This window comes from Mytilus californianus, unplaced genomic scaffold (assembly GCF_021869535.1).
Source record: "Mytilus californianus isolate M0D057914Y unplaced genomic scaffold, xbMytCali1.0.p SCAF_13, whole genome shotgun sequence".
In the NCBI taxonomy this organism is placed as follows: Eukaryota; Metazoa; Mollusca; class Bivalvia; order Mytilida; family Mytilidae; genus Mytilus; species Mytilus californianus.
Window position 1 is genome coordinate 10,555,635 of NW_026262615.1, and position 72,089 is coordinate 10,627,723.

A 72,089-nucleotide genomic window follows, 5' to 3' on the forward strand; every position below is an offset into this window, starting at 1 on the left:
CGAGTAATTTTACGGCTCAAAGGTATAGAGGCGAAATTTTCAAGCCTAACATTATGCATGCTATTGACCGACAGGGAGCAGGACAATGTTAGGCCTCACACAGCGCGTTTAACAATGGCCTACCTAGAGAAGAATAACATCAATGTGCTACCTTGGCCTTCCAAATCACCGGACTTGAATCCTATTGAGCTTCTATGGGACCAACTGGATAAAGGTGTGAGCCAGCGATAACCCCCGCCTCAGATCCTTGATCAGCTTCGACAAATGATGCAACAGGAATGACGAGCAATTCTACGCAACAGCATTAGAACATCGATAGCATCCATGCCGAGGAGATGCGTAGCATTCTTAGCAGCGAGAGGTGGTCATACACGGTACTAACTTTAATGGTACCGGAAGTAGCTCTAAATGTGATAAATTGACTTTTATTCGTCAATCTCGAAGAAATTGACTGTCCTTTTCTCAAAAAAACACGTTTTGAGTGAATATCTTTATTAGTCATTGTAAAATTTCTATTCATAATACATGTATTAAAATTCTTAAAAATCCATTATGCGTTTCTTTTTTTGCAGAGTATATATATCTAAAAAACGAAAGGACACACATTCACTGATGGAGAATAAAATCAATCATTAAGATCTTTGCACGGTGAGTTTGCTGCAATTCATCGTAGTATTTTTTGTTTAGGGTATATTTGATATGACCAAATTATTGGTATAGTGGAGTCCCCGGTGTCCGCGCGGCCGGTGATATCGCGCATTAGCTTATTTCCTAATATCAACACAGTAACACAAATAAAATCGTTCTAGTTATTGTTTTAACCTTCCGAAGGGATAAAAAAGAATAAAACTGATAAGTTCAAGAGTTAATCAATAACTGCAATCCCGTGATTTACAATATTTGGCCAATTTCCATTAAAAAATTTCATCATCAGATAAAATTTGTTTTATTTCAGAAAATTTATATCAGACGGAAATTATTTTTGCTGTGCATCCTTGGCATTGTGTTTGGTTCAAATTCAGCTATATTTCGTTGTGTCAAATTTTTCCTGTATTCAAAATACATGTAAGCTATTTTTGGAAAGCATATGCGCGAAATCACCGGACATCGGAGGAACCCTCCGAACAGGGGTTTCCCTAATTTTGGACACACGTTACACAAAATCTTGAGGGTGAAACCATACCAACAGAAGATTTTATGAAATAAAAGTATGTTATGAATGTGATCACACACTATTATTCAATTATTGATTTTATCAGTTGAATGAAGTGAAGGCATAAGTCTTATGTGCGCGGATACACCGGACTGCACCGTTCCCTTAAAAACTCATCAAAGATACAAAACATTTGGTAGACAAAATCAAATATCTTGGGGAACAATCAAATTTAATGTTTTCAATACTTCTACCCATTATAAACATTTATTGTCATTTCACAGAAAATTATCATATCAGTGTTTTTTCTTGTCAACAAAAAAAAAAAAAGCTGACTATATAGGTCTGATGATACCCTCGAGGATAAAACGTCCATCAACAGTGGTATCGATCACGTGGTTGTAAAAACTCATCAAAGATACAGACGTATAGTTTGATACGCAAGCAGCGCGTTTTATCTGCACAAGACTCGTCAGTGGCGCTCGAATCAAAAACAGTTGGAGGGTCGAATCAATTTACAATGTCCTCTGCGTTGCACATGATTTATCTGTCCAAGAACAATACGTTCAATATTTTTTTTTCATATCTTACAAGAAATGTATGCATGAGATCGCTAACACCAGTATTTTGACCAAAAACATGTATTTCCAAGGGCATAACTCCTGTAAAAACAGTTGGTTGATACTTTTGCAAGACTTTCCTGATATAAGCTTTTGCTAAAAATTTCAAGAAAAGTAGGCATGAGATTGCTTAGGGGAAGAACTTTTGATATTCTGGGTGTGGAGGCCATCAGAGGAGAGACTAGGTCAGGAGAAAGTTTTGCGAATTGAATATTCATTTTCATCTGTTGCTACGCATGCTTATTTTTGTTCACTTCTGTGTTGCAATATATCATTTTCATTCTGTCTGGGGCAATCTTAAAAATACTGCTGCCCCCTTCGCCACCCCAATGCTCAATATAAATTACTTTTCAAAAAGACATAACTCCTGTAAAAAATAATTGATGAGGGCTTATTTTCGAATTCTTCCGAGACATTGCTGATATAAACCTTTTGATCAATTTTCGTACCAATCCTGCAAGTAATATAAGTATGAGAATGCTTACAATGTAATTTTCTATATATAACTCATATTTCCAAGGGTCATAACTCTTTGAAAATTAGCTGATCAGCACAGATTTTTAAAAACATTGCAGACTTGAAAACACTTGCAATGCAATCTTTTTTTAATATAATTTACATTTCCAAGGGACATAACTTCTGTAAAACTACCTTGTTAACGCTCATTTTCGAACTCATACAAGACATCGTTGAACTAAACCTTAGATATATATTTCATAACAATTCTACAAGAAAATTAGGCTTGATAAGCCAAAATGCTAGACAATGGTCAGGTATAATTATCTCCCTTGTCACACTCTTTACATTTATTAACATTGGTCATGTATGATAAGCTCCCTTGTCACAATCTTTACAATGCTAGACATTGGTCATGTATAATTATCTCCCTTGTCACAATCTTTAAAATGATAGACATTGGTCATGTATAATTATCTCCCTTGTCACAATCTTTAGAATGCTAGACATTGGTCAGGCATAATAATCTTCCTTGTCACAATCTTTACAATGCTGACATTGATCAGGTATAATTATCTCCCTTGTCACAATCTTTACAATGCTGATATTAGTTAGGTATAATTATCTCCCTTGTCACAATCTTTACAATGCTGACATTGGTCAGGTATAATTATCTCCCTTGTCACAATCTTTACAATGCTGATATTGGTCATGTATAATTATCTCCCTTGTCACAATCTGGACAATGCTAAGACATTGGTCATGTATAGTTATCTTCCTTGTCACAATCTTTAAAATGATAGACATTGGTCAGGTATAATTATCTCCCTTGTCACACTCTTTACATTTATTAACATTGGTCATGTATGATAAGCTCCCTTGTCACAATCTTTACAATGCTAGACATTGGTCATGTATAATTATCTCCCTTGTCACAATCTTTAAAATGATAGACATTGGTCATGTATAATTATCTCCCTTGTCACAATCTTTAGAATGCTAGACATTGGTCAGGCATAATTATCTCCCTTGTCACAATCTTTACAATGCTGATATTGGTTAGGTATAATTATCTCCCTTGTCGCAATCTTTACAATGCTGACATTGGTCAGGTATAATTATCTCTCTTGTCACAATCTTTACAATGCTGATATTGGTCATGTATAAGTATCTCCCTTGTCACAATCTGGACAATGCTAAGACATTGGTCATGTATAGTTATCTTCCTTGTCACAATTTCTTTACAATGCTAGACATTGGACATGTATAATCAACTTCTGTCACAATCTTTACAATGCTAGACATTGAACATGTATAATCAACTCCTGTCACAATCTTTACAATGCTAAAAATTGGTCATGTATAATTATCTCCTGTTTCACAATTTCTTTACAATGCTAGACATTGGTCAGGTATAATCAACTCCTATTCACAATCTTTACAATGCTAAACATTGGTCATGTATAATCATCTCCTTTGTCACAATCTTTACCATACTAGACATTGGTCATGTATAATTATCTCCCTTATCACAATCTTTACAATGCCAGAAATTTGTCTTGTATTATTATCTCCCTTGTCACAATTTCTTTACAATGCTAGACATTGGTCAGGTAAAATCAAAACCTTTTTCACAATCCTTACAATGCTAAGCATTGGTCAGGTATAATCATCTCCCTTGTCACAATCTTTACCTAACTAGACATTGGTCATGTATGATTATCTCCCTTGTCACAATCTTTACAATGCCAGACATTTGTCATGTATTATCATCACCCTCGTCACAATCTTAACAATGCAAGACATTGGTCATGTGTAATTGTCTTCCTTGTCACTATCTTTACAACGCCAGTCATTGGTCAGGTATAATTATCTCCCTTGTCACAATCTTTATAATGCTCCATTTTCTTAGGAAAATGTCTGTTTCAAGTCAGGAATATTAACAGCTGTTTTTACTGTTTGGTTTTGTAAGTTTTTATGGACTTCTCCCTGTTTTTTTAATCTACCTTGTAGTTCGATATTTTTGCGATACTTTTTTTCTTGAACTGATCTTTTGAGTTAAGCCAATTGGAATTGATTTTTACAGTTTGTTCTTATGTTGTGCTGTTACACCACTGTCCAAGGTTAGGAAAGGGTTGAGCGCTCAAAAACATGTTTAATTACGCCACATTCTTTGTGAGCATGACCAAGTCAGGAACCTGTAGTTCAGTGGTTGTTGGTTCATATAAATAAGAAGATGTAGTATGAGTGCCAATGAGACAACTATCGATCCAAGTCACAATGTGTAAAAAGTAAACAATTATTGGTCAAAGTACGGCCTTCAACACAGAGCCTAGGCTCACATCGAACAGCTAGCTATAAAGGGCCACAAAAAGACTAGTGTAAAACCATTCAAACGGGAAAACCAACGGTCTAATCTATATATAAAACAAGAAACGAGAAATACTTATGAACCACACCAACAAACAACAGGCTCCCAACTTAGGACAGGTGCATAAAAATGCAGCGGGTTCATATCTTTCATATGTGTTTTTGGTAAATTGTTTTGCTATTAATTAGGCCGTTAGTTTTCTCGTTTGAATTATTTCACATTTTCATGTCAGGCCTTTTATATTTGACTATGCAGTATAGGGTTTTCTCATTGTTGAAGGCTGTCTGGTTGCGTATAATTGCTTAATTTACCTTATTTGAACTCTGGTGGATAATTGTCTCATTGGCAATCATGCCACATCTCTTTAATTTTATATAAACATTGGTCATGTATAATCATCGCCCTTGTCACAATCTTAAAAATGTCAAAACATTGATAATTATCTCCCTTGTCACAATCTTTACAATATCAAACATTGATGCAGTTAACTATTTCCCTTGTCACAATCTAAAATATGTCTAAGACATTAGTCATTGTTTGATAAATACTTTTCTACTAGAGGTTATTGGTGTGTAAACTAGGAAGATACAGTCAGAAACTGAATAAAATTAATTTTGCCTATTCTAAATTCTAAATCCCAATCACGTTTCAATAGTTGTAGATATTCAAATCATATAAAAAGTATTGATAATTATCTCCCTTGTCAAAATCTCTAAAAATCATTATGAAGTCGTTGATAAACAAAATCCTGTTTGAATAAAGCTGTCCCTAATATATGGGAAATAATCATCTATATATAAAAATTAGAAAATGTGGTATGATTGCCAATGAGACAACTCTCCAACAGAGACCAAACGACAAAGAAGTTTACAACTATAGGTCACGGTACAGCCTTCACAATGAGCAAAACCCCTACTGCATAGTCAGATATATAAGGCCCCGAAATGACAAATGTAAAACAATTCAAACGAGAACACTTACAGCCTGATTTATGTACAATACAATTAACTAAAAACAAACATGATATACAGAAACAATGCAAATGAGTGAAACAAAGCTAAATATTCATATCACATTTTAATGAACCAATCATTAACTGATAAAATGTCTACTAACAACACTGTCAAAACTGATCATGTTCATACTTATGTTTTACTGACAAGTATTTTACACAAGCATGATATATAGATAATTACCATGGAAACTGAACAAAAAAAGTATAATTTGTTCAGATTCAATCACTGATTATACAAAAGTTCACATAAATTAAACAGATATTTAGTAACATATAGTATGACTGTGTGATATAATGAAGAGTTACTGCAGTAATATTGGTGACAATTGTCCTTAGTAGAATATCATTCTTATTTATTTAAATTTATTCAATATTCACCATTTTTCAGGCAATAACTCTTTAACTTATCTCTTCTACTTAGTATGCCATCCCTTTAAATGAAACAAAAACTTTCTTAATTTGATTCGTCACAAGCACTTTTCTGTATTAACTTTCACAAGAAACTCTCAAACCGAAGCATTTGAAATCCAATGATGCATAACATCAAAACACATGTAGATCTGTATCACCAAATAAGACCTAAAATTAGTAAAATTTTACTACGGTCAACTTTGCCTAAGGCAGTTGGAACATTAGTTTTGTTTTTTAGTAATTTTTTACTTTATCAATGAAGAATTTACGAAAAGTTTGTTGTAAATCATGTCAGTACCAAAGCACTGACTATTGAGCTGAATGGTGATGTAAATTCATCATAAAAATTACTATTTTAGGGCAAATTAACACAGACTACAAAACCAAATAATACGGAAACGTATGATCTTTTATGTTCTTTAAATAACTTCTTACTTTTCAACAAAATATCATATAATGAATACTGAGTACAGGTGAATCTCAGAATAACTTTGAATATATGCAGAGTAATTATAGTTCACACAGGCAAAGGAACTTCTAAACAACATTACAGATGATAATCAGACAGAAACAATGGGCATAGCTCACAAGAGCTTAATTTCAATGAATCCACAAACAAAAGAAACATTCAAAAATCACATCAACAAAAAATTACAAATTAACTTTTAAGGATGTGCTTAGGTCAGGTTTATGAATTTTTGTCACATGTTTGGACTCCTTGGGTTTTTTCCTTCGATACAGGGTAAAATATTTTGCCCTACAACATGTATATCACCCACTTTTTTCATAGAAGACTTAAACAGCTCATGAAAAGGTCATTACCAAAATTAAAGCAGATTCTAGATTTTTTTTCTTATGATTTGAGACCCAAATATGAAATAATGCCAATGCTAAATATAAGGTAAAAGTCCAAGTCAGCCTTTTCCCGCCATTTTTAAAAAATCACATATCTCAAAAAGGAGTTCCATAACCTATCAATATTTTGAGCTTATTTTGTTCCTTAACTAATGCTCTTCTGAGTTATAGTATCAATTTTAAATTCTAGATTTCTTTAATTTCACCTAACTACATCCTTAAGTGAAAGTCTTCCCATAAATCAGACAGAGTTTAAGAAATAGGAAAAAAAGAAATTATCAACATATATGGGGAGATAATGACCTTTATATAGTATCAATAAGGGGAGATAATTCAGTTTCGATATCACTCTACAGACAAATTGTCGTTAGTCTTGTATCATTTTTAATTTTAGTTTCTTGTGTATAATTTGGAGTTTAGTATGGCGTCCATTATCACTGAACTAGTATACATATTTGTTTGGGGGCCAGCTGAAGGACGCCCTGGGTGCGGGAGTTTCTCGCTGCATTGAAGACCCATTGGTGGCCTTCGGCTGTTGTCTGCTCTATGGTCGGGTTGTTGTCTCTTTGACACATTCCCCATTTCCATTCTCAATTTTATTTAACAAGTAAATCCTTTTATTGGATCATTAAAATATAAAATGATAAATCTTTTTGATTTCTATCTTACCTTATTACGCAAAAATTCAAATAAATATATTTTTTCTATTGTACCTAAAAAAATGCACTAAAAAAAACATGTAATCAACCTAATTTTGTTGTTCATAAAGACATGTTCTAGAAATAAATGAGTAAGTTCAAGCAAACAAAATGAGATTCATTAACCTTACATTAAACAGTATCTTACTTTAATCGACTTTTAAAGTCAAGAACTTTTAACTTTTTATATTTTGATTCAGAATTTATATTTGAAACTCGCTGATGAAATGCATATTATTATTTGCATTCCTACCATATATACCTAACATTTTTTCTGACAGCATGATAGTGGAAACACAGGATTTATTTGTTTTGCATAATAGTCCAACTAATATCTGGCAGATCTGTTTATATCAAATTCTTCAGATTAGAATTCTTTCTTTCATTAAAATGTTACACATTATGTTTAGTAGAAATCTAAACAAAATCTACTTTTTGAACATTGATAGAATAGCACTTTATTTATAGCTTTCTTAGATTATAATTCTGTGTTACAACTGTCAGTGTAGATCTTCCTTTAATAGAAGAGATGAATCATAATTGTAAAATAACTACAAAAATATATAATATAGTTCAGATATTCAAGTACTTACTTATGTCATAATAGTGAAAATTATTACTTCATACAAAATAATACTGTATCCGCTAAAAATATGTCCATCTGTCAAGAATAAATATTTTTGATTTTTTAATTACAAATGTACTTTAATATAAAGATTCCTGGCTTACCAATCCACTATATTGTCAGCTGATCAGAATTTTTAATACATTAAATACTTGTAAACGGTCACTATTAACTGATTAAATGATGAAAATCAATTCTTGTCTAATGTCCATTCCGTTCCATTTTACACAAACAGCACTTTTATATCATGATATTCTTAATAGCACTGTCAACAATAAAGTTTAAAATCCCTAAGTATAACACAGCTATAACAACATGGTCTCGGGACGTTCCATGAATTTTCTAAACTCTGCTAACCATTGTGCTCCGACTGCACCGTCCACAACTCGATGGTCACAACTTAATGTTACTGACATCATATTGGCTGAACTGTACCTGTAATACATAACATATAATTTTTGTTTTTAAGATTGATTGGTTTTTAATGCCACATTTAGCACTCTTAGCTTTTATTGTTAAGACAGTTTTTATCGGCAAAGAGGCCAGAGTACCCATTGAGAACCAATGATTTTTGGCAGTAAAATGGTCAATCTAATGAATTAAGATCTGAGTCAGATGCACATGCCATGATGTTTTAAGACTTTGATAGTATAAACCATGATGTATTTTATATGGTACTGCCTTCAGACAATTCAACAAATTAAAGAATTTTACTGGACATTTGCTTCAGTAATTTTAAATAAGTATTTGACCAAACATTGCATATTTGAGTTTAACTACCATTCAATTCTGAGGATCTTCTGACATTTGACTGTACAAAAGACCCAGAAGCAAACTATTTTATGATAAATATACTTTGCCCCCTTCCCCAAATTCTAAAAAAAAGTTCAGTGAAAATTCAGGAATTTTTTTAAATGGCCTAATTTTGCAAATTTCTCCCAGGCCTCCATAATGGGCTGACTGTGCGGTATGGGCTTTGCTCATTGTTGAAGGCAGTACGGTGACCTATAGTTGTTAATTTCTGTGTCATTTGGTCTCTTGTGGAGAGTTGTCTCATTGGCAATCATACCACATCTTCTTTTTTTAATCTTTAAAATTGTTTCTACAGAGTTACCTACCCTTTATCACTGTCTTCATCTACCACTAATCTTTTCTCTGCACCACCTATTGCTAAAATACAGGCCTGAAAATACATCATAACTTATAATCTTAGAAGTGCATTTTAATTCAACGACTGATATATTGTCAACCAGTATAATTAATTAAATGCAAACGCATTGATACACAAAATTGGCTGTTCAGCATTACACCCATCTTATTCATATGACCAGGTAAACTCAATTTTTGACAGTAAAAGCCACATTATATGTATGTCAAGATTCAAATACAATACGGTTATCTCTATTTTAATGTAAAATAAATAAATCAGTCCGTTTCAGTTATTATTTCGATGTAAAATGTCACAAAATTAAAATTCTGCGAAATGATGTTGTTGTCTTTGGCAACTAAACAAGGTGACGTCATATGTATGATTCCAAAATAATATGTAAACATGGGGCTTTTTCAGGATTCTTGTACGAATCAGAATGTAATAAAATTACATAAAAAAAACAGTTTTAGTTGAAAAATGTGAGTTTATTTATCTGTTATTGAATGATATAAAGTTATTTATATTATTATATGGGGGTAAAACTAAACAGCCAAAACAGAATAGTGTATATAGGTCATTCACGGTTGACAAAATTACCGTATTGGTCCTATTAGAATCAAAATAATTCATTGCAGCCATGAATAATTTCTTAAGTAATTACTCGTTTCTAAAACTGTGTGATAAGCTCACGATACCAATATGAGCTTTAAGATATCTTGTTTTTGGTGCTGATGTATTTATAATTGAATATCAATTTACTAAACTTCATTCATTATGCAATATGTCTTTTTCACAGAATATTTCACTTTACTTAGAGATGTAGAAATATTTTATAAAAAAAAAATTATTTTAATGAATCACAGGTTAATTTTAAAAAGATGATTGTTGTGATTTTTGTCTATATTTTCTGTAATGTAAAAAATGTGAAGCCATGTGACCTGTTTTTCCCCCATTATACCCCAAACAAATTTTAATTGTTTAAAATAACCCTTCAATCTGTTTGTCCATCCACACTTTAATTTTTTCCTTCTGAACAATATTTTTCACTCTTTTTTTTTTCGTCATGAAATGCATCTTTATTGCAATTATCTTTTTCAATGCGATTTTTTTCACATCACAAAAAACAAAACAATTTTTGTCTCAAACTTACACTAAAAATAAATACTAGCTAGAAATTGTAAAAAAAAAAATTAATTATCACTATTATACCTGAGGGGGGTTGATGACTGCTGAAAATGATTTAATACCAAACATTCCTAAGTTAGAGATTGTGAATGTTCCGCCCTGGAAAAAATAGAAGAGATTTACATATAACATAAACATATATCATCCTGAACATGCATGGAATATTTGCCACTAGACATTAAGCAACCAACAATCATAGACCTGTTTACCCCATTTAAGCAAGTAGTGTAGTTTATACATTTAGAAAGTGTAGTCTTCAAAATTTAGGTGTAGTTTTTAGATTTTACAAATCCCCACAAATTACTATCACCGATGAGTGGCGCATTCTGAGAGCTTTGCGAGTCATGTTTTGAAGATACCAAATATATAAATTCAATAGGATTAGTAATATTGAACACAATATATGCTTTCTTCATAAATTTTATTAATTCATTCTCTTATAGATTCAAAGATACAACCACGGTCTGTCCTTGGTCCAAACATCGAGAAATTTACGTTCTCTGACCTCTTGATTGTATTTGCGATTTGAAATATGTCTGGCATCACAATATATGTAACTAATTGAAAACTTTTGAACAGTTCAAGTTATTTATTCAAACTTTTGATAATATTTCAGTAAAACAACAATGACTAGATTTTGCGCACACGAAAAGTCCGTTTGCTATAACCCGCAGTGTACGTATTGGTCTCCCTTCTTGGATGAATCGAGACACTTCCAAATCTCAGCATATTCCTGCCGCTGACAAAGCTTCTTCTGCTTGTTTTTTTCATTTCCCCCTTCATCATTACATCCATGATACTTTTGTTTTGGCATTGCGCCATGTGTCAAACTTAAAAGTCACGATCACTTGGCCTTGCGGTCATAAAACTTTCGAGCACGATTTTCATACTCCGAGTACTGAGTAAAGTTTTATGACCGAGAGCCCAGAGCGTTTGAAAGACATGCTTTATAATTATTATCAAGCACGTAAAAGACAAAGATTACATTTTACGTTCAGATAACTTTCTTTGGACTCAAAATTACATACTGCTGTTTTTTTTTACTGTAACATCTTTGAAAGCATAGAAATGACCTATTTGGGCGTAAAGCGTATTTTGAGTGCCAAAAATCCTAGTGGTATTCAGGTCAGCAATCAATCAATCAAAAAAATACATCACCATGCTAATGTTAAATTAGATATAAATTACATGTAACTTTAACTTTTCTACTGTTCACATGAGTTGAAGCTTCAATGAATTTTGCAAAAAAAGTTTAAACTGATGTGGACAATAGAAAAGTTTGAATTGAATTAACACATTTTAATGAAATTATGAAATTTTAGGAAAAAATTATATAACATGTATAAAAAGAACCACAGATATACCATGTATACCAACTAAATTTTTTATGTAATATTCATATTTTGATGGTAGCATTTTATTTTAATTGAAAATTACTTTTGCATGCTTAACGTTCTGCTCTGATGAAAGTGTTTAATTGATCATTGTAATTCCACTATCTTTTCTTTAAAGTTCTGCCCTTTTTTGAGCAAAGAGAGCATAATTCCTGTTGTTTCTTTTCTACTCTGAAAAGGTCATCCACTACTGGCATATTTTAAATCTTCTCTACAGAAATAATCATGACTATAATACTATGCTCTTCTATGCGTTATAGACAAAAACATGATCTTATTCCAATAAAACATTGTATACATTTGTTTGAAGTCACAATTGAATTGACAACACCACTTCTATTTCAAAAGGCACTGGAGATCAAATAGACATTTCTGTGGCAGTTGAATGTCAAGAAATTCAATAAAATCTTTAAAAAAGCCAGTCTATTTGTGTTTGTACTTTTAAATTGTAAACATGCCATGCTGTTTTACAAATACCTTCGTGTTTCATCAAACAAATGTAATTGGCTGCTATTTAAACATGTACAATTTATAGGTCAATGAACAAAAAATATTAGAATGAAAATAATTCGTTCATGTTATGCTCTATACTCATTTTATATTTGTCAGTATAATGCCTGCCAAAAATATATTTACAATTTTAATAAACATAAAGCATGACATGTAAGAAATTTTTGTGCTTTATACCATGGAATTCAAGTAAATTGTGGATAAAGCAGATATGAAATAAAAGTTTTCACTTTAAAAAAAAGAAAGGAAGATTTATTTCATATATATAAACCTTTCATATAATCCCATAGAGATTGTAACTATTAAGTCACATTACCTGATATTCGTGAGGCTGTAGTTTTCCTTCTTTTGCCTTTGTTGCTAAGGCTAAAACATCCTGACTAATTTGTGATAGTCCCTGAAAAAATATTCAAAGTTATTTTCAACAGCATCTTAATATTTTCTATAAAAAAAAACTATGTTTAAAAAGAAGCAAAGTTTTCATTTTATTTGGTTAGCAATATATGTGGTCACTATGACTTTATACATTTTACCTCAAGGGACTTCTGGTGTATGATTGGGTTGTTAATTCATCATATATTATACCGTATAGCGGGTTATTTTCGCGGGTGTAAAATTTCGCGAAGTATACGAAAAATTTTGGAGGTTTTTATTTTGGTGGATTCTTAAATCCCAATTAAATATTTTGGCGGATACTGAAATTGTTGCATATAAAATATTGAAAAATTGAGAAGCAAGTTAATTGATTTGATTACCTAAATGACGTCTTATTCATTGATCTTGACCGGAACTTTGATGTACTTACTAATTAGGTTATAAAATTATCAAGACTGATTTACAACTCTTATGTAATTTGACACTTATTAATAAGGGTAATTACCTGATAGAGTACCCTACTCTCATAATTTATTTGACACTAATTGATAAGGATATACACACGTGACAGTCATTTTATAAAATACATGTATGTTCAATGCCTTTTTTATTTTTGTTGTTAAATCTAACCTATACCGTTATTGACCGACCGACGTTATAGCTAGTAGAAAGTAACGAAAGTATGCATTAATTTTCGGGGAATTTATTTTCGCGATTTTCTTTCATCCGCCAAAATAAGCGAAAATAAACACCCCGCGAAAATAACCCGCTATACGGTATATGAAAAAACGGTAAGTAAATTCATGAAGATAATGCGATGAAATACATTTTCATTGATGCTATGAATTATGAATCTGGTGTGAATAATTTCGACAATTGGAAAAAAAAGGGCACCAATTTATTTGTCATCTCAAAATGAACGAAAATTGTAATTGAATCCTTGGTCTACTGGTATCCACCTTGATATCTGCCCAGGATACACAAGGAATTATTTAACCAGTTCACAACTGTTACCACCTTGATATCATCCCTGGATACTACAGGAATTATTAAACCCGTTGTCTACAGTTACCCACCTCGATATCTGCCCTGGATACTACAGGAATTAATAAACCAGTTGTCTACAGTTACCCACCTCGATATCTGCTCTCGATACTACAGGAGTTATTAAACCAGTTGTCTACAGTTACCCACCTCGATATCTGCTCTCGATACTACAGGAGTTATTAAACCAGTTGTCTACAGTTACCCACCTCGATATCTGCTCTCGATACTACGGGAGTTATTAAACCAGTTGTCTAGTTACCCACCTCGATATCTGCCCTAAATATTAACAGGAGTTAATAAACCAGTTGTTTACTGTTACCCACCTCGATATCTGCCCTGGATACTGCAGGAGTTATTAAACCAGTTGTCTACAGTTACCCACCTCAATATCTGCCCTAAATACTACAGGAGTTATTAAACCAGTTGTCTACTGTTACCCACCTCAATATCTGCCCTGGATACTACAGGAGTTATTAAACCAGTTGTCTACAGTTACCCACCTCGATATCTGCCCTGGATACTACAGGAGTTATTAAACCAGTTGTCTACTGTTACCCACCTGGATATCTGCCCTGGATACTATATGAGTTATTAAACCAGTTGTCTACTGGTACCCACCTTGATATCAGCCCTCGATACTATAGGAGTTATTAATCCAGTTGTCTACTGGTACCCACCTTGATATCATCAGCCCTGGATACTATAGGAGTTATTAAACCAGTTGTCTACTTGTACCCACCTTGATATCAGCCCTTGATACTATAGGAGTTATTAAACCTGCTGCTGTTGCTACTGCTACATTTACATCTACTATATTATATCTGTAAAAAATAAAACAATATTATTTTTTCCTGATGAGACGATAATAATATACACCACATAATCATTCTATGCATCAAATAAAGTTGACCTTTAAGTAATTGTAAAATGTTCAGTGAACCATGCAATTGCAGTCAAAATTAACTTTGCATACAATTTATAAATTACACACCATGATGAAGATGAGCACACATTAATAAATTATACATCACTATGAAAATGAGCACACAATTTCGAGTAAATGAGACCACAACTTCATGGTAAACTACGACAAAAACTTTAACCCGATATGGGACAAACAGAAGGGATGAAATGCAGACCAAACTAACATAACCCTCCTTTCTTTCTAAGTAGGTGGGGCATAAATATCAAAAGTTACAATGCTTCTCAATTCTGACATAGGTTCCTATATGAGGTAGTTTCAGTTGCAGTTATTTCCCTTGATCATAATGTTTGAGGAAAGACTGGCTAATTTTTCTTATTTACTAACCATTTAAAACATGTGATACATGGAAGTCTGATAAGATGCTGACAACATCAGCGATGAATTAAACAAGACTTAAACAATTTTAAATTGTTCAGATATTTTTCTGTTTAAAGTCTAGTAGTCAGTAGAAGTATATCAAGTTGCATTAGGTTGAATCATGAACCAATTTTGCATATATATTGACCTCCAAACATGACAGCCAAGGGGAAATAACTCTAACTCAAATTATGCAAAATAAAAATCTATCTATTGATTTGTCCACCTATAGCACAATAATTGTTTCCTGCAAAAATATGACATCATACCTACATTGATTGATTGATTGTTGGTGGCTTAATGTCCAATGGCAAGTATTTCTCATACCTACATTGATTGATTGATTGATTGTTGGTGGCTTAACGTCCAATGGAAAGTATTTCTCATACATACATGAATTACTATGCACTTTAGAATGTTTATTCAAATGAAGACAAATGAGGTTCTCTACAAACTAGTTTTATTTGTAATGCTTACTGTCGTATTGAGTCGTCCATCCACGATGAGTTGGCCTCGGGAATCTTTTTACATGATAAGGCGGATGCTTTTATAATGAAGTCGTTAACTGATAATTTTATGTTGTCTTTTGATAAAATCTCATTCAGTTCTTTATGTAATCTGGATGAAAAGATATGTGCAAGAAAATTAGCATATTCACATGAAAACTGACCTCAACATAATGGATATCTATTCTGAAAATAGCTATAATTCTAAGATGATAAAATATATCAATCTCTGTTCAAGATTACTTTAGTGTAGTTTCATCATTTGTAACTGTGGGTTTAATTCTGAAATACACCCATGTAAGTTATTTAAGATTTTCTTTCTTTATTTCATTATGCCCCATCACATCAAGCAGCACTTCTGAAATTATCTATCAAAAGAGTCTAATCATTTTATAAAATTTTCACCTGTCAAATAAACACTTGGTATTCTTCCCTTTCTCACAGCTGAATAATTTCTATAAGATTTGCATATCTATAAATTCTATTGAATGTGATTGGCTTGGTTTTAAGTTTTATCCTCGGTTTACATTTCCATAGACAATGTTGCTGAAACTATTTTCATAGCATATATATATCATGTAAACACAAACAATATGTTGATTTCGATAAATTCTCACAATATACACATGAAAGGAATCCAATAGAAATTACAGGGAAATTAACAAATGTTTTGCTTATGGATGATTAGAATTAAATAGATTAAACTGGTCCTTCAGACTTTTAATAAGTTTGTGAGTTAATCAGCCCCAGTATAAACATCAATAGCATCTAGGAAAAATATGTTTAATCCTATATCACCATTTGATTTTTTATGACAAAAATTGTTGTTCAATAAAAGAGATGAAGAGTTCAGACATGTTTTCCTTTGGTTTGCTTAAGAAAGATGTCAAAAAGAAAATGATAAAAATCTAGAAATCCTCAGTTCAGGAAAGTTTCTCATTCAATTCATTATGAAAAGGACCAATGAAAATCAGGAATTTAAAGATCTACCAATTCCTTTTTGCTCAGGAAGCAGGAACATATTGAGTCTATGAAATACAAGTACAATTACCTTAACACTTTATCTACATTAACATCAATAGTTAAATAATAATGTGGTATTGTCTGTTTCGACTGTACTAATCTCTTTGCTATCGTCTTTCTCATATTGGTCAGAGGTATGTCTACGAAAGCGCCCTCTGGTGCTGATATTGGAACAGATGTAGACCTGGCTGCTGGTGAGAAGTTGAGTACGTCATCGGCCCTGATTTCTCCACCTGGACCTGTGCCTGTTACTTGCTGTAATATTTAAATCACAATAGCGTTATTTCATAAATTTTTGCAATTATATCTATGAGATAGGTCCCCCCCCCCCCAAAAAAAAAAAGTAACAATTTAAATTTTGACATCATTATTTCATGCAGCATTTTTACAATATTCATGTTATATTTTTGTCACTCAAAATTATATCAATTACCACAAGGTAAAAACAAATTATTCAAATACCCCAAAAGGTGTAAGCCAGGACTGACCATGCAAGACCCTCATTGGTAGTCAAGGTTGTTAAAAAAAATAATCATCGTTGCAGCATTTTCTGTAATCTCAATAATTAATCTAGCATTTTTGTTCCTTGTTCACAATTTGCAATAATAAATGCAAACAAAAATTTCTGAATATACAGTAAATATAATGCCAATCAAACCATTCTGGCAAAACAGTAATAATGAACTTTTTCTTAGGACTTTACAAAACTAGGCTGACATTTTGTTTATAAATGTAAAAAAATTAAGATCCCTTTTAGTTGTTTTATTTTCTCATTAGTCATGCCAGTGTTATGGGACTTTTATCACATATATAACTATGCAACTTGTTAGTATGCCTTAAAATAACTAAGGTATACTTTCAAAAATCAAAACAAAAATTTGACACACGGTTGTATATAAATATAAATGAGACAAATATCTACTGTAAAAGACCAAATGTTAAAATGAAAAAGCTATTTACAACTACAGACCAACATTGTTCATGCAATAACATTTATTAAATATGCATACAATGCATATATATGTCCACTCCCAATGTTTTTGTGAGTTTCTAACCCAGCTGTTCATTTAAGCTTTAACATGTCTAAATTGTCACTGAACTTCTTATTTGTCTGAAGACTTTTGAAACCTGTTTATGGGCAACAACAAAAAATAATAACTTCACTTGATTTTTGTGATTAGAAATGATTATTTTTCCCCAAGAGAACTTTTAGTTGAATACACCAGATTATAAATGAAATATATATATGCCCTGTGCATTTGGTATAACAACAATTAACATTCTTTAATTGAAATTAAATGCAAGAAATGAAAATTTGATGTAACAAAATAAAAAAGTAATTTTGAATAGCCTGTCATTCATGTCATTATGAATTTTTTATTGCAAAATTTAAATCTTCCTATTTGATCTCTGTCCACATCTTATACTTTAAACATTCAATATGTACAACATGTATAAAATAAAATGCTCCGCAGGGCACAGCTTGATACGACCGCAGAGGTCGAACCCTGAACAGTTGGGGCAAGTATGGACACAACATTCAAGCTTGATACAGCTTTGCATTTGGATTGTGATTAAATATTTGACACAGCATAGGTTTCTGACACAGAATGAATGTGGTCTAAGAACTTAAAAATTTTAAATTGGACATTCACCTATTATGGTCCAATATCCAAAATCTAAATACATGGTTAGATTCAGCATATCAAAGAACCCCAAGAATTCAATTTTTGATGAAATCAAACAAAGTTTAATTTTGGACCCTTTTGACCTCAATGTGGACAAAGTTGATAACGGGGCCCAAAAATCAAAAATCTAAATACATGGTTAGATTCAGCATATCAAAGAACCCCATATATTCAATTTTTGTTGAAATCAAACAAAGTTTAATTTTGGACCCTGATTTGGACCAACTTGAAAACTGGGCCCATAATCAAAAATCTAAATACATGTTTAGATTCAGCATATCAAAGAACCCCAATAATTCAATTTTTGATGAAATCAAACAAAGTTTAATTTTGGACCCTTTGGACCTCAATGTGGACCAATTTAAAAACGGGGCCCAAATCCAAAAACTAAATACAAGGTTAGATTCAGCATATTAAAGAACCCCAAGAATTCAAGAATAAAACCCCATTGAAATTGGTCAAGAAATAAGCAATTTATATGAAGTATCTTCTTTTGCACAATACTGTGCAATTAAATATTTCTTGCTATTGCGCAATACTGTACAATTGACAATTTCTTGCTATTGCGCAATATTGTGCTATTGGATATTTCTTGCTATTGCGCAATACTGTGCAATTGAAGATTTCTTGCTATTGCGCAATACTGTGCAATTGAAGATTTCTTGCTATTGTGCAATACTGTGCAAGTGAAAATTTCTTACTATTGCACAATACTTATAATATAATAATTTACACATCCTGTTTGGTGTGTATCTCCTACCATATCATTATTATTTGCTTTTAAATATAAATCAGAAATAACCAACTTAAAATGGAAAATTTTAAAAGAAAAAAAAAAGGAAAAAAAAAAATCCCCCCCCCCAAATTTTTTGAACCCCCTTATGATTCATCACCCCCAAACTCAATCCAAGCCTTCCCTTTGTGGTATGGTACCTTGCAGTACAATTTCAGAGAGATCCATACACTTGAACACAAGTTATTGTCTGGAAACTAGAAAAATGTGTTTTTTGGCCCCTTTTTGGCCCCAAATTCCTAAACATTTAGGGCAATTACCCCAAAACTCAAACCCAGCTTACCCTTTGTGATATGGAACCTTGTAGTACAATTTCAGAAAGATCCATACACTTACACACAAGTTATTGTCCTGAAACTAGAAAAATGCTTGTTTTTTGCCCCTTTTTTGCCCCTAATTCCTAAAATATTGAGGCAATTACCCCCATCATCAATCCCAGCCTTCCCTTTGTGGTATGGTACCTTGCAGTACAATTTCAGAGAGATCCATACACTTACACACAAGTCATTGTCATGAAACTAAAAAAATGCTTATTTTTGGCCCCTTTTTGGCCCCCAATTCCTTAACGTTTCGGCAATTACCCCCAAACTCAATTCCAGCTTTCCCTTTGTGATATGGAACCTTGTAGTACAATTTCAGAAAGATCCATACACTTACACACAAGTTATTGTCATGAAACTAGAAAAATGCTTGTTTTTTGCCCCTTTTTTGGCCCCTAATTCCTTAAATTTTGAGGCAATTACCCCCAAAATCAATCCCAGCATTCCTTTTGTGATATGGAACCTTGTGGTACAATGTCAGAGAGATCCATACACTAACACACAAGTTATGTCTGGAAGTTACAAAAATGCTTATTTTTGGCCCCTTTTTGGCCCCTTATTCCTTTACTGTTGGTACCATAACCCCCAAAATCAATCCCAACCTTCCTTTTGTGGTATTGAACCTTGTGGTAAAATTTCATAGAGATCCGTTCACTTAAACTAAAGTTAGAGTGCGAAAACCAATGTGTCTTCGGACGACGCAGGACGAAGACGACGACAACGTCATACCAATATACGACCACAAAAATTTTTTTGCGGTCGTATAAAAATCAAATTAACTACATTTGTAATAAATTTCAAATATTCAAGTAGCATCAAGGTCAAATAGACCATAATATCGACTTTTGACTCCAGTGTATAATTTTTTGATAGGTCACCTACTCTGTGGTAGGACATTCTGGTACTTGGTCAAGTAAGAGCAATGAAAAGAAGTAAAATCAAGCTTACAATTGGTGCAATTGGGGTAAAAAAAATAACTATTTTATGTTTTCTATACATCACAAAATCATCAGAAAACAGTTATTTTTTTCCCGAAATTGCACTGACTGTAAGCTTGATTTTACTTCTTTAAGTTGCTCTTATTAAATTGATTACCAGACTACCACAGAGAAGTTAATAAAAATGATATACACCGGAGTCAAAAGTTGGTAATATAAAAATAGTCTATTAATATTCAAATACTTAAAAAGTCCAAGTAATACATGTAGTTGAATAACACGTGACATTCCTTATATAATGCCAACAATAACAACTTGTTAGCTTTTAATGTGTTTTCTGTATTTACTCTAATTGTTCATCATCAATTCTTCATCTGTTGTCCGGGTGAAACATTTTAGATTTTACCTTTTATAAAGGGACGTAACACCATTACTAACCCTGTATTAAAATAAACCACAACTACTAAGCCCATATCAAATATACACGGTCTCCACACGGTTGCTTTTTACCAATGATATTCCAAGAAATGTATAGGAGGTAAGATAAATATATATATACACTATTCAAACTAGAAAGAATATTAAAGCATCAAATTTATATTCAATACTTAAACAATCCAAGCAATACTCAAGAGTCAAGTACATGTTGACGTCTTTAATATAAACTGCTTAAACTGGAAAAAAAATTATGAATTGAAATATACATGTATGTTGCTTAACAGTTTCATCCTATCAGCACAGTATGTTAAAACATTAATACTAATTTCATTAATAGTTCTCTGTAAATACTAACACTTAGATCAATGCCCTTCTCAGCTGCTAATGTCTTTGCAAATGGAGAGGCACCCACTTTGCCACCAGATGGAGGCATCGACACAGATGCTGAAGGAGGAGGTGGGGCTGCCTTTGATGGAGCAGGTGTTGGTGGTGGAGCCACTGCTGCCGGGGAGGGTTTAGGAGGGGGTGGAGGCGGTGGTGCAGCAGGTTCAGATGCATCTCCACCAGGAAGTTGGTCGTCTGCTGCCGTCGGCTGGTAATCTTTGAATGCTGCAACATCTTCTTCATTTTCTACTATTATACAGAGTAGCTGTAATAAAAAAAACACAACCATGATATGTGTAGATTTTAATTTTCTTATCTCTCTGACAGAATTGGCTTTAAAAAAAAAACATGCGACCCAGGGAAGGCACTTTGACATCTCTGCAATGAGTAGGTGTCAGTGAATATGTAAGTGAAATTCCAAAGTCTATATTTTAATTTTTTTTACCTCACAGGCAGTAAAAGTCACATGGGACAAATGGAAGGCACATTGACATCTCCGCTATAGGTGGGTGTCAAGTACAGTGAAATTCCAAAGTCGTTATCCCTTTTTGAAAATGACTTTCCTTGGTACAATGGAACAGCCAGCAGTCATACAAAATATTTCACATGCTTAAAGTGTATGCGCTGCACTGTACTTGTTAAATAAGGGTCATTAACATTACCGATGAATTATAACTTCTAGTACAAAAGTGTATGTGTATACAACATGTATAATTAATATTCTTTCCAACCAATTACAATGATTGATTCATTTTTGATTTTCAATGCACCTTTCAGCACGGCTGGCTATTTCGTGGCAATCAGTTTTTATAGGTAAAGGAAGCCAGAGTGTCTGGCTAGGAAACCTTAAACACATACTTTTTTTACTTATTAAAACGCTGTTTAATTATTTTTTAACATATGCCTATATTATTTTTTCATTGAATTTTTTTTTAATTGTGGGCAACTGTGCATAGTTTGTAAAGTTGCTAGTATCAACTTAGGACAACAAGTCCACTTTCTAAAATTAAAACATATTGATATACAAATTTGTGTGTCCCACCAGAAAATATTGAGTTCAGGGGTCAATTAAGAATGCTCCTTACTCACTTCAGTCCTAAAGATACAATCTACTAAAATATCTTATTGTCCCCAGCGTAACGCATTGCGAGGGACATGGAAATATTGGGCGTCAGTCTATCCATCTGTCCATCCTGACTTGTTAGTGCTCTCACAGGTACAACTCTTGCCAGACTTTTATAAAACTTATACTATACATTGTAGCTTACTATCAGCAATATCTGGGACAAGTTCTATAATGGTGGACAATCAACTTTTTTTTTAAAGAGTTATGCCCGTTGGAATCTTAAATTTATGGAAAATGGCCTAGTTAGCGCTCTCATAGGTACAATTCTTGCCAGATTTCTATAAAACTTATACTATTGGTTAATATCAGCAATATCTCAGACAAGTTCTATAATGATGGACGATCCACTTTTTTTAAAGAGTTATGCCCCTTGGAAATATTAAATTCATGGAAAATGGCCTTGTTAGCCCTCTGACGAGTACAATTCCTGCCCGATTTTTATAAAACTTATACTATAGATTAATATCAGCAATATCTCGGACAAGTTCTATAATGGTGGATGATTGACTTTTTTAAAAAGAGTTATGCCACTTGGAAATATTAAATTCATGGAAAATGGCCTCATTAGCGCTCTCACAGGTACAATTCTTGACAGATTTTTATAAAACTTATACTATAGGTTAATATCAGCAATATCTCGGACAAGTTCTAAAATGGAGAACGATTGACTTTTTTTAAAAGAGTTATGCCCTTGGAAATATTAAATTTCTGAAAAATGGCCTCGTTAGCGCTCTCACAGGTACAATTCTTGCCAGATTTTTATAAAACTTATACTATAGGTTAATATCAGCAATATCTCGGGACAAGTTTTATAATGGTGGACGATCAACTTTTTCTAAAAAGAGTTATGCCCCTTTGAAATATAAAATATTTGCAATGCGGGGGACATTGGAACTCTGTTCTTTTATTTCTTTTACTTTAATTCACTATATCAGGTAATTCTCCTACCTTTCCAATGGGTACATCTTTAGAGCCTGCTGGATGAAATATTTTGGCCAGGTATCCCTCCTCAGATGACTCAAACCCCATAGTGGCCTTATCTGTTTCTATTTCTGCTAATAAATCTCCTTCAGTGACCTTGTCTCCTTCCTTTTTCTGCCAGGTATTTATAGTCCCCATCTCCATAGTCGGTGATAAGGCTGGCAATGACACCTTGGTGTGTGCTGGTAAATCGGCTTAAAAATAAACTAGGTAAATGTACGTATGTTTCCTTTCTTGACCATGCCTTACTTCTCAAATAGCTACATGTATATAGACATTATAATACTGTAAATTCTGAATTTACAGTACCCTTACTCTAAAGTTCGCACTTAAATTGCGTTTTGTTGGTAAATCAGATAAAAGAAGCATGTAGTGATGTACACATTATATAATTAGTAAACTTAATATAAATCCCATGTACCTTCCCTTTATCCTTCAGCAAGTATTTAGTTTTAAATGTCTTTCTCAGTGAAGATTAAAATTACAATTTAAAGTTTCCTTCAGGATTACTGTGAATTCAATATTATTTGTGGGATATCAATGTTCGTGTGTTTCTTGGGTAAATGCATGTAAACCACAAATTTAAATGTTCAACAAAGTTTAAATTTTCTATAGGCTTGTATGCAGTCTGGCAAAACCTTGAAATCAAATATCCACGAAAATACAATGTTTCCTCAATCCACCAAAATTGGTACACACAAAAATAAATGAATCCACATTAAATTAAATTACTTCTGGAGTTACTTCCCTTAATTTCTATATTAAATTACATTTTATTTCAATAGGCATCCTTGTCATTTAATCTTTGGCGGAATTGTCTCATTGGTATTCATACCACATCTTACATAAAGATAAAATGAAAAGCCTCTTAGCTACTTTACCAAAATGTTAAAATAGGATAACAAATATCTTCACTAGCCAAGGGTTACAATCCAGTCCCCTCCTCTCCAGTCCCCTCCTCTCCAGTCCCCTCCTCTCCACCCAGGGCAGATTAAGTCAACATTTGCGATTACAATTCTGCGCCGTCACGCCCATTCAGACTACATCATTCTTGACCAATGACAGCACTTGAACTCTTTTCAGTGTGGACGTGTAAAATGGCTGTTTCTAGTGTTTACATTTTTCGTAAAGCAGAAACTGAAAACATATGTTGACATTCCAACATTTGCGTTAGAAGCAAACCCAGGAACTTCAATTAGTTGATTAAGAACTTTAAAATTGTCACTAAATATCATCCTATGTATTGGGGGTAAAGACTTGTTGCACAATCAGCACTTGGCAATTATTTATTAACATTTTCTACGTTTACACATGATCATCTTTAAGGCCATTTTTGATTGGATTCAGCCAGTTACAACTGTGACCAATGAAAATCATTACCTCGTGGATCCAATATTCTATCTGAATCTGGCCGGGTGGAGAGGAGGGGACTGGATCGTAAGCTTTGGCTAGCAAAGATGGATAATGATATACAATATTTGAATTTTATTCAAAATGCTTCTTGAAATTTTCTTTCAAATTGGTTGTATCTCAATTTTTAGCATTACTATGACATTTAATTCTGTTCATAGTACCTTCATTCTTGTTCATGAAATTTAATCAAAGCATTTTCTTGCAGCTTTTCTATGACATCTGGATATGATGGATGGACAGAGGGAAAATGGTACAATGAATACCATAATATGTCCAGTTACAAAGTGCTTTTAAAAATACATGTAGGTGAACATATAATTCAGCTTAAATGTTATATTGAAAACACTAAATTGCACCAAGGGCTATTCCAGAAAAAAATATACGGGGGTTGGATGGCACTTTATTTTTGTATGGGTGGGGACAGGTCAAGAAGCTCAAATTGTGTGATTATGTATGCAAAGTAAAATGCAAATTGTATAGGTGATGGCCTTATAAAAAGTGCCTTTGAATCCCCCCGTATTGTTTTTTTTTCTGGAATAGCCCAGGGTAAAAACAAATGATTGTGTAATTGCTATAATATCTAAAGACTTCATACCTGAACTATAACATCTGTAACTCTGGACCAATCTGTGAACCTGTAAGAGCTGCTGCACATCTTTTACTGTTGCTTTGCTACAAAATACAAAAAAAAAATATGGAAAGAGTAAAAATTAGACATTGTTAGTAAAAGTATGGTTTATATTCATGTTATTCATGTTGTTTTATCATCAGTAATATATCTTCCTTCAATCATTTTTGTTTATGTCATTTCATAAGATCACCTGTAAAAATCTGTAAGACAGTGTGTTGCACAGAAAATTTCTTTCCAGTCTAATCTAAATGTCTTTGCAATAAGGTATTTCCTCTTTCATGTCTTTGTTCCTACAAAAATGTGTGACACTTCCCTGAGCAACGCTCAAAAAAAATGTTATAAGGCCAAAAAAGTACAAAGTATATATGATGTTAAATTACTTTTAAAACATAATTAAGTTTTTGCAGTCTATTAAGGTCAAATGGTATCCCTTCTGGTTTCGATGTAAACAAAAACTGATGCTCATTTTTTTTACTAGTTTTTGGCAATAGGCCTCACCTGTCATGCCTGTGCAAAATTCTTGAAAAGTGTCCCTCTGCATCACTTGAACTATAAACATTTTAAATGTCTGAATATGCATGTTCAGTCCTAGATTATGTAACATGTATATATAATGAGATGATGTGGAATGATTGCCAATATAACAACTATTAAAATGATTGAGATATGAGCAAATCCAATACTGTAAAGTAAGCTATCAAAAGCCCCACAATGACAAATGTAAACAATTAATTGAGGGTAAGCAGATCTGGCTCAAAATGTGGCACCTTTCATGTTGCTTATGCAAGTACAAATTTGGTGAGTGATATGTCTCAATCTGAGATGGCATGTTCAAGGGAAAGAGGACAGAATAGTGATTAAGACAATTGGAACATATCTAATGTCATCTGTAAAACAGATATTCCATCACTATGATCACAATGATCTTTAATTAAAGTTATTTCCGCAGTCTTCACAATAAACTTTTGAATCTACAGGCCCGAAGCTGAATTTTACAACCTGACCTATGGAAATGACGTTTTTGCCAGATAAGCTAATAAAATTCGGAAGTGTGCCATTGAACCCTTTTGAATGAAATATGAATCAAATTAATTGTACACCATAAACACCATAATGTAATATTAGTCACTGGACATTAAACACTAATTCATCAAAATCATCCAAATACTTCTTATTAACAATCCATTCAAAGACATTTTTAAAAATGCTAAAAAGGAGAGAATGTGTATATATTTTGTTTCGTTATTGTACAGTCAGGGGACTTATTGAAATAAGTGATTTTCAAATCACTTATTTAAGTAGCAAATTCAAAGTTTTGTCACAAATTGTGATTTTGTAGTTTTACCAAAATTTTAAACACATAGCTTTAGATAATATCTTTTCATTAGTAAAATTGAAAAAAATGAACTTTTTGCCTCTTTTAAGCATCAAGGTTAATGCCTTTGATGCAATCATTTAGCTGCAAATTCTATTTTTCTTGAAAAAATGCTATAAAATGGTTTTACATAATGAACTGATACTTTCTCAACAGATTTTTCCCAGCAGTGGGAGTATTTTTCCTGTAAAATTCAAGGTTTCATCTTATAGATTATGTAATAAAATTCTACTGTTTGCGATCAAAATTTCACTGTTCGGGGGTGTTGAAATTAGTGGGGGTTATTAAAATAATGATACTTAAAGAAGTGATTTTTTGGAAGGAAATTGAGGTATGATACTTGAACAAGTGACTTTTATGTCATTATCCTAGATTTAGTACAAGGTCATCACCTGACATGACCTGGTCATCCTATTAACACAGATGTTGGTTCTGATAATTTTAGCAACATAATTAGTTCCTGGATCATTAGTATTCTATATTTAAAGCTACAATAAAATTAAATCACTTAGTCTAGTGATTAATTTGTACTACTTAAATTGGTGATTTTTAAAGAAAGACAACTCTTACTTCCAACCTTTATGTACATAATGTTACTTGAATCAGTGATTTAGAAAATCACTCATTTCAGTAAGCCCCCTGACTGTTGTAATTTATATATTCAACAAAGGAGTAGGTCCGGTAAGGGCCGATTTTGGCCTCAAATTTCAGGTTCATCCGATGAAAGATTTTGAACACTTTTTAAACACTTAACTGTCTACTTCAGTCTATTCAATTATGTTATGTGAAAGATTTGAACTGGCTTAGTCATTTCAGACGCTCAAAGTCAAGCTGAAATATGAAAAATCTATCAAATATGCCAAAATATGTCACTTTTCAGATGTTTTTTTGTCAAAAATGAGAATGGCCGCATCTGTGTTCACTCTCAACCTTTATATATGTTATGTATTATCATAAAATACAACGTATATTTAAATATTAAGAATGAACACAAACATGACAAATGCGGCCACTTCCATTTAAGACGAAAAACCATCTAAAATGTACCTCAAATGCATAAATTATGAACATTTCAGTAATTTAGCATGACTTAAGGGTGCTAGTACCCAATATATGTGCATTGTATTGTCAAAAACAGCCCATATTTATGTAGCAGAAGTATTCTACTTTCAAACAAATAACTAAAAGTTTACATTTCAACAATTTTGTAAAACTGCTATATTTTGGGGCCTAAAAGGGGTCTTACTGAATCTACTCCATTTAAGGTCATTTCATTTTATTCACTTTCGTTTAGTTTGTTTTTTTTCGTTTTTTTTTCTATTTTGGTTCATATTTTATAGGCATACAAAAATTCAGCTAAATACCAAAAGTGGAATTACAACATGTCATGCATGTACGTCTATAGGCCAGTTCCAGGATATAGTAGTTAGTTGAATTTGTCATGTGACTTCGTTGGTCATCCTCCTTTAAGTGGTACGGGAATTAAGATTACGTACTTACGGAACATAAATTATTTCTAAACTACCCTGCAGAATGACCATTCTAAAACTTTAATGATGCAGGGATACAGGCGCGTCTTCTATCTGGTATATGACATCATAAAGGCGTGCGAAATTGACGATATTTTCCGTTGAAAGACATGTTTCGAGAAATGGCCTATTATGACATCAAATGTTATGTATTCAGGTGATGCACAATTTTACAGGAATTTTTGTGTGGTTATAGGTTAAAAGGAAGTAAATAAAGATGACTGGCGCCACCTAGATTTTACATCCAAGATAATAGGTAGAAGTAAATTTATTTTCTGCTGTCCTTGTAATTAGAAATTAAAATTGAAATAGTGAGAAATGAGTGTTGGCCATTGGTGTAGAAATAGCGAGAAATTTAGAGAAAACTCTCTGTGATGAGCAACATTTTCTGTGCCAAATTTAGCATGGGGTGTTCTTCATTTATACTATTTCGAAAATTCCGGAACCGTTGAGAACCCTTAAAAATGCATTTTTTCTATCAGAAAAGCTGCGGCACCATATGTGTTTTGCAGTTTCAATTACACCCAACGGTGTTGATAATTCAGAATTCGACATTTTTTTCTATGGATCTTTGATAGTGAAAACGCAGGACCAAAAAAGGCTACCATTGTCGCCTATGTAAATAATTACTTCATTGTAACCTAAAGCGAAATAACGATTTCTGGCGCATCACTGTATTTTTCGAGATATTTTAGAAATTGGATCGGTAAATTAATAAGGTACTAAGTGATAAACTGTATCAGAGGAAAATTGCTGATCGCCAAGAAACTATAGTCTATATCAAATTTTTACTGTTTTTTTTATTCTTCTGCCTAAGGGGTAGGGTTCATTAACCTACTGTAAGAACGAGACTTCTGTCAATGACTCTGTCTTTAATCATTTCTCCTCATCCTCGATAACAATGCATGTATGTATGCATATTCAAAAAAAAGGGGGGCTTATTTTTGCTGACGTAAGCGAAATTTTTGTATTTTTAATGGCCAAAATGTTCCAAAATGCCCCTAAAATATTAAAATTGGGTAAAAAATCAAAGGCAATACATGTTTCTCCTTAGTATCGTCGAATTGAATATTCTGCACACGATTCATATAAAACACATAACAGCAATGATAAATTCTTAGTTTCAGCACTTTTATAGTCTATTTCATAAAATATTTTGACTCTTATGCAACGGTGTTCATATATTCGTGATAAAGACATATAAGTTGGACACAGTTATCAAATCATCAGCCTAAAGTCTTTAATAGGCCTAAATCGAACTTCATTAATCAAACACCTCGTTTTAAACATAGCCAAACAGTCAAAATAAGCTGGTCAATGGCCCCAAGTCTGTAAAAAGCAACGTTTTCTGCAAAGGGGGGTACCTGTAAAGAAAGTCATTTTTAAAGGTGAAAAATTGTACCTTTAATTCAAAAATTTGAACTTTAGCAGCAGGGGTATATAGTAATCGACTAATGAAAAGATTGTCCGATTTTATTTCAATATATGTCAGTATAGGTTAAAAGGAAGTAAATAAAGATGACTGGCGCCACCTAGATTTTACATCCAAGATAATAGGTAGAAGTAAATTTATTTTCTGCTGTCCTTCATTCCTTGTAATTAGAAATTAAAATTGAAATAGTGAGAAATGAGTGTTGGCCATTGGTGTAGAAATAGCGAGAAATTTAGAGAAAACTCTCTGTGATGAGCAACATTTTCTGTGCCAAATTAAGCATGGGGTGTTCTTCATTTATACTATTTCGAAAATTCCGGAACCGTTGAGTACCCTTAAAAAATGCATTTTTTCTATCAGAAAAGCTGCGGCACCATATGTGTTTTGCAGTTTCAATTACACCCAAAGGTGTTGATAATTCAGTATTCGACATTTTTTTCTATGGATCTTTGATAGTGAAAACGCAGGACTAAAAAAGGCTACCATTGTCGCCTATGTAAATAATTACTTCATTGTAACCTTTAAGATACAACAGATAAACTTGCATGCAACTGTTAGCAAAAACATTTCAAGAGATCAGCCTTTGGCAGTTTTGGTAAATAATAAAATAACAGATCTATACTATAAGAGAATCATCTGTCAGAATGCAAAATGTGAGAAATTTTCTTGTCTGTACCTTGATTTGACATAAAATTGATTATTTCTCGTAGCGAGTGTTCTCAAATTGTTGCTGTGTTTTCTTTGAAGTCGAAGTAAGACACGAGCAAGTCGTGTTGGACGAAACATTTTGAAATTTGTTGTCTGCAACTGGTTGTCCAATGTCAGCAGCAATGTCACAGGCACTTTGTGATTTTCGTAATTATTATCAAATTATTTGTTTCTATTTCTTTTTCAAATAGAAAAATTCTAAATAAATAATAAATAGATTGTGTTTTAAATGGGATAATATTCATTTATGAGAATTTTTACACATATCCGAAACTATATTAGTTTAATTTCTCGCGAGATTTCATTTCCATGGTATTTTGTTTACAAATGTCTGCCTCCATGTATTAGTTCACAGATTAATAACCCTTGCAATACAAAAAGAGTACCTTTCACAGACATGCCTGCAGGTATAAACGTTGATCTATCTCTGAAATTATCACTAAGAACTTAATATCGTAACTTCTTTTCTTTCTTCGTATAAGCTGCCTCCATGTAGGAAGGTATCGGGTCCGTTCGCCCTGATTTCATGTTCGCCTGGGTCCATTCGCCCGGAGTCCGCTCGCCCATAGGTAGCAATACATATTTTCCTATCCGTACCGTCCATAGGTCCAGAAATTATTGTAGTGTTTATCAACAAAGATTTGACGCTCGATCTTTTCAATTCAATTTTATGGAAAAACTAGCAGAAAGGCATATGAATTTTTTTGGACCTCTTGATAGATAAATGTCTATGGTTTCAGGAAAGGTATCACTCTAATTGATTGAAATTTTCCTTTGGACCAAATTTTGGAGACTTTTGTGACATTTTCATCCCCCTTTTTGCAATATTTTGTATCAAATAATGCAGATTGTTGCCATGGTTACACCAAAAAGAGATTATATTTCCCCTTTTTAACTATTGAAAATGAAATCTATGGAAGATGCTCTTTCCAGAAAAATACACATGCATAACTCAAATAGTAAGCCTTATTTATTAGATAGGAAGGAAAAGAGGGTGGTTAAAAATTATGAGTCAGTGTCAATTTTAAGATTTTTTCCTAACTGTGTATTGCTACCCAGGGGTTCAAATTAGCGGTGGTCCGAGGTCCGCGACCTTCCATTATTGCAATCAGACTTTCATTTTGGTTACTAGCTGCGCCCGACGGACCTTCGATTTGAAAGAAAAAAAATCAACTTTGCCAACCTTTTGAACCATCAGTATCGTCATTTCAAAGCCATATTACTATTGACATGGTATACCCCTCGATAGCGTACTTTCAACCATTTTAACTGTCGGCAAAATAAGTTTGATAACCCATTAGAAGTGATGAAAGTTACCTTAAGTAAATTTGTAATCCATTCATTGCATTCAAAACGTCATATTCCCTTCCAAATAGCGTTTCAAACAATCTTTTATTTTTGTAAATTTTTTCGTCCGCCATTGAAATATTTGTACAAACTACTGATCGGAGTCGGGAAACGGACCAGCTATGAATGAAATCCGGATTCTAAGGGTAATGACTACGGATCCATAAATGGCACATCTGACAGAAGAATATTGATCCCAAAGGGAAAAATTAAGCATTCCACACTTTCTTTTCTTTTTTGATGTAAAAAAAGTTCTTTCTTTATTAGTGCTAGATATTTAGTTGGTAGTTTCTAACAAGAGAGGAACTAATATAATTGTGCAACATATGATGAACTTAAACAGCTATGAATTTGAACTGTTACAAATTTGAACAATATAAAAAAAGATACATATAGCCCTTTATATTATAGTCAACATCAAACATTGTAGCGCCTTGAGTGAGCACTTCTCTTTCAAATCTCACCACTTCTCCCTATCAGTTTAAAAAAGAGAAGTCACTTCTCCCCATGATTCTGAAGTAGTCTAAGCCCTGAGATAATGGTATAATTACCAATAATTGAGACAACACACCCATCCACAGTGACACCCTCCCCAATACCAAAAAAAAAGGCTATTTGAATTCATAATATACTTGTAAGACAATTACATCATTTATTATTATACATGTTATACCACGTGACACTGATAGTTTAGTGCTACATTTATATGGTTGCCTGGCAATATATTTTAAACTTAACAAAATATTGCATGAAGTTCAAATATAATTAAACAAGCTAACCTAAGACCAAAAAACACATTAATCTTACTGAGTTATGAGATATTTCAAATAAAGTAGGACCTGGAATTTATGTTGTGGACCTTTCAGTTTGGAGTGTAAAAGGTCCTGGACCTTCCAGTACCAAATGTTAATTTGAACCCCTGCTACCATAGAGTTCGTTCGTCCTGGGTTCGTTCACCCTACTTTAAAAAAAAAGATAATATAGTGGTATTTTAAGATTTAATAAACATATTCAGATATTTATATGATTCAATCATATTACAAAAATAGATATTCTCGAAATTATGAAAAAACATGGAAATATTTAAAAAGATATGTTTTTTTTTAACATTAATGGGCTTAATTCTTACACTAATTTTGTTTTATTTAGAATTATTTTTAATGGCTGTTTTGTTTATCCCCATACATTATTCAGTGATCAGATAATCAGATTTGAGAGAAATCTTATGCTCCTCGGATACAAATTTGCTAGAAATTATATATAAAAATAAGGAGATGTGGTATGACTGCCAATGAGACAACTATCCACCAAAGTTCAAATGAAGTGGATATAATTATAGGCAACGGTATGGCCTTCAGCAATGAGAAAAAAACCATAACGTATGGTAGACTTTAAAAGCACAACATGAAAAATATGAAACAATTCAATTGAGAAAACTAACATATGGCCTGATTTTTAACAAAACAATTTACAAAAAACAAATATGACAGACATGAACCAATGACAACCACTGAACTACAGGCTCCTGACTTGGGACAGGCAAATTAAGAATGTGGCAGGGTTAAACATATGCTCCTTTATGATGTTTGACAAAAAAATCATGAAAAAAAAATAATGGTGCTATTCATTTATATTGCAGAGGTACTGACACAATAAAGTCTTTGACAGATTTTAGGTTACATTTTGTACTTAGCATTGACCTCTTTAAATTGATTTTTTCAAATGTATAATGACAAAGAGATTTGGTAATATTGGCATTGCCGATGAGTCAAGTGACCATCATGACCACTAAATACTAACATGACTAAAGGATAAGGATTTCTATATTAATATGAGGTCCTCAGGGAAGATTAGTTATATAGCTACATAAAAATGTAACAGTTAGTAACCGTGTAACCCTCTTAAAATAAAGTATTGTTGTTGTTGTTATATCTTAGCTACATGTAATTGCTGTGAGTGTGAGGTTTTTTGTTATAGGAAAAATCTTGAATAGGAAAGAAAAATCAGAAATGGTTTTATCAACTGCCACGTTCTTGTCAGTAGTATAATGTGTAAAATGACCCATAGATCAGTAGCCTTTTACGTAGCTTTTTTGTTTTTGTTCAGATTTGTAATATAAGATTTAGTTGACTGTTTCTGAATAAAGAGGAATCAAATTTTAGATATTAAACTAATGTCACTTAACAACATTAAAAAAAGTAAAAATATTGTGAACCCTGATAATTGGATATATATATTAAATGAAAAGAGTTGTGATAATATACTGTTAGTTTACAGTCTCGTGTACATTTCGACATCCATGATCTTAATTCACATCTCATTTGTGTGGCATAATTACCATAACTTGTAATATTGTAGTACATCACATTGTACTGTTTTTTATTTTAGCTGCAAATAATTCTTATATACTGCTCACAATACTGTCAACTCTTTTAATTTACAATCTGTAAAGTGTTCAGCACAGTATATTAATATTACTTATCCTCAGCTAATATTAATCTCATTTGTTTATCATTTTGAAATCACATTTTATATTTAATTCAACTCCTTAACTGAAATATATTTAAATTTAGACATCTTATTTCTAAAGACATATTTGTAGAAAATATATTGTCAAATAATTAGTGAAATTGTTTCAACCATTCATTGAATTTATGAAACTTTTGGAAAAATTACCTGCATGAATTGGTTTTCAGTAATATTTTATTATTATTTGTTCACTGTCATTTACATGGCCCTTACTTAGACTCACCATAAATTGCATATATGTTTTTACTATGTTTTAATAAGGTTACTTAAATACTGAACAAAAAAAATATTTGAATAATAGAAAGAAACCAGCATTAAAATGAAAAGAAAAAAATATAGCCAGTATGAAGCAATTAAAAGGAAAAAAATCCATTAATTTCTTTTATCAAAATTACCAAGAAGACGTATAACATCAGGAACAACAAAAATATTTGACAATCTGACAACAATTATTTTGAAGACCCATTGGTGGCCTTGGGCTGTTTTCTGCTCTTTGGTTGGGTTGTTGTCTCTTTGACACATTTCCCGTTTCCATTCTCAATTCTATAATTGAAACTGTTTCACTATAAGTCACTTGGTTACATAAAAAAAACAATGGTAATTTGTTGAAATATTTCAGAAAATCAAATTGTTGAAGGTAATCTGTCATGTTTGTGTGGTAATTTGTCATGTTTGTGTGGACATTTGTCATGTTTGTGTGGTAATGTGTCATGTTTGTGTGGTAATGTGTCATGTTTGTGTGGTAATCTGTCATGTTTGTGTGGTAATCTGTCATGTTTGTGGTAATTTGTCATGTTTGTATATATGAATCCAAATGTGAGTAAAAACATTATTGTAACCTGTGTTTTATTGTTGACAAACTACTACGGTACTCAAATATTATGTAAAACATTTTTTATTCTTATTTTCTGCTTTTAACATTTGAATATTGAAAATCATCTTAAAATTCTCAATTTACCGGCTGTCTGTCACTAAAGGAAGCAGACTTTCTAGATTCCAGAATGTGATATCTTTGTAGTACCCATAGTTTCCAGCAAATCAAATCAACTAACACTATGTGGATTTTTTGTGATTCCAACTTTTTATGCCCCTGCCGTCACCGGAGGGGGCATTAAGTGTTGCCCTTATTTGTACATCTGTCCGTACGTACGTTCCAGTATTAAATTTTCAGTACACTATAAAGATTAACATACATTTGTAGACAAACTACAAATGATGATAACTTCATTTGATTTTTGTGTATTTAAAAGTATATGGTTGATAGTTTTAATCAATGTCATAGATTTACAAATGATCTCCCCTTAATTAATGTCACATATTTTCAAATGATCTCCCCTTAATTAATGTCATAGATTTACAAATGATCTCCCCTTAATTAATGTCACAGATTTACAAATGATCTCCCCTTAATTGATGTCGCACCTCCATAATGTTATCGCTAACAAATCACAACCTAAAATTTAAATGTTGTTTAATTATAATAATTCACATGTGTATGACAGTAGTAAATACCTCCATTCATCCTTTTCATTCGTTTTACAAAGAGATAAGTTTTCACTCATCTTTCTTCAAATCACAATTTACATATTTCTCATTTTTTGATGTCGTCACTGCTTCCTATCTATAACCCTTGTCATTTAAACAAAGCCTGAGGTTGACTTTTTGCAACGATGCTAACTTGGATTTTTTGTGTATTTTTAAGGTAAAGGGCTGATAAGTATTAAATACAACTCTCAATAAAAATTAATTACACAATTTTTAGTTCACTATAATGATGATAACTGAAAATTCATAAATGTTGGCAGTTTATTATTACAAAATTGCAACACAATAGTCTTTGGAAAAAAGTTTTAACTCGCATTTAAAATTTTGGCTGCATTATTTGTAATGCAGTATTACCTGAAATTGAAATATTAAATGAATCCAGTAATTTTTGAAGTTACAGTATAACCAGCGCAGTCTAGATTACAGTATTATTATCATATCACAGATTCACTAGTTATCTCCCCTTATTAAATTTCAATCAATCAACATTTTGGATAATACGCATGTTATAACCTAAAATTAAAAAAACTAATAAATGCACATCTGATAAACATGATAAACATATTATCATTTAAATGATAAAAATTTATGTTTTCTAAAATTTGCAATTAGTGTTTATATATTTTTCAGACAAGAAGGACAAGAAAAAGGAAGAGACAACTCCTACTGTGTTGAAAGGAGTCTATGTTTTCCCAAATGGAGATAAATATGGTAAAAAGAGTTTTTGCAAGCAAAGAAGTTTTGTAAATTTGTACAGAGAAATTGATAAAAAAAAAAATCATAAGTCTACTGCAAAAAATATAGTCCTGTTCCCTACCCTCTACTTACCCTAAGCATACATATGTATTTTATTGACTTTTTTTGTTAAACAAGTGTTCAAGTCCAGTGCTTTCCCTATATAGTTTACTAAACATGTATTACGAAAATAAGATTAAGTAGCCACAACTTAGCTATAGAAAATGGAAGATTTTATGGTATAACAAGAAATAATAGAATATGTACTTTTTGTAAAAATGATATAGAGGATGAGTTTCATTTCATCCTCAAATGTCCCTTTTTTCAAGGTTTTCAAAATTTTTATATTAAGCCATATTATTGGAAAAAATCATCGATGTACAAATTTATTACACAATGTAAAAGAGCTGTGTAATTTAGGTAAATTTATTTTTATATCTTTTAAGCTTAAAACCGATATGTTAAAATAGTGTTTATTTATAATTACAACAGCTTCTGCTATTTTGTCAAATATTTTGTGTTTATATTTTTTATTGATGTGAATGTAATTCAAATGTGCACCTATAGTTTATATAGACTTTGTAAAATTATTCTAGAAAATACATACCCACCTATCCTATTTTATTTTACCAGGATCCATGAAACAAGTTTTTATTTTTATTAGTCTAAGAAGGACAAAAACACCATGGCCAAAAAAAAGAAAGTTAAAAGACAAGCAATAGTGCACAAACAATGCAAAGAAAACATGTGTTTACACGTGCACCAAGCAGCAAGAATCAGTAAAAATTTGAAATAATTCATTGAGAAAAATGAGCTGAATATTGAAAGATGAGGCCCCTCATGGGGGTGTCCAAGTAATCACATTTTTTTGCCAATATAATCACATAATCATTAATTATAATTTAAACAAGATAATCAAATAATCAAAAGTATAGTCCTAGATTATCAAATAATCAAATAATCATGAAATATTTGGTCTGGTAATCAAATAATCACTATAAAAACGGCCAAGTAATCACATAATCAAAAACACCATGAGGAGGTTCAAAGATAAAAAAAAACTGAATACATTGAAACAGATTTCTTTTTTCATTGACATTGTTGTTGCTATCAGTTTGTCTTTATTTGTTATTTCATATCTTTCTCTAACTAGAAGGAGATTTGATTTTTATATCATTTGAATAATTGGTAAAATGAAATAAAAATAACAGTAACGGTTCAAAGTACTATTTCTTTTTAAAACATTTTCAGAAGGAGACTATTTACATGGATCAGATGGGTCAATGGACAGGTCTGGTATGGGAATTCATGTTACTACAGATGGTACAATGTATGAAGGAGAATGGAACCAGGATAAAATGAACGGACAGGGAACACTGAAACATCCTTCTGGTGCAAAGTATGCGGGACAATTTGTAAACAACCAGTTCCATGGTTTGGGGACCTATACCTGGCCTAACAATTCAGCATACACTGGACAGTTTGTTGAAAACAGGTAAACAATAAGATCGATATTCATTAAGCCAAGCTCATAATTTATTAGATTTATCAAAGGATTTATGGGACACAGGTGATGCTCCCACTTGCATATAATGTTATAAAGGGACATAACTTAAGAACACTTAAAGTGACACAACACAAATTCGAACTTGATCTCTGTTTTGTGGTAATTAGCATTGTGTTCAAGTTTCATAACATTTGTTTGAGGCAATCTAAACTTAGAGAAAGGAAACTAATTTTGGGACTTACGGATGGACGTACAGATGGACAAGGGTAACAATGTCCCCTCCATAAAAATCAGGAAAAGTTTGGAAGTAAATTCAACAGACATAATGAATTTTCTTGATCATTTAAAATAAATTTCGAAAATAACAAATGAAAATTGGCCTTATGGCTAATTCATGTGAAATGCTAAAGGATATTATTTTCATTCTCTTTCAAACAGTTGAAATCATTGGTAAGGTTAGCCAATCTTTTATTGTTTAATTGTGAAAGGTCCTTGATTAGATGTTAATAAAAGGTTAGCCTATTTGATGTTGAAAACTTCTCAAATATATTATGATATGTCTTGATGAATGTAATGGATGTGTCAACTCTTCAAATAAATGACACCTAATGAAACCAATCCATAAAGTGTTATAACTGCAAGTCCATGTAACTCTAACAGATAGTTACATAATTAATAACACAATTTATTATTTATTTTTCTCTAATTCTAAGCCGACTTATACTTTCCCCAACAGGTTCATTTTTAATAACCAACATGTATGTGGCTGGTTTGATCCCAGTTCTTCATCGGTCAAAATTCAAATATGACATCAAAGTTTCTTGCTTTCCTCTTATTTTGCTATTGTGACGTTGTGAAAAATAGGCCACCATTCCTGATGACATCACATAATAAAGAACAAATCTTTTTACAATTCATTGAAAAAGAAAGATTTGCTATTGTGAGGTTGTGAAAAAAGGCCACCATTCCTGATGACATCACATAATAAAGAATAAATCTTTTTACAATTGATTGAAAAAGATAGATTTGCTATTGTGATGTTGTGAAAAAAGGCCACCATTCCTGATGACATCACATAATAAAGAATAAATCTTTTTACAATTCATTGAAAAAGAAAGATTTGCTATTGCGACGTTGTGAAAAAAGGCCACCATTCCTGATGACATCACATAATAAAGAATAAATCTTTTTACAATTCATTGAAAAAGAAAGATTTGCTATTGTGACGTTGTGAAAAAAGGCCACCATTCCTGATGACATCACATAATAAAGAATAAATCTTTTTACAATTCATTGAAAAAGAAAGATTTGCTATTGTGACGTTGTGAAAAAAGGCCACCATTCCTGATGACATGACATAATAAGAAGAAATCTTTTTACAATTGATTGAAAAAGAAAGATAAAGTTTGACAGCTCAAGTCTTAAATTTATTTTTAGAGAAACAGATTCAACCACAAAATCTCATGCAATACAATATTTCTCAACTCTTGACAATTAAATATAAATAATGCTAGCAAACCTCTGGTTTTAAGTTGAAAATTTAACTGTCTTAAGTGGTATCACACTTGATGCAGTGGAAGAATATATATTTAAATCCAGCCTACTATAAAGTAGAGGGCATTATTTTTTCTGGTCATCTTGTCCATCTGTCCATCCATTATTCAATCCCGTATCAGGTTAAAATTGTGGTTTAAGATACCTTAAAGTGTTGGTTTGAAGTAGTTTGTGGTCATATCAAATTGAAACTTGATACACATGTTCATTATTAAGTGAAGTGTTAAATATATATGATAAATCAGCTTCATAAGCAAAATTACACAGCTCAATTCATTATTATTCGTAGGATACCAAGTTTTGTAGATTTTGTGGGTGAAGGTGAAACACATATTTAGATTTTTAACATAGAACACATTTTCTATAGGCCGGTATCCAGACTTTTGTAAAATCACGAAATCAAATATCCACGAAAAACAAAATTTTTCCTCAATCCTCAAAAAACAGTATCTATGAAAATTAATGAACCAACAGTATGCAACTTAGGCTCCATGGTGTCCTATGTTTTTACCTACATAAATACAATTTGTTATATATTTACAGACTTGAAGGAGGCGGAGAGTTTACAGATACTGACGGACAGGTGTGGGAGGGGACATTTAGATATAGAGCTGCTCCAGGACTCAGATTTAAACTCAATCTAGACTAAGATAAAAACAATAACATCCAACTTGGATCTACAAGAAGCATTTGGAACAAAGACTGCCTTTATGTCATGGAAGAATTAACATTGTGTAAATATTGTAAATAAATCATACAGATCATTAATTTGTGTATTTACCTGTGTTCTACCTGTTACAGTGTTAGTTTTAGATCTCAAATTATCAAGATGGCCATGTTTACTTAAATAATTGCTATCACTTGGCATTTATTGTCCATTTGTTGTGGGAAGTTTGGTGGATCTCTCGAGGTACTCAGGATTCCTTTACAATAAAAACTGGCCCTCATGATATAGCCAAGAGGGCTGAAAGTGGCGGAAAATGCCAACAATCAATTCTTTTAAATGTCTGTTATCTTTCGAAAACAACTTAAACAGTATTCTCTAATCAAACCACAGAGGCAAATGGTATTTATTGTTAAAATGATTGCCCTGAATGGACAAACATGGATACTATAACTTCAAACTGAATTTAACAATAAAAATCAACTAAAACTGTAATTTATAGTCTGAGATAATTGATAGTGTTTTGTGAAACAAAACATTTTTGGTAATTTTAAAAAGAAGTGAACCAATGTATTAATACAATGAGATGTAAATCTATGCCAAGAAGACAGCAACCAATTAACATGAAAAGCAAAAAAACACCTAGTGATCAACACTTGTTCTTCAACAATGGACAAGTGTCCTTACAATATGTCAAGCTGAGTCTATACGGCAATGACTGATAGAACAATGGGCAAGTGTCCTTATAATATGTCAAGCTGAGTCTATACTACAATGGCTGCTAGAACAATGGACAAGTGTCCTTACAATATGTCAAGCTGAGTCTATACGGCAATGACTGCTAGAACAATGTACAAGTGTCCTTTAATACAATATGATAATCTAGGTTCATACGACAATGGCTGCTAGAACAACGGATAAGTGTCCTAACAATATGGTTAGCTGAGTCTATACTACATTAACTGCTAGAACAACGTCCTTACAATATGTCAAGCTGAGTCTATACGGCAATGGCTGCTAGAACAATGTACAAGTGTCCTTACAATATATCAAGCTGAGTCTATACGGCAACATCTGCTAGAACAATGTACAAGTGTCCTTACAATATGTCAAGCTGAGTCTATAAGGCAATGGCTGCTAGAACAATGTACAAGTGTCCTTACAATATGTCAAGCTGAGTCTATACGGCAATGGCTGCTAGAACAATGTATAAGTGTCCTTACAATATGTCAAGCTGAGTCTATACGGCAATGGCTGCTAGAAAAATGTACAAGTGTCCTTACAATATGTCAAGCTGAGTCGATACGGCAATGGCTGCTAGAACAATGTACAAGTGTCCTTACAATATGTCAAGCTGAGTCGATACGGCAATGACTAATAGAACAATGGACAAGTGTCCTTACAATATGGTAAGCTAAGTCTATATGGCAATGACTGCTAGAACAATGGACAAGTGTCCTTACAATATGTCAAGCTGAGTCTATACGGCAATGGCTGCTAGAACAATGTACACAATGTACATGTGTCCTTACAATATGGTTAGCTGAGTTTATACGGTAATGGCTGCTAGAACAATGTACAAGTGTCCTTACAATATGGTTAGCCGAGTCTATACGGCAATGACTGCTAGAACAATGGACAAGTGTCCTTACAATATGGTAAGCTGAGTCGATACGGCAATGGCTGCTAGAAAAATGTACAAGTGGACAAGTGTCCTTTCAATATGTCAAGCTGAGTTTATACGGCAATGACTGCTAAAACAAGGGACAAGTGTCCTTACAATATGGTAAGCTAAGTCTATACGGCAATGACTGCTAGAACAATGGACAAGTGGACAAGTGTCCTTACAATATGGTAAGCTGATTCTGTATGACAACGGCTGAATTTCTGAAGTAGTACTTTCTTAGGGTACGGCATCCCACACCCTTTGTTGTCTGACATCGTCATCCGTTAACTTTTTAAAAAAGAAAGCAAAAACTGTTTAAGGCAAAAAAGTAGTAAAAACTACGATTTTTCTCATTAGAGCGCACAATGTTGACGTTATTATGACATCATAATTGTCCTGATACTGTATTTTGTCAGACGTTTTAACATATTTTGTCATTAATTTTTTTTATTATTAATGTTAAATTTCATGGAATGTTCGGGCCAATATGGATCCGTAGTGAAACCTACTCCTTTGTTAATATCAAAAAGTATTAGCATAACAAGACCTGCAAATATACCTGCCTTAATACATTTTTGCTTTGTTTAATGATCAATGAATAATATCATCAGTACAAGTTATGAGCTGCAATTTTCGAAGACATATGAAGGAAAACGTCAAATTCGGTAATTGTACTGCTTTTAACTGGTTATTTTAATATATTTTAAGTTTATTTATTAAATTAGATATTTTAGCACATAGATAAGAATTAAACATTTGAATGTTGTACCTACAAGATAAAAATAATGTTAAAGTATTGTAATTCAGGGTGAAAACATTAAGTAACGTATTTGTTTCCTATGGTAACGTATTTGTTACATGCCTTGAACAGATACATTACATCTTATAATTTATTGGTTTCATTCAAGTTTTAAGCGTCACGCTCACTTCTCTAATTTCAAATATTATATATTTAAAGTTTATTTATAATTAATAGTTCCAGAACCGATGTATACCAAAAAAACAAAAAAATAATTATTTTGTGTTTAAAGAATGATTTGATTGTTTTCGTGGATTTTTGCGATAACAAATAAGCGGCATCAGATCTTTCACGATCATCTTTGATTCGCCTGTTCTTGCATCGTATTGTCTACTGAAAATGCTATATTTATGTAGATAAGATACTGAGTGCTCAGTTTTTCTGAATACATAATTTAAAAAAAGGGATCATAGTAGTAATCGTAAAAAAAAAAACTGGACAACACAATTGACATCAACATCTACCAACACCTGACGCGAATGAAAATAAACACAAACATATACACCATACACCATACAATCAAAACCTGCACAGTTCAGCTATCAACAGGATAACCACTTACTTTAGCAAGGAAATAAAGAAAAAAAAAACGACATTATTTAGAAATCGTGGTCTACATGTGCTCGCTTATACAGGAAGCTAGCTTAGGTAGTTACAGCTGGAAATTTCCGTTTAAGAAAAGAAAAAGAATAACAGTAATATTAAATAACATTTAACCCCTTCACGCACTCGACAAAGCAAAAAGCAAAGGGATAGTGATTTATTTTTATTTTGTTCATAATTTCAACGTGAAAGCGAGTGTATCATCATGGACCAAAGGTATCTCAAAAACCTCCTTTAAATTTCAGTCGGTAATTATCACCGGTCTGAGCGGAATTGCTGTTTGTTCATCCACTGATGAGACGGAAAAGGGGGAGGGAAAGTACTGAAAGAAGACAAGTTTGGCATGATAATGTGTTACATGCATGAGATCACCCGTGGTTTTTGGTAGGTTCGTGTTGCTCAGTCTTTCGTCTTCTATGTTGTGTTTGTCTACAGTTGTTTGTCTTTTCGTCGTTTTTCGTTATGATTTGCCATGGCATTGCCAGTTTCTTTTCGATTTATGAGTTTGCATATCCTTTTGGTTTCTTTTACCTCTCTTTTGTAAATCAGAAATCTCGTTAGTGGTCTATATATTTTAATATACTAGTGTTTTGTAAGCTATATGAATGAAGGATAAGTACTCAACATAATATATATAGATCTATAGATTTTTACTGAAATATATATGTTTTTTTTTAAAGAATGATTTGATTGTTTTCGTGGATTTTTGCGATAACAAATAAGCGGCATCAGATCTTTCACGATCATCAAAAAGCGGAACCCGATAATTCACAATCCGAAATATCAAATTTTTGCAAATATTCCAATTTTTGCAAAGTTTCTGATTAAACTCAAACAAAAAGCTCTAAGAACCATTTTAAACAGTAATATGGAACGAAATTTTTTTTTTTTTGAGAAAAGTATAGTTTATGCATTCTCAATATGACAAACAAGTCATGTTTGTTCACATTTTTATTTCTGTGGGAGTTGATGAGTAGTCTGCCTTTTGTAGTTTTGTAAATACTGCGTATTTTTTTTTACAGTTTTATTTTTCTAATATTTGGCATTATAATTCATCAAATTAGATTTTTTACTGACGTTGAATGTGTCTTCTCGATAAGATTTCCTTCACGATCATATACCAGATCTTTCACTATCCAATCGCAATACTTGACCTCCGTCACATATTCTTTCACGATCTTTTTTCTCAATATACGGAATGATAGCCGTGATATTGGTCAGCCGTTCAAATAGATTTAAAATACCTGTACATACCCGTAGATCTATTTATAGACCAGTCCGTTTCTATTTACTTATGTTGATATTGTTATCCAGTTGCTATAGGTTGAATACAGTTTCTGGTGTTTGTTATAACTGAAAACATTTGAAGGTAATTTTAATTAATATTCGTTCATTATGTTCATGTATCAAAACACTAATTTTACCTGTATTGTTATTGTAAGATAAATTGTCATTGGTCGGTGGACAAAATCTGGAGCTGAATAGTATTGATTAACTGTAAACAAACATATATACAAATGGCGAATTTCTGTGTTTTACTTTGCTGTAGTGCGTTTTTCACATATACGAAGGCACTTGTTTTTTAAAGATTCCTATTCCAGTAAGGGTAATTTTTATAAGGAAATGCTGCGTGATTGCCAATAAGACTACACTATCCATACAAACAAGGTCAGGAACAAAGATTTTATGAACAATTACAGGTGACTGTAGTACGGTCATCAACAATGAGCAAAACTTATACCATATAGTAAGTTATTATAGGCCCTGGTATGAAAAAATACGAAACAATTAAAAAAACCAATGGCATGATTTATACTACAACAATGTGTGAAAAATAAATAAACAGACAGCGACCAACGATAGACACAGGATTACACGAAGTTCACGATATGAAAAATAAAGTAGTAAAGTTTATGTAGAACCTAGTTTACATTCGATTGTACATCTATCCGAAACTATAAATGTAGACGTCTGTTTGCCTTTTTTCTTTTTAGGATAGAAATAAAGTCCTTAAGAAAATTTGTATTCATTGTGTAGAAATTACCTCTGAGAATTCTAAAATAACGTGTCTGTATATAATGTACTCCAATAAGGATTATTTAACATATTCACATACACTAATGGCAGTGAAAATATGAACCAAGATGTGGGTGAGGAAATTGTTCGACTATCAATAATATAAAATAATTTTAAGACTAAATTCCTAGAACCTGCTGTTTTTTTCTCGTCTTAGCTCTAGAAAGTTTTTGCTTTGAGGAACATACATGAAACTTAATACGATAACTTATTTAACATAGTTATATATATGCTACCATGCGATTTTTCTTGTGTACTCCTTATTAAAAGCGTCCTGACAGAGAACATGCATAGGGGAGGGTTAGGCACCCGCCACATTCTGCATGTGCCTTTCTGTAATTCAGTGGTTGTCGTTTGTTGTTGTATATCGTATTACAATTTTGTTTTTCATTCATTGTTTTTTACATAATTCAGGCCGTTAGTTTTCTCGTTTTAATTGTTTTACATTTGTCATTTCGGGGCCTTTTAAAGCTGACTATACGGTATGGTTTTTGCTCATTGTTGAAGGCCGTACGGTGACCTATAGTTGTTAACGTCTACGTCATTGGGTCTCTGGGTGATAGTTGTCTCATTGGCAATTATACCATATATTCATATTTTTTATATAACATTGAAGAGCTCTACATGGAAGGGACGTATTTTTTGTCATCAATTTTTCACACTGCAAGTATCTCCCGTTGAAGTAATTGGTGCATAGGAATCCTTTAATTTTTGATTTTCTTTAGAAGGTCTACTTCAAAGCTTCCTTGCAGAGGATATGCATAACATTGGAGAGTTCTGCTTGAAAGGGAGATATTTTTTTTAAAATCAGTTTCCTACTGCAAGTAGCTTCCGTTGAAGTCATCTGTGCATAGATATCTATTTATTTTTCATTTTTAATTGCAGAATATACCCTTGGACAAAAGAAGTGCATATTAACTTCATATATAATACACATAAAGGACTTTTATATCAGGCGATAGCATTGGAAAATGTCGAAAAGAACGTCGAAAAGAACGTCGAAGATTGTTAAACCGGTGGGTTCAGATCTAGATCTATGTACACAACATCGGGAGAAATATGTCAAATACTGTACACAACACGATAGTCCATGTTGTGCTAAATGTACCGCTGAGAAACACGTGTCGTGTAAAGAAATCATATCATTGGATGAAGCTGTTCGCCATTTTAAAGGGTCCGTCGCATTCAAAAAGATTGAGAAGGGTATGGTTGATGCTGCCAAAAATCTCAAACAAATCCGAAAAGAAAGTGAAGTAAACGTCTCTGTTATTACAGAGGAGAGAACGAGAATTGAAAGTGAAATTCAGCAAGCTAGAAATAAAATAAATAAATATTTGGATAAAATACAGAACCAAATGTCCAAAGAATTACACGAAGTTACACATAAGGTAAAGAAAAAGAGCAGTGATTTGAATGTTGTCATAAATGAAATGGAAAGAAGCATTGCAAACCAACAATCTAAAATAGATAAAGTTAAAAAGGACGCTACAGATGTTCAATGTTTCTTATCTATGAAGTCAACGGAAGCGGAACTGAATAAAATTGATAAAACAATAAATACTATCATTGATGATGGTGAATTTGGCATTTTAAGTATCAGTTTCAATCTCGATCCCGCCATGGAGAATTTGGCGCTAAACGCAAACAGTTTCGGTCACGTGATAGTGGAGATTAAACCCTTTCTCAGTAAAAGCATAGAGGAAATAAGTTTGAATTTACAAAGAACAATAAACACACAGGTCAAACAAACAGAAGGTTGTTGCTTACTAGACAACGGAACGTTGTTGTTTTCGGATTTTTTGAAGGACCGCGTGACTGTCCTCAGTGATAACAGAGAACTTGATATTCAAATTCCGATAAAATCCTCACTCCACGGTCTCACGGTTATCGACAGTCAAACAATAGCTGTCTCCCCCGGAGGCTCGGCTCCACATGTAATAAACGTTGTCGACATTAAAGACAAATCTATCAAAAAGACTATACCAGTTCATTCCGAAGTTGATGGTATGGTATACAGAGAAGAAAATTTAATCTACTGTGCAAGGGGAGACGGTATTAAGATGACGAATTTTACAAACGGTGTCACGGCTACAATTCTAAAGTGTAATCTGGGCCAGTTTGCTAACATTGCCAACTTTAAAGACAAACTGTTTGTCACAGACAGAGATGAGCATACGGTTACATGTTGTGATCTGAAAGGAACTGTTCTTTGGACATTCAAAGACACTGAAGTCCTTCAGAGGCCATGGGGTATAACAGTTGACAAGGACGGGAACATTTATGTCGTTGATTGGAAAGATAAATTGGTAGTTTTATCAGCTGATGGCAAACGGCACAAACAATTACTTTCTGCCAAAGATGGACTGAAAAGCCCGACTACTTTATTTTACCATAATCATACCAATCAGCTGCTAGTAGCAAACGAGAAGAATAATGCTCTCCTGTACAAATTAATATAAATCAAGTGCATGTTTGATAGTTATGTTAGATATCACTTCTAATCAGTGAATTGTATTGAATTAAGTCAAAATAAACAAAATATTTTAACACAACATTGTTAGGGGATGTTTCGTTGGATTAACTGAATTATTGTATTTCAAAAAAAAAATTTTGTAGAGACTAATCAATCGATATATAAGTAAATTGTGTTTAAAGATTTAAAGTAAACTTTTTAAAAAAATGTTGTAAAATCATTTTGATTTGTCTTCTTGGAACCAACTGGACTTTGCTTGTTAAAAGTTAGAAACACGATTGTGCATTTCAATTATTGAAATTCTGTAATATGTCTAAAAGGAGATATGTGATACACATAACTACGACAGTGACAGCAAACGAACGACACACAATCAAATATATGTACAGTATATTTATATAGTATATTAAAAAGATAACAGGTATTGCTCGATGTATCATAAATTTTGGAAAGCATATGGTCGTCCCGAGTCTGGGGTATACCCCCTTGATTGGAAAATATATATCATTTGTCCAAAAACATTTTCAATTTACTCTGCTCGGCGGTTTATTTCCCATTTTCGGTGATTACGCCCCCTTGTGAAAATCATGGAGAAAACTCGAGAACTGCAAAAGATTCTGTCTTCATGCACGGTATAGGCAGCGTCTGATATTAAATTTAAGGAGCCATGATTTCTGTAAAAATCCGATTAACTTCTTTGAGCGTGCTTTCAATAACTGGAAGTAATCTTTGATTCGCCTGTTCTTGCATCGTATTGTCTACTGAAAATGCTATATTTATGTAGATAAGATACTGAGTGCTCAGTTTTTCTGAATACATAATTTAAAAAAAGGGATCATAGTAGTAATCGTAAAAAAAAAACTGGACAACACAATTGACATCAACATCTACCAACACCTGACGCGAATGAAAATAAACACAAACATATACACCATACAATCAAAACCTGCACAGTTCAGCTATCAACAGGATAACCACTTACTTTAGCAAGGAAATAAAGAAAAAAAAACGACATTATTTAGAAATCGTGGTCTACATGTGCTCGCTTATACAGGAAGCTAGCTTAGGTAGTTACAGCTGGAAATTTCCGTTTAAGAAAAGAAAAAGAATAACAGTAATATTAAATAACATTTAACCCCTTCACGCACTCGACAAAGCAAAAAGCAAAGGGATAGTGATTTATTTTTATTTTGTTCATAATTTCAACGTGAAAGCGAGTGTATCATCATGGACCAAAGGTATCTCAAAAACCTCCTTTAAATTTCAGTCGGTAATTATCACCGGTCTGAGCGGAATTGCTGTTTGTTCATCCACTGATGAGACGGAAAAGGGGGAGGGAAAGTACTGAAAGAAGACAAGTTTGGCATGATAATGTGTTACATGCATGAGATCACCCGTGGTTTTTGGTAGGTTCGTGTTGCTCAGTCTTTCGTCTTCTATGTTGTGTTTGTCTACAGTTGTTTGTCTTTTCGTCGTTTTTCGTTATGATTTGCCATGGCATTGCCAGTTTCTTTTCGATTTATGAGTTTGCATATCCTTTTGGTTTCTTTTACCTCTCTTTTGTAAATCAGAAATCTCGTTAGTGGTCTATATATTTTAATATACTAGTGTTTTGTAAGCTATATGAATGAAGGATAAGTACTCAACATAATATATATAGATCTATAGATTTTTACTGAAATATATATGTTTTTTTTTAAAGAATGATTTGATTGTTTTCGTGGATTTTTGCGATAACAAATAAGCGGCATCAGATCTTTCACGATCATCAAAAAGCGGAACCCGATAATTCACAATCCGAAATATCAAATTTTTGCAAATATTCCAATTTTTGCAAAGTTTCTGATTAAACTCAAACAAAAAGCTCTAAGAACCATTTTAAACAGTAATATGGAACGAAATTTTTTTTTTTTTTGAGAAAAGTATAGTTTATGCATTCTCAATATGACAAACAAGTCATGTTTGTTCACATTTTTATTTCTGTGGGAGTTGATGAGTAGTCTGCCTTTTGTAGTTTTGTAAATACTGCGTATTTTTTTTTACAGTTTTATTTTTCTAATATTTGGCATTATAATTCATCAAATTAGATTTTTTACTGACGTTGAATGTGTCTTCTCGATAAGATTTCCTTCACGATCATATACCAGATCTTTCACTATCCAATCGCAATACTTGACCTCCGTCACATATTCTTTCACGATCTTTTTTCTCAATATACGGAATGATAGCCGTGATATTGGTCAGCCGTTCAAATAGATTTAAAATACCTGTACATACCCGTAGATCTATTTATAGACCAGTCCGTTTCTATTTACTTATGTTGATATTGTTATCCAGTTGCTATAGGTTGAATACAGTTTCTGGTGTTTGTTATAACTGAAAACATTTGAAGGTAATTTTAATTAATATTCGTTCATTATGTTCATGTATCAAAACACTAATTTTACCTGTATTGTTATTGTAAGATAAATTGTCATTGGTCGGTGGACAAAATCTGGAGCTGAATAGTATTGATTAACTGTAAACAAACATATATACAAATGGCGAATTTCTGTGTTTTACTTTGCTATAGTGCGTTTTTCACATATACGAAGGCACTTGTTTTTTAAAGATTCCTATTCCAGTAAGGGTAATTTTTATAAGGAAATGCTGCGTGATTGCCAATAAGACTACACTATCCATACAAACAAGGCCAGGAACAAAGATTTTATGAACAATTACAGGTGACTGTGGTACGGTCATCAACAATGAGCAAAACTTATACCATATAGTAAGTTATTATAGGCCCTGGTATGAAAAAATACGAAACAATTAAAAAACCAATGGCATGATTTATACTACAACAATGTGTGAAAAATAAATAAACAGACAGCGACCAACGATAGACACAGGATTACACGAAGTTCACGATATGAAAAATAAAGTAGTAAAGTTTATGTAGAACCTAGTTTACATTCGATTGTACATCTATCCGAAACTATAAATGTAGACGTCTGTTTGCCTTTTTTCTTTTTAGGATAGAAATAAAGTCCTTAAGAAAATTTGTATTCATTGTGTAGAAATTACCTCTGAGAATTCTAAAATAACGTGTCTGTATATAATGTACTCCAATAAGGATTATTTAACATATTCACATACACTAATGGCAGTGAAAATATGAACCAAGATGTGGGTGAGGAAATTGTTCGACTATCAATAATATAAAATAATTTTAAGACTAAATTCCTAGAACCTGCTGTTTTTTTCTCGTCTTAGCTCTAGAAAGTTTTTGCTTTGAGGAACATACATGAAACTTAATACGATAACTTATTTAACATAGTTATATATATGCTACCATGCGATTTTTCTTGTGTACTCCTTATTAAAAGCGTCCTGACAGAGAACATGCATAGGGGAGGGTTAGGCACCCGCCACATTCTGCATGTGCCTTTCTGTAATTCAGTGGTTGTCGTTTGTTGTTGTATATCGTATTACAATTTTGTTTTTCATTCATTGTTTTTTACATAATTCAGGCCGTTAGTTTTCTCGTTTTAATTGTTTTACATTTGTCATTTCGGGGCCTTTTAAAGCTGACTATACGGTATGGTTTTTGCTCATTGTTGAAGGCCGTACGGTGACCTATAGTTGTTAACGTCTACGTCATTGGGTCTCTGGGTGATAGTTGTCTCATTGGCAATTATACCATATATTCATATTTTTTATATAACATTGAAGAGCTCTACATGGAAGGGACGTATTTTTTGTCATCAATTTTTCACACTGCAAGTATCTCCCGTTGAAGTAATTGGTGCATAGGAATCCTTTAATTTTTGATTTTCTTTAGAAGGTCTACTTCAAAGCTTCCTTGCAGAGGATATGCATAACATTGGAGAGTTCTGCTTGAAAGGGAGATATTTTTTTTAAAATCAGTTTCCTACTGCAAGTAGCTTCCGTTGAAGTCATCTGTGCATAGATATCTATTTATTTTTCATTTTTAATTGCAGAATATACCCTTGGACAAAAGAAGTGCATATTAACTTCATATATAATACACATAAAGGACTTTTATATCAGGCGATAGCATTGGAAAATGTCGAAAAGAACGTCGAAAAGAACGTCGAAGATTGTTAAACCGGTGGGTTCAGATCTAGATCTATGTACACAACATCGGGAGAAATATGTCAAATACTGTACACAACACGATAGTCCATGTTGTGCTAAATGTACCGCTGAGAAACACGTGTCGTGTAAAGAAATCATATCATTGGATGAAGCTGTTCGCCATTTTAAAGGGTCCGTCGCATTCAAAAAGATTGAGAAGGGTATGGTTGATGCTGCCAAAAATCTCAAACAAATCCGAAAAGAAAGTGAAGTAAACGTCTCTGTTATTACAGAGGAGAGAACGAGAATTGAAAGTGAAATTCAGCAAGCTAGAAATAAAATAAATAAATATTTGGATAAAATACAGAACCAAATGTCCAAAGAATTACACGAAGTTACACATAAGGTAAAGAAAAAGAGCAGTGATTTGAATGTTGTCATAAATGAAATGGAAAGAAGCATTGCAAACCAACAATCTAAAATAGATAAAGTTAAAAAGGACGCTACAGATGTTCAATGTTTCTTATCTATGAAGTCAACGGAAGCGGAACTGAATAAAATTGATAAAACAATAAATACTATCATTGATGATGGTGAATTTGGCATTTTAAGTATCAGTTTCAATCTCGATCCCGCCATGGAGAATTTGGCGCTAAACGCAAACAGTTTCGGTCACGTGATAGTGGAGATTAAACCCTTTCTCAGTAAAAGCATAGAGGAAATAAGTTTGAATTTACAAAGAACAATAAACACACAGGTCAAACAAACAGAAGGTTGTTGCTTACTAGACAACGGAACGTTGTTGTTTTCGGATTTTTTGAAGGACCGCGTGACTGTCCTCAGTGATAACAGAGAACTTGATATTCAAATTCCGATAAAATCCTCACTCCACGGTCTCACGGTTATCGACAGTCAAACAATAGCTGTCTCCCCCGGAGGCTCGGCTCCACATGTAATAAACGTTGTCGACATTAAAGACAAATCTATCAAAAAGACTATACCAGTTCATTCCGAAGTTGATGGTATGGTATACAGAGAAGAAAATTTAATCTACTGTGCAAGGGGAGACGGTATTAAGATGACGAATTTTACAAACGGTGTCACGGCTACAATTCTAAAGTGTAATCTGGGCCAGTTTGCTAACATTGCCAACTTTAAAGACAAACTGTTTGTCACAGACAGAGATGAGCATACGGTTACATGTTGTGATCTGAAAGGAACTGTTCTTTGGACATTCAAAGACACTGAAGTCCTTCAGAGGCCATGGGGTATAACAGTTGACAAGGACGGGAACATTTATGTCGTTGATTGGAAAGATAAATTGGTAGTTTTATCAGCTGATGGCAAACGGCACAAACAATTACTTTCTGCCAAAGATGGACTGAAAAGCCCGACTACTTTATTTTACCATAATCATACCAATCAGCTGCTAGTAGCAAACGAGAAGAATAATGCTCTCCTGTACAAATTAATATAAATCAAGTGCATGTTTGATAGTTATGTTAGATATCACTTCTAATCAGTGAATTGTATTGAATTAAGTCAAAATAAACAAAATATTTTAACACAACATTGTTAGGGGATGTTTCGTTGGATTAACTGAATTATTGTATTTCAAAAAAAAAAATTTTGTAGAGACTAATCAATCGATATATAAGTAAATTGTGTTTAAAGATTTAAAGTAAACTTTTTAAAAAAATGTTGTAAAATCATTTTGATTTGTCTTCTTGGAACCAACTGGACTTTGCTTGTTAAAAGTTAGAAACACGATTGTGCATTTCAATTATTGAAATTCTGTAATATGTCTAAAAGGAGATATGTGATACACATAACTACGACAGTGACAGCAAACGAACGACACACAATCAAATATATGTACAGTATATTTATATAGTATATTAAAAAGATAACACGTATTGCTCGATTTATCATAAATTTTGGAAAGCATATGGTCGTCCCGAGTCTGGGGTATACCCCCTTGATTGGAAAATATATATCATTTGTCCAAAAACATTTTCAATTTACTCTGCTCGGCGGTTTATTTCCCATTTTCGGTGATTACGCCCCCTTGTGAAAATCATGGAGAAAACTCGAGAACTGCAAAAGATTCTGTCTTCATGCACGGTATAGGCAGCGTCTGATATTAAATTTAAGGAGCCATGATTTCTGTAAAAATCCGATTAACTTCTTTGAGCGTGCTTTCAATAACTGGAAGTAATCTTTGATTCGCCTGTTCTTGCATCGTATTGTCTACTGAAAATGCTATATTTATGTAGATAAGATACTGAGTGCTCAGTTTTTCTGAATACATAATTTAAAAAAAGGGATCATAGTAGTAATCGTAAAAAAAAAACTGGACAACACAATTGACATCAACATCTACCAACACCTGACGCGAATGAAAATAAACACAAACATATACACCATACAATCAAAACCTGCACAGTTCAGCTATCAACAGGATAACCACTTACTTTAGCAAGGAAATAAAGAAAAAAAACGACATTATTTAGAAATCGTGGTATACATGTGCTCGCTTATACAGGAAGCTAGCTTAGGTAGTTACAGCTGGAAATTTCCGTTTAAGAAAAGAAAAAGAATAACAGTAATATTAAATAACATTTAACCCCTTCACGCACTCGACAAAGCAAAAAGCAAAGGGATAGTGATTTATTTTTATTTTGTTCATAATTTTAACGTGAAAGCGAGGGTATCATCATGGACCAAAGGTATCTCAAAAACCTCCTTTAAATTTCAGTCGGTAATTATCACCGGTCTGAGCGGAATTGCTGTTTGTTCATCCACTGATGAGACGGAAAAGGGGGAGGGAAAGTACTGAAAGAAGACAAGTTTGGCATGATAATGTGTTACATGCATGAGATCACCCGTGGTTTTTGGTAGGTTCGTGTTGCTCAGTCTTTCGTCTTCTATGTTGTGTTTGTCTACAGTTGTTTGTCTTTTCGTCGTTTTTCGTTATGATTTGCCATGGCATTGCCAGTTTCTTTTCGATTTATGAGTTTGCATATCCTTTTGGTTTCTTTTACCTCTCTTTTGTAAATCAGGAATCTCGTTAGTGGTCTATATATTTTATTATACTAGTGTTTTGTAAGCTATATGAATGAAGGATAAGTACTCAACATAATATATATAGATCTATAGATTTTTACTGAAATATATATGTTTTTTTTCTTCAAATATACCTTAATTTATCCTTGGTTTTCAAATGTTACGATTTGAGAGTCCCGGATGAAGGTAAATCCAGCAATGCGCTTCGGACACACGCAATTTAAAATAATGTGTTATTTTCAATCTCACTTTCATTTTATATTTTCTTTTTCTTATTTTGAGACTGAATATTAACCAAATATACTCATCACAACACTTGTTATCTTTAACTATCGAAATTAAACTATATTTTCCGAGAAACTGTTTTTAATATACATCGTTACACACATTATAAATAAGATACATAACTTAATATGAATTTTAATAAGCATTTAGAATTTCTTAATTAAATTTTATCACTCCAACCCGTTGATAACAACACTTGCATGTCCCAAGTCCCAAGTGTGGAGTCTGTAGTACAGTGGTTGTCGTTGGTTCATTTTTGTCAAATTTTTTCTTCGTAAATTGTTTTTGTTGTAAAAAAGGGGAAAGATACCAAAGGGACATTCAAACTCATTATTCGAAAAAAAAAAAACAAAAACAAAAAAACAATGCATCGGCAAAAAAACGAAAAACGACGAAAAGACGATCAATACACAAAAAAACAACACAGAAAATGAAAGACTGAGCAACACGAACCCCACAAAAATAACCGGGGGTAATCCCAGGTGCTCTGGAAGAGTAGGCAGATCCTGCTCCATATGTGACACCCTTCGTTAGTTTTTCTCGTTTGAATTGTTTCACATTTTCATGTCGGGTGGCCTTTTATTGCCGACTACACGGTATGAGTTTGTACTCATTGTTGAAGGCCGTACGTTGGCCTATAATTGATTACTACCACTTCATTTTAACTCTGACGGATACTTGTCTCATTGGCAATCATACCACATCACCTCATTTTTATATCGTCTATTTGTAATTAATAAAGAAGCTTTGAGTAAACGTAAATAAATGAATATGTTGCTTATATAACTTGAATAATAACAACAACGTTAATTTCTATTTGTATTAATTATTTTTTTTGTCTAAATATGTTGATTTATTTATTTTTTATTGTCTGCACGTATGGTTGAAATAATCGTATGCTTGCTTGCTTGATTTAAGACATTACGCCATGTGATTGTCCTTCAGATGACCACCGATGACCCCCAATGGTCATGTGACCCGGTATAAACATAAATTGTACATACAAATATAAATAGACAAATGGTTCTTCCTGTGCGATTCCTTGTTGCACTTTTCAATTTTGAAATTTCTTTTTTTATAACTGAACATGCTCAGCACATGCACTATCCATCTCCCACTAAGGGCCAAAATAAAAAGTGACATGCATAAGGACCTAAATGAGGTCGAATTATTGTCTTGCAAGACATTATTATATTTTCAAAATTGAACCAAACTGGCTGCTAATAGAGAAAAAAAAACAAGCTTTAATTTTTGTCTAAATCGTAGCTATATATAATGCCCCTTTACCACCCAGAGGCAAATATTTCATGTATATTCAGGACGAGAAAACATAAGCTGAATGTAATAGGTATATTGACCTCTCAAAAAATTGATGCAAGTGTTTCATCACGTGGAAACAGTGTGGCGTTCTCCCTACACGAGGCATCGGATTATTCAACGCCCCCGTTCCGATGTTGAAGGTGGTTTTTAACGACCTTGACTACCCACTAGGGCTTTGCACGGTCGATAGACTAATTCTACCGTTCCGAATGGACATGGCTGGGTATTAATACACTCCGCGTAGCCAAACAGATGCCCAACTTCGACAAGGTTTTCCTGCCGGACTGGAAAAGTCCAGAAATTACCATATAAAACTCACACGGAAACGCTTTATTTCAACCAACAACTATCTTATTTATTCTAAGATACATTATTTGTAATTGTATATCGAATATTGTTCGCAAATATAGCTGCTACTGTCGTAAACAGAACGGACGAAAATTTTTTTTTTACAGCAATACAATTGAATTATTAAAACATATTAGATTAAGTAACAATGAACTTAGAGAAACTGTACAACAGGCTAATCTCGGAAACATAATTAAACATTCAGATTTGAAGTTGCTTTATCTCCAGATTTTTGAGTGTTTATATAAAACTGTACAAATATATCTAGATAACAGTTCGAGATAAAAAAAAAAACATACACGGACATGACTGACTTCCTTGTTACTTCTTTTTATTTGGATGCCTTTTCTTCTTTTTTGAAGACTACTCGGTTTTAGCTGAACAGAACATACACGTTAAGATCAGAATAATATAGAATAGTATACTACACTTTATGACAAATATTCATTAATTTCGTGCGTATATATTAGACTCGAATTGATAGTTATCTGCAAAGTGAAAATCTTACAAAAAAGTTTCTAATTTCAGTAAAAATTAGGCCAAATATGACGATATATATAATCGCACCCTGTCCTTTTTATTTTTTGTTTTTTAATTTGTATTATTTTGAATGTCGGCTTCTATGCACCACCTTTATGCAAATCATGAATCCATCACCGACAAAGCATTAATTAGTCAAAGTATATTACTGTGTCAATTATTCTTATGTTCATCGTACAATTTGTCAGTTGGTATAAAGAGTTGACAAAACGCAAATTACAAAATATTTAACCATAAACAATCTCTCCATAGAAATCAAGAAGGATTAACTTTATATTAAAAACTATTTGTAGATGTTAGCTGCTATAATAAATATAATAAAGGTGTGACATATAATGGAACAGTCAATGTAACAGTTGATGGAAGACCTTGCAGAAACTGGAAGATGTATCATTCTCAATAGGCAAACTATTCTGAAGACAATAGCTACTGTAGAAATCCAAGGCCAGATGCTTTAAGAAAACCTTGGTGTTATACTGGAGACAACTATGTACTTGGATTATGTAACATTCCGGCTTGTGGCAAGTGTTATATATATCATAGCGTAAGAAACAGAATAGAAAACCTTGATATACTTTGAGGGGCGTAAAAGTACATTATAGTAAAAGCGAAAAGATGTTTTTCCGATGGATTGAACACTATTAAACAATTATGGTACATTATCAAGTAAAGGTCAAGTAGCATTGACAATGTGAAGTTCATTGATTCCAGAAATAAACCCTTTTTTGAAACAAATCGGTACCAAAAAAAAAAAAAAAATTGCATACTGTTCTTTTTATAGACTTTGGACTCCCTTAACTGCAAAATGTCTTAACATACAATTCACATGTTCCCTTAAGATATTAGTGTTTATCTGCATTTTATCCAAAGTATATATATGAAATACTGAAATTTTCGTACAATGAATATTGATATATGGAGCGGCTTATTTATAGCTTTGAAAGTTTAAAAATACAAAAAAAAAAAAAAAAAAAAAAAAAAAAAAAAATAAAAAACAGAATTAAAATACAATTATCTATACATACTGCCATCTAATAATATTTTATAGGAAGGATCAATTTCCCCTGTATTTATTTTACTCATAAGGTCAAAATCTGAAAGTTGTCAAGTCCAAAAATTAAATATGAAAGAGTCTATCATATACCTATAGTTTTTATCAATTTTCTATATTTCCATGAATTTAAATCAAAATGCTTTTCTGCGCTTTTTTTTTTTGCCGTTGAAGGCATATTGATACAACATTTCAAATTTTACACGTTTTTAATCAAATTTTGCATTGCAGGACGTCGCTAACCAAATTGAATCAATTTGTATCCAAAGACAATACATAATTAAAGTTCCAACAACATTTGGTTTTATGTTAACGATGTCCTTCTAAAATACTTTTTTTTTAGATAAAATCTCCAAATTTGTCAAAATCTGTCAAAATTGCGATTATGGGCTATCAACAATGAGCAAAACTCAAATGACAAATGTAAAACAATTCAAACGAGAAAACTAACGGCCTGATTTATGTACAAAATACGTAAAGAACGAAAAACAAATATGATATACAGCAACAAACGACATGTCTATCTCAACTCAATAGCGACTTGACTTCGCGGTTTAAGATCATCAGACATGTCAGATGCAATAACTTGAGTTTCTCCTGAATGATTGGAATTAAACTTGTACAAATGGAAGACATAAGGAAGAGGTAATGATTTTAAGGTCGATTTTTCAAAAGTCAAGGTCATTGTTACTAACGATAAATTATGTTTGTTAGAGTTTGTTTCGGAATGGTAACTTTCCGTTTTTGGTGTATTATGAAATTTGCATAGATAGAAGATATAGAAATGCACAAGAAATCTATTGATGTTCAGGTCAATAAATCAAAGGTCTAGGTAGCAGCTAATAACTATATACTGAAAATAAAGGAAACAAAAAAATTCCAATGAGTTGTTTCTTCTGGATCCCAATTATTGACACGTTGACTAATTGTGTCTGTTTGGGTTACTCACTCAATTTTGTCAGTTTAACGGAATTATAAACAACTGTCATACAAGTGGGAGGTTTAGCTAGCTATAAAACCAGGTTTAACCCACCATTTCCTTCGGAAAATTCCTGTACAAAGTCAGGAATATGACAGTAGTTTTCCATTCGTTCCGTTTAAATTTGTCTGGGTTTATGGATTTGCCCCTTCTTTAATTTACCATGGAGTTACCTTGAATAAAAACTTTGAATCGTAATCTCTTAAGATATAAGTTTTTGAAATTTCAGTAGTATTGTTAAGCATTTGCTCCTCTGGACGGACAGAAAAGCTAGAGTCGGGAAACCTTGCCCAATTTTCTATAAGTGGATGAAAGATCTTGAATTGTAACAATTTGTTAATTTTTCAAAGAACACTCGACCGATTTATTTAAGGTGGTTGAAATTTCTTGAAATGTAACTAATTTTTTTTTTAATTTGTTTAGCAATACTGTTGGCAGTTTGTCTTCAGACCTGGCTTGTATACCAAAAAATCAAGCAATGTAACGCTGTTTGTAAGGACTCTCAAGTAATTTGGGCACAAAAGAGGTTGCACTTCTGTGAATATAGACAATGCAATTTCCCATAGGAACTCCCTTTGCGGCTAAAGCTGTGCCACTTTTACTATGAAGTTTCGTAAAAAATTATATCTTAGAACGGAAAGTTGATATGCACTACGTTTTTATTCAAAGGTCAAAACATAGGGCTGTGCGGCATATTTTCAACATTTATATGCCCCGAACTTCTAAGAGTTTGAACTTATACTAAAATTCTGTACTACCCCTACCTCCACTTTGGGTATTCCTCAGAATTCATTTTTCACCGCTACCGTGTGTTTTTATACTGGTAACATTCCCAAGTTATTTCTCAATGAGATGAAATATAGAGATCATATCTGGGAACCAGTACGTAAACAAAACAAAATATCTATGAATATTATATATCTCCCCAGAAGAGGCGTGGCTTGTGAAACAGCTGTTATTACAAAGTGTAACCTAGAGTGAGAGACGATTCAGCTCTATATCGTAGACTAAAAACCTATCTATGATTGTTCAGGATGTTCTTTTTAGTAATTGTGGGAGTATATGTTCGTTTTCCAAGTTAATTGTCACATCTTAATCTTTTATCAAGAAGTTAATTTGATGTGATTTATAATCAAAAACGACATTGTTGAGGGCTTTGTCAGCGGAAACAGTACATATACGTCATGGAGGTAGGACAAGTGTTAAGCAAAATTTTGGTCTTTGAAGAAAGTTGTAGCACGAGTGTTCATAGACACATTAGGTCTTGTATCCTGATTTGTATCAACGACCTCACAGCTTTGAGCATCAACATTTTCTTTTTGAAGTTTTTCCCAATGTCTGGAATAACTCCCGACTGAATCAATAATATTGTCATAGCAATGTTTCTACAAAAAAAAGGTTCATTATATGTCGGCCTTTAGGCAAACACATTTCGTAGGGAAGTGTTTGTTTTTACAATGTTTTGGTCACCTGTTATAACTTGGCCAGTCGGATCATATATGAAAGTCGTCAATATTGAAATTCTGCAACACATTGCAGATGAAAAGTTTGATGGCATTGTGTGTGGTATAGGTTGATATGATAATAGGTACAGCCTGATCTTTGAAATAGGGAGGTATTTTAGATTTAAGTGATTTGAATAATAATCAAAATCATTATCATAAAACTGTTGGTAATAATTTATTCAGATTTATCATATCTTTTTATATTATTGTTTTAACTCTAAACTAAATGGATTGCAAAATTTTTAAATTGTAAATTGTAAAACTAGATTGCAGAAATTCGACAAGTGATCTTCATTACAACGGCACTGTCAACATATCAAGACATGGAAAGAAATGTAAAGGATGGATTGGTAAACGGTACCCACATGAACGTGAAAACTACTGTAGAACTCCTTCAAATGATCTTGACAACGCTGGTGGTCCTTGGTGCTATGTTAATGCCATAGATGAATGGGACAGGTGTAACATACCTATATGTGGAGGTAGTACATGATAATAATGGTTTCTGTCTTGTATAGGAATCCATATTGCCTTTTTAAATAACCCCGTTAATGGAATTATTTTTAAGATGCACATAGGCATTTTTGTTTACATATACCGATAATAGCTTTTGAAATAAATGATAATCTATTTATATCCTAACATTTTTTGGGGCAATCACTGAGAAAGAAAAGTAAATCATAAACAAATTAGAACATATAGTATGATTGCAATGAGACAAGTATCAACCAGAGTTCAAATGACGTGAATGTAGTAAATTATAGGTAACCGTACAGCTTTCAATCATTAGCAAAACCACTACCTTATAGTCGGCTATAAAAGGCCCCGACATGACAAAATATGAAACAATTCAAACTAGAAAAACGTACAGCTTTATATATAGCAAAACGATGTACGAAAAACAAATATGACAGACATGAACCAACGACAACCAGTAAATAGTAGGCCCTTAACTCGGGACAGACACATACATAATGTGGCTGGGTTAAAAAAAATGTTTCAGAGCAGGTCAACCCTCCCCTAACCTTGGACAGTGATGTAACATCACAGCATGAAAACAACCTGTAAATATCAGTTGCAAATTGCTGCACTCAATAGATCGATACCAAGAACACAAAAAAAAAAAAAAAAAAAAAAAAAAAAAAAAAAAGAAACAACAACATCTAAAATAAAAACAATCAACACACAGCACCGATACAAGAGTACTCCCAGTTACTGAAAGCTAGTTCAAAGCCGTTTACAACTAATAAAAAATCATTATCAGTCAGTATTCATCCAATATATTTTGTGCAATGACGTCATAAACACTCTTAGAAACGCATGACCTTGTGCCAAAAGTAAACAGTATTGACAGGATGTAAGATCATAAGTTCTCGTAAATGAACTGCAATATATAAGTTTTGTTTTAATGTTTGAAAAACAAAATCAATGTTGGTACCGATAAAACAATATTTAAAGATTTAACTATAGTGCTGAATAGATAACCTTTAAGGATAAGTTTATTCAAAGGATCAATCAGTTTACATGGATCGTATCTAAATTTGCCTTCTCTATAAATAACATCATCGTAAAATTAGTATTTGCTATCCCATTTTTAAGAATAATTCGATAGATATAGCCAAACTTCCAAACAAAATCTTTGTATCCATGAAATAATTTAATAGAAGTTTTAACTTGTGGTAACGAAATCCATGAATTAATAATTTACGAGCTATTAGGGATGTCAATTCGGTGAAGAATTACTATTCGAGTACTCGTTGGCTTTATCGAGCGATGCTCGAGTACTCGTTCAGATAAAAATATCTACAAAATGGTAACACAAAATTATACCCATTTTACGTATTGTGGGTCGTTATATAAATAATAATTTAACTTATTTACAGGAAAAGAACAATGTGTGACAAAAAAAACACATAAAAAACTAAAATATATCTAATAATTCACAGATTGTGTACAAAAAATACACCAAAACTATTAAATTTATTATTGAAAAAACTTCATAATTATTGAACTTGATAAGAGTGGCGAAAGATACCAGAGGAACATTCAAACTCATAAGTCGATAATAAACTGACGTCACCATAGCTAAAAAAGAAAAACACCAACAGACAGACAGTAGTACACAAAACACAACATAGAAAACTAAAGACTGAGCAACAAGAACCCCACAAAAACTGGGGATGATCTTATGTGCTCCGGAAGGGTAAGCAGATCCTGCTCAACATGTGGCACCCGTCGTGTTGGTCATGTTCATACAAACCCGTTGAGTTCGGTAGGTCACATTCGGGGAAAAGGGAACGGGATTGTTGTTACGACAATTGAAACATATCCTTCGTCATCTATGAAACAGATCTTACATAACGGTCAACCAACTAGTCATAGCGTCCGTAAAATTTACGAAGGGATGATCTCAACTTCACCGCTTGAAACTCTTGGTTTAATAGCTTCCATGTGAGCAGCAAGGAAATCATGACAGGAAATACATGTCCTGGAATATATTATCAACTGGGAGATATATATATATATATACCGTATGCCGGCGCTGCTGAAATGTTGCTACATAGAAAAGGAAAGTTCACATTGGGAAGCTGAAATCATCTCTTTAGTCGTAAAGTTTTGTTTTCAACCGACCCTCATTGTCAATTTCTAGATGCACAAAAATGGCCTTTACTGTGATTGTATTTGCCCATTCTCATAATGTTTTGCTCCGTGTGGAGTATGTTAGGAACTATTTTCCATATCATGTGATTTTCTTTCTTACAAATCGTTCAAATTTCTCCATATCTTTTTCCTAGGTAAGTTCGCATTTTACTGAATATTCCATTTTATTTCACAGTTTGAAACGATGTTTATGTTTGACGAATAATTTCAAAGATATTTCACTTGGGATTACTAACTTATTTCGTTTGCCATAAAATTGAAAAGCATTTTATACGTAATAACTATTTTGTTGTTGGTTAGGTTGTAGGCTATCGCCTTTTACGCTGTCCTGAACGATTTTGGTATAGCTAATTTCAATCTTGTCCGTTTAGAAATCCAGTTTCTTTTACCTTTAAGTATATTATATATATACATATGGACGTATAATTTATATCACTATTTTCGAATTGTGTTGAATAATCATCAACTCTATTCATTAGTATTTCAAAGTTATGTTTTAAGTTATTTGATTTACCTCACGGATGTCGGTCATTTGGCTAACACATTTCACATAATGTTTACAATGCTAAGGTCACCATTAATAACGTGACTAGCAGAATTATATGAATTGGAAACTTGCCAAGTGCAATAAGTCATATAATAAATAGAATTACAGTTAATCCTACTATAAAGGTCACCTATTTTCGAAAATTTTACGGACGCCATCACGAGTTGGTTGACCGTTATGAAATATCTATTTCAGTGATGACGACAAATATGTTCCAATCGTCGTAAACACAATTCCGTCCTCTTTTTCCCGGATATGACCTACCGAATTAGACTTATCACCGGGTTTGTACTTATATGACCAACATGACGGTTGCGACATCATTACATAACATCATTCCGATTTTTGGTTGTATTCGTGTTGCTCAGTATTTAATTTTATATGTTGTGTTTTGTATACTGTTGTTTGTCTTTTGGTCTTTTTCGTTTTTAACCATGGCGTTGTCAGTTTATATTCGACTGATGCGTTTGAATGTCGCTTTGATATCTTTCGCATTTCTTCTTTTCAGGTCATCCTGTTTTGTTCTCTCTGTAGTATTACCTAGGTTTTTTTTTCTTTTTTTCCTCAATTCAAAGGTCAATTCTCTTATAAGGTCAGTTTTCTCTTGTCCAAAGGATGACCTTTACATACAGGTTTGACTGTACTCACAGTTATATATTTGGTAAGGCTATTGATTATTCTGAAACCGTGAACATGAAAATACCAGATTGTACTAAAAGTTTAAGAAACATCACCGAAGGGAATTTTGTTTTCGAAATGCAGTAAAATTGGTGTTTATCATAGTACCATTGACAATTAGACAACTATCCATTAGTGTCCAATGAAATGATTTCAAGCAACAAACTATAGGTCACCATATATCATTTAACAATGAGCAAAACTCATACCGAATAGTCAGCTATAAAAGACCCTGATATGACAAACTGTGAAACAATTCAGTCGAAAAAGCCTGATTAATTACTTAACAACATGTCAGACAGCAACTTACGACAACAAATGAATTGCATATTCCTGACTTTGGGCAGGCAAATATAGAATATTGCGGGGTTAAAAATGTTTTTTGAGCACTCAAACCCCTCCAAACATAGAATAGTGGTATAACATTACAACATCAGATCAATTGTGAAAATCAGCTGGACTCATCAGAATGACACGAAGCACAAAAACAACTGTCACGAAGATATAATACACACAGTAAAGATGTAAGAGTACCCTTTCCCTCGAATTAGATTTATTACCGGGTTTGTACTAACATGAGCAACACGACTGGTGCCACATGTGGAGCAGGATCTGCTTACCCTTCCGGAGCACATGAGATCAACCCAGTTTTTGGTGGGGTTCTTGTTGCTGAGTCTTTAGTTTTCTGTGTTGTGTACTATTGTTTGTCTGTTTTTTTCTTTTTTTGCCATGACGTTGTCAGTTTTTTTCCGACTTATGAGTTTGAATGTCCCTTTGGCATCGTTCGCCTCTCTTTTAAAAAAATCATTCTCCCAGACTTAAGTATCAATCTTTGACATTGAACGGATTTAGTTTAAAGACGTTATAAACAGTCTGATATAATCACGACCTCGTGCAATGCCGATATTTTTTCTTTTTGTTCGTTTTTACGATTTTTGTACTTAAGTTGATCTTAGATATTTTAGATAGTTTCACTCTCTATGAAAAAAACATGCCAAAATGTCGAAACAGAAACACTTAATTGTTGGTTGTTCCTGACACAATTCATTTATGACGTAATATACTTACTGATGATGAATGGTTGTCAAACGAGAGGGGGTTTCTCGGGTTCAATCTCATCGAAGAGCGTTAGTCCTGTATCAAATGATAAATTATGTTAGCACTAAAATCGATATCATATATGTATTTCGAAATAATTCGAAAACATTTGTACTATGCAAGATCTTAATCTTGAAGGCTTTCGCTTCCAGAGCACCTGATATCACCCCAGTGATTGGTGGGTGCATGTTACTTGGTCTTTATTTGTCTGTGTACTAGGGTACTGATATATATTGTTTGTCGTCTTCAGTGTTTGGCATGATGTGTCAATATCTCACGACTTATGAGTTTTGAGTGTACCCTCTGTGGTATCTTCCGCCCCTTTTTGTACCATGTGATTGACGCTGATAGACATTAATGTTCGTTATTTACATTTCAATATATTTGATTTTGTCGGTACAATGTGTTTTCTATTAAATACTAAATGTTTACAACCAAATCTTAACAGACAAATATGCTTGTCAGTACCTAGAACTTTTGTAATAAAAATACATTTGAATTATTAGCTTGAACGTCAAGGGAGGTCTCACATCTGCATTACATTTGAATAAACAAATTCATAGAAAAATAAGTGTTCGTTATTTTAAAATCTTCGTTCAAGTGAAAATATTTTACATTCAGAAAAAAATTGAATCTTGTTTTGGGCATTGATTATTAATTTCTGGTGTCAAAATAACCAAGGTCTGAATTTTGAGATTGAAGTTGCGTTGTAGCTATACAGGTTGTCATAGCATCAAGGCTCATATTTTTCATCTTTAAAATATTTTTCTGACGGGCAAATTTTTCCGATCGCGGGGGCTTCAGAGCGCATTATACAAAAAAAAAATAAAAATTGTTAGTCCAGACTTGAAAGCCAAGGGAGATCTCACATCTGCATAACATTTGAATAAACAAATCCACAAAAACGAGTGTTCCTTATTTTAAAATCATTCAAAACTGCGTTCATGTAAAAATGTTTTATATTCAGAAAATAATTGAATCTTGTTGTGGGCTATTGCATTGAGTGGCTTTGTATTTTTACATGTTGTCATAGCATCGGGGCTCATATTTTTCTTCTTTAAAATGTTTTTCTGACGGTCAAATTTTTGGGGTCGTGGGGCGTCAGAAAGTATTACACAATGAAAACATTAAAATTGCCAGCTCAGACTTGGGGCGGCAAGTTTCTGTCTCAAAATCGTCATAGATTCCTTTTCAAGTAGATAAGTCATACACCAGTTCATTTTTTATTCATTTCAGCAACGAATATGACTATACTCTCATTCACGTATTACCCCCTATCCAATTTCGAACAACGAATTGATTGAACAAGGATATTGCTTCTACTTAAATAGGTGCAGTATGTCCAGCTTTAGTTGGCAATTTGGAAACACTAGACAGAAAAATAAGATACCAATACGGTGAATCTGTGATACTTACCTGTAAACCTGGGTACAAATGTATTGGACAAAAATATTTAACGTGTCTGCAGTCCGGTCAGTGGAACGATACAATTCCTAGATGTGACGGTTTGTATACATCATAATGTCTGCATGATATTGAATGTAGGTTTATATGTCAATTTGGTAAATTTAGATAATATCTAGTATAATACAATTTTAGTGTTATATTTAACATGAATGCAAGTGTTGTCAGGCTAGGTAAACCCCAACCGTAATTGAAAGTATCGATACAGTAGTTAGATGTCTGACAGAATCGAAAAGCGGACACATGTTAGAAATGATTACTGTTGAGCTACTGACCAAATATGAAATGGTGTCATTCTGTTAAGTAGTGTTGCAGAAATTTTTGACAAACATTTATCAGTTCATTTAACATATTGAAAAAAAAGCAAAGTATCGGCAAAGAGAGAGAGAGAGAGAGAGAGAGAGAGAGAGAGAGAGAGAGAGAGAGAGAGAGAGAGGAATACTTGCGTTGTACGTTTAAGATTATCAACAGCAAGAACCTTGACAGCGCAATGATAATTATAGCAAAACTTTCCTTAAAAAATGAATAAACCTTACATCACTAAGTCTGCAAAAAGTAAATAAAGATTTAATATCCATCCATCTAACAGTAAAAGAAAAATTATTTAGTATTCTTGGATATTCAGCAAGTACCAACAATTATTCGTAAAACGGTATGTTTTGGAATAATTAACATGTTCGTTAAATATGAATTGCAATCAACTAACAACTAATAACTTAAGACTGGAAATGTTTTATTTTCATGAATACTGCTAGATTTTTATGCGCATTTGATAAGATATGTTATAATAATATTCAGTCAAATGTTGTATATCGAATCGAATGATATAGGTTACTCAGCAAAATTTCTAAAAATTTCTACTAATTAAAGAGAAATGCATTGATTTTGATATCAAACGTATATATTTGCACTACAGATGGATATAACTGCTTCGGTCCAGCACAAGACAGTAAATGTAAAAAAATTAAACAACGTTATAAATTTTATGCGTCCGAAGCAGTTTTCTGGATTTAACTTCATCAGAAAAGTTCAAAGCCGAATATTTGAAAGCCAAGGATGTATAAGAACCAATACAGTTGAAGAGCTATATGACCAGGAAGGACCTAAAATATAGGCAAATCCATCTAAGGTCAACTTTACCTATATTGCCGAAAGAAATACGAAGACCTAGCAAATAACTGTCCTCTAGTCATCATAAGAAAACAGAAAGGAAAGGATGAAATAGTATTTTAATATGACGTCCTTTTTCGCTTCTTAAACAAAGTCATGTTTTAATAAAACATGGGATGCATGTGATTGACGTCACAATTAAAATTATAACGTCATTTGTATTTTGAACAACGTCTGAGATCAAATGGATGTTTGTGTTGGTGTTGCTTGATAGGATATTAAATACAATCATTTTAAACGCAACTTTACATCTATGTGCTTTTTTCAATCATGAAACAGTTCGCTTTCTTAGCATTTTGGCTTCATCAAATTAAGATATCTGCCGCCCGAACGTGTCTTATATATCCGTTTCGATTTACACAATTTCTAATTTCCTTATAGGAATCGAAATAATGTTATCATGCCGTGCTCAATGCTTATCTTAACATGTGCAGGCATTATAGCTGTCAACATTCTACAACTCGTTAACGCACGGTATGGTTAACAAAATAATAATGCTTACTTATGTTAAAATGAGCATAGAGCATGTCATGAACGAATGATGTCTTAATTATTACATATTTTCGAAAGCTGTAATATAAACGAATCAATTAGGTACTTAAGTAGTTGTAGAATTTATTAGAGAACAAACTAAATTGCCAATTTATTCTATGTAATCGTTGAATGAAATAAATATCGAATATGTCAAAAGTAAAACAACTATCGCTATATTTCATACAAAAATAAGAGGATGTGGTATGATTGTTTAAAGATTTAATTACAGTGTTTAATTGGTAACCTTTTAGAATGATCGATTGGTTTACCCAGATCGTACCTAAATTTCCGGGCTCGGTAAACAACATATCCGTAAAAATTATTATAGTGCTAATTCCTAGTAACCTTATCAAGTTTAATATTTTGAAGCTGTGAATTGAATTGTTAGTGCTTATTTAAAAAACATAGATGTAGATGAATGCTCAAGCAATCCTTGTCAAAATGGAGGAACGTGTACTGACCGAATAAATGGTTACAAGTGTACCTGTAGAGACAACTACATTGGTGTAACTTGTCAGTATGGTATGTATTGTAACAAACTTTGATTTAATTTGAAAAAAAACATAGTTGTTTCATTTTAAGGAACGCATTTCAATGTGTTGGTACTTTCAAATAACCTTTAAGTTGTTCTAAAAATGTCAGATACGTCATGGATTCTGAAAACGTTTAACATTTTTGCTTCAATTGTGACACTCTTAGTTTTGTTCATCACCAGTAAAAACGAGGAAAAATCTGACACAAATCACTCAATTCGGTCAGCTTAGTCCTGACGGCGTCTGTAAAAATTATGTCGTACATTTTCAAAGTAGGCAAACTTAGTTTTTACAATGATGTATTTTTCAGATATCAGCAAATGTCACTATACAGCATGCCACAATGGAGGTATATGTAAGGAGGAATCAAATAGAACCCATTTTTGTATCTGTCCTCGTGGATATACTGGGGAATCGTGTGAACAAGGTTTGTAAGGCTAATAATGAACTGTCGACATGTACAATATTTAATAATTTAATAAACACCTGGTCTGAAGAAATAACTTCTGAGGATCTAACATCCTTTTATCATTTATGAAATAATATCATTAACATTTAGTAAACGATATTGGTTTTTATCACATATTTTGTACTGATATGTACGTTTTTGCATGGCCAATAATAGCCGGAAGTCAAGGTTGGTTATCAGCCCTCGGGGCCAATATCGATATCAGCCCTTGAAATCCATATCGAGCCCCAGAGTTTAACTTCCGGTAACCTGTCAATCAAAAACTATTTGTAAACAAGTTGTCATCCAAAGCAGTTAGACGATCAGGAGAGATCAAATGACGATGTATGTAAATTCATACAAGAAATGAAAAATGAGAACACAATGAAAAGAAATTTAGAAATTTACGAATCTGCTGTAGTAGAAAAAATGTAAAAAATCAACAGTGGAAATCACAAAAGTTCCCGTAAAATTTGGACGTCATAAAGAATTTAGAAAATATATGACGTCACAATGAAAAAGCGATTGTTGTATGACATCGAAAGTTCAAGCGGTTCATATTTCCAAATCATAGTAGCGATATGGTGTATTCTTCGTCAGCATTAATTGGAAATGTAACACTTTTTAAAGTCGTTTAATAATTACAATTCTGGGAATTAATATATTTATTGTTAATTATTTGTTAAACTTTTCACAAAACTTTGTTAACTCACTGTGATACATTTTTTAAATTTTTTTCGTTAAATGTTTTTTTGAATTTTTGTTGAAAATATCAAACATAATTTGGTATATGCTATCTTTTTTCTCTTGCTTGAAAATATGTGATCAATAGATTATTACATGTCATTTTCCATATGGTCCTTGGTATCAGCCCACGACCCATATCAAGCCCTCTGGCTAAAGCCCTCTGGCTTGATATGGGAGTCTAGGGCTGATACCAGGGCCAATATGGAAAATGCCATGTAATAATCTATAAGTAATAGATCATTGTGTCTATTGTAAACGAACATAACACTTGTTTTGGGTTGACATTCATCAGAAACAAGGAAACTTAAACATTTGAAATTCAGGAATCTAAAAATATGTTTGTAGAAACGATAGTTTTACGACAAAAAGGGACCTTATTAGAAAAGCTAAATTCATTTAAGTTAATTTTTGCCTAAGGAAGTTGGAACCTTAGTTTCTTTAAATAATTTCTGAATCTATCAACGGGGAATTTTAGGAATTTTTATTATAAATTACTAGTATGTCAGTACTAAGCACTGACTACTTGCTGATGAATCACTCGGGGACTAACAATTAACCAGCGAAGTATCGGCGCGGTGTTAGTAAATAAAAAAAATTAAAAAAAAACGCTATACATTTTGTAGATCACAAATGGTTGACGTTTTGTTTTGTCCCCGGTGATATCACAACCCCAGTAGTCAGCAGTTTTGTGTTGGAATTAATATCATTGATATGCTAATTTTGTGGATACCTACTGTTTATTAAATGCTGATTTATTATAAACTCTAAGGTTTTTCTATCCCAGACATGTATTGCGTCAATCGTATTGGCACATCTTTTCGGAATTTTGGTTTTAATGATCTTCAACTTCGTATTTAATTTACCCTTCCAACTGTTTTGATTAAAACGCTAATGATGAGTCTTATGAGGGGAAATGCGAGTTTCAAATTATGAACCTGGTATCTTTGATTTTGTTTTATCTCAATGATAGGGATATCTCAGAGTTTAGTGATTTTTTTGTACTTTTTACTACCGATCATGATTTAAAGAGGTTGATTCTAATGTT

The 72,089-nt window shown here is 32.7% G+C and overlaps 3 protein-coding genes across 6 annotated transcripts; 2 read left to right on the forward strand and 1 right to left on the reverse strand.

The window, feature by feature from the left end:
- Nucleotides 1-5,664: 5,664 nt before the first annotated feature.
- Nucleotides 5,665-30,624, reverse strand: LOC127723164 (dihydrolipoyllysine-residue acetyltransferase component of pyruvate dehydrogenase complex, mitochondrial-like). Its single transcript, XM_052229672.1, has 11 exons — nucleotides 30,461-30,624; nucleotides 25,413-25,489; nucleotides 23,372-23,598; nucleotides 21,269-21,562; nucleotides 16,765-16,991; nucleotides 15,685-15,825; nucleotides 14,605-14,686; nucleotides 12,760-12,840; nucleotides 10,564-10,638; nucleotides 9,323-9,387; nucleotides 5,665-8,639 (listed from the first exon to the last, which is right to left on the reverse strand). Exons 1-11 carry the CDS (start codon nucleotides 30,568-30,570, stop codon nucleotides 8,510-8,512), a joined length of 1,509 nt encoding a protein of 502 aa, XP_052085632.1. The 5' UTR covers nucleotides 30,571-30,624; the 3' UTR covers nucleotides 5,665-8,509.
- Nucleotides 30,625-30,796: 172 nt separating this feature from the next.
- LOC127723166 (MORN repeat-containing protein 2-like) lies at nucleotides 30,797-40,477 on the forward strand. Of its 2 annotated transcripts, XM_052229677.1 has the most exons (5): nucleotides 30,797-30,899; nucleotides 34,988-35,005; nucleotides 36,544-36,624; nucleotides 37,900-38,143; nucleotides 40,253-40,477. In XM_052229677.1, exons 1-5 carry the CDS (start codon nucleotides 30,890-30,892, stop codon nucleotides 40,356-40,358), a joined length of 459 nt encoding a protein of 152 aa, XP_052085637.1. In that variant the 5' UTR covers nucleotides 30,797-30,889; the 3' UTR covers nucleotides 40,359-40,477. The 2 variants fall into 2 exon arrangements, with proteins under 2 accessions (XP_052085637.1, XP_052085638.1); XM_052229678.1 differs by lacking the exon at nucleotides 34,988-35,005.
- Nucleotides 40,478-44,699: 4,222 nt separating this feature from the next.
- Nucleotides 44,700-53,782, forward strand: LOC127723165 (uncharacterized). Of its 3 annotated transcripts, none has more exons than XM_052229673.1 (2): nucleotides 44,700-44,810; nucleotides 46,403-48,418. In XM_052229673.1, exon 2 carries the CDS (start codon nucleotides 46,489-46,491, stop codon nucleotides 47,974-47,976), a length of 1,488 nt encoding a protein of 495 aa, XP_052085633.1. In that variant the 5' UTR covers nucleotides 44,700-44,810; nucleotides 46,403-46,488; the 3' UTR covers nucleotides 47,977-48,418. The 3 variants fall into 3 exon arrangements, with proteins under 3 accessions (XP_052085633.1, XP_052085635.1, XP_052085634.1); XM_052229675.1 differs by lacking the exon at nucleotides 46,403-48,418 and adding an exon at nucleotides 51,974-53,782 and having other exon boundaries at nucleotides 44,701-44,810; XM_052229674.1 differs by lacking the exons at nucleotides 44,700-44,810; nucleotides 46,403-48,418 and adding exons at nucleotides 50,274-50,382; nucleotides 51,974-53,782.
- Nucleotides 53,783-72,089: the final 18,307 nt, after the last annotated feature.

What these genes read in the sequence shown, in the direction of transcription:
- LOC127723166 (XM_052229677.1), top strand. An exon ending in CCCAAATGGAGATAAATATG is followed by an intron (nt 36,625 to 37,899) that starts GTAAAAAGAGTT and finishes AAACATTTTCAG; the next exon opens with AAGGAGACTATTTACATGGA. An exon ending in GGACAGTTTGTTGAAAACAG is followed by an intron (nt 38,144 to 40,252) that starts GTAAACAATAAG and finishes ATATATTTACAG; the next exon opens with ACTTGAAGGAGGCGGAGAGT.
- LOC127723165 (XM_052229673.1), top strand. Translation starts at nt 46,489, where the DNA reads ATGTCGAAAAGAACGTCGAAAAGAACGTCGAAGATTGTTAAACCGGTG.
- LOC127723164 (XM_052229672.1), bottom strand. Translation starts at nt 30,570, where the DNA reads ATGTTTCGTCCAACACGACTTGCTCGTGTCTTACTTCGACTTCAAAGA. An exon ending in CAATTTTATGTCAAATCAAG is followed by an intron (nt 25,490 to 30,460) that starts GTACAGACAAGA and finishes TGTATTTTGTAG; the next exon opens with CAAAGCAACAGTAAAAGATG. An exon ending in AAGATGTACCCATTGGAAAG is followed by an intron (nt 21,563 to 23,371) that starts GTAGGAGAATTA and finishes TTTTTATTACAG; the next exon opens with CTACTCTGTATAATAGTAGA.